The sequence below is a fragment of the Mustelus asterias genome, chromosome 7, assembly GCF_964213995.1.
Source record: "Mustelus asterias chromosome 7, sMusAst1.hap1.1, whole genome shotgun sequence".
In the NCBI taxonomy this organism is placed as follows: Eukaryota; Metazoa; Chordata; class Chondrichthyes; order Carcharhiniformes; family Triakidae; genus Mustelus; species Mustelus asterias.
In genome coordinates this window covers 17,161,922-17,234,010 of record NC_135807.1, presented here as the reverse complement: position 1 = coordinate 17,234,010, position 72,089 = coordinate 17,161,922, and the positions used below count along the sequence as shown (strand labels likewise).

The window sequence follows — 72,089 nt, the reverse complement described above, 5'->3', positions numbered from 1 at the left end:
GGTAACTAAGTGTGTTGATGAAGGTAGGGCAGTTGATGTCATATACATGGATTTTAGTAAGGCGTTTGATAAGGTCCCCCATGGTCGGCTTATGATGAAAGTAAGGAGGTGTGGGATAGAGGGAAAGTTGGCCGATTGGATAGGTAACTGGCTGTCTGATCGAAGACAGAGGGTGGTGGTGGATGGAAAATTTTCGGATTGGAGGCAAGTTGCTAGCGGAGTGCCACAGAGATCAGTGCTTGGTCCTCTGCTCTTTGTGATTTTTATTAATGACTTGGAGGAGGGGGCTGAAGGGTGGATCAGTAAATTTGTTGATGACACCAAGATTGGTGGAGTAGTGGATGAGGTGGAGGGCTGTTGTAGGCTGCAAAGCGACGTAGATAGGATGCAAAGCTGGGCTGAAAAATGGCAAATGGAGTTTAACCCTGACAAAGGTGAGGTGATTCATTTTGGTAGGACTAATTTAAATGTGGATTACAGGGTCAAAGGTAGGGTTCTGAAGACTGTGGAGGAACAGAGAGATCTTGGGGTCCATGTCCACAGATCTCTAAAGGTTGCCACTCAAGTGGATAGAGCTGTGAAGAAGGCCTATAGTGTGTTAGCTTTTATTAACAGGGGGTTGGAGTTTAAGAGCCGTGGGGTTATGCTGCAACTGTACAGGACCTTGGTGAGACCACATTTGGAATATTGTGTGCAGTTCTGGTCACCTCACTATAAGAAGGATGTGGAAGCGCTGGAAAGAGTGCAGAGGAGATTTACCAGGATGCTGCCTGGTTTGGAGGGTAGGTCTTATGAGGAAAGGTTGAGGGAGCTAGGGCTGTTCTTTCTGGAGCGGAGGAGGCTGAGGGGAGACTTAATAGAGGTTTATAAAATGATGAAGGGGATAGATAGAGTGAACGTTCAAAGACTATTTCCTCGGGTGGATGGAGCTATTACAAGGGGGCATAACTATAGGGTTCGTGGTGGGAGATATAGGAAGGATATCAGAGGTAGGTTCTTTACGCAGAGAGTGGTTGGGGTGTGGAATGGACTGCCTGCAGTGATAGTGGAGTCAGACACTTTAGGAACATTTAAGCGGTTATTGGATAGGCACATGGAGCACACCTGGATGATAGGGAGTGGGATAGCTTGATCTTGGTTTCAGATAAAGCTCGGCACAACATCATGGGCCGAAGGGCCTGTTCTGTGCTGTACTGTTCTATTCTATGAAGGCCTTCTCGTGACCCCTTCTGGCTCTCCTAATTTCTTTCTTAAGTCCCTTCCTACAAGCCATATACTCATCGAGATCCCTATCATCGCCTAGCTCTCTGAACCTTTTGTACGCTTTCCTTTTCACTTTGACTAGGTTCAGCGCAGCTTTCATGCACCACGGTTCCCGTAACCTACCAACACCTCCCTGTCTCATCGGAACGTTGTCATGCAGAACTCCAGACAAACATTCCTTGAAAATCTGCCACCTTACTTCGGTACTTTTCCTCGAGAATGCCTCCTTCCAATTTATGCCTCTAATCTCCTGCCTGATGGCTTCATATTTCCCCTTACTCCAGATAAACATTTTCCTCGCTTGCCTGATCCTATCTCTTTATGCCAGCATTGGAAAGGAGATAGAGTTATGATCAGTATCCCCAAGATGCTCCCCCACTGAGAGATCCGACACCTGTCCAGGCTCATTAGCCAGTACCAGATCGAGTACAGCCTCTCCTCTTGTAGGCTTATCCACATGCTGTGTCAGGAAACGCTCCTGAACACACCTAACAAACTCCTCCCCATCCAAACCCCTTACCCATGTTCCAATCGATGTTTGGAAAATTAAAGTCTCCCATCACGACAACCCTATTATTACTACATCTCTCCAGGATCTGTTTCCCTATCTGTTCCTCAACATCCTTGTTACTATTGGGCGGCCTGTAGAAAACACCCAGCAAAGTTATCGACCCCTTCCCGCTCTGAACTTCCTCCCACAGAGACTCCATAGACAATCCCTCCATGGCTTCCACCTTCTCTACAGCTGTGACACTATCCCTGATCAGTGCCACTCCACCCCCCCCCCCCCCCCCCCCCCCCCCCGCCGCCCCTCTTTTGCCTCCCTCTCTGTCCTTTCTGGAACATCTGAAACCCTGCACCTGAAGTATCCAGTCCTGTTCCCAAGTCTCCGTAATGGCCACCACATCACACTTCCAAGCATCGATCCACACTCTAAGCTCATCCACTTTGTTCACTACACTCCTGGTGTTAAAATAGATCTCAAACCTTTGGTCTGAGCTCTCCCCTTCTCCATCACCCGTCTATTCTCCCTCTTACACTGTCTACAATCCTTCTCTATTTGTGGGCTAACCTCCTCGCTCTCAGTCACTTCTTCATCATTCCCTCCCCCCAACCTTTCTAGTTTAAAGTCTCCCCAGTAGCCTTAGCCAACCTTCCTGCCAGGATATTGGTCCCCCTGGGGTTAGTGCCGCCCGTCTTTTTTGTACAGGTCACACCTACCCCTAAAGAGGTCCCAATGATCCAGGAACCTGAATCCCTGGCCCCTGCCCCAGTCCCTCAGCTACACATTCATCCTCCACCTCTCTCCATTCCTGCTCTCACTTTCCCGTGGCACAGGCAGTAATCCTGAGATTACTACTTTTGCGTTCCTCCTTCCCAACTGTCTACCTAACTCCCTATATTCTCTTTTCATGACCCCTTCCCTCTTCCTGTACCATGACCTCTGGCTCCTCTCCCTCCCACCTCAGGATATCTGGGACGCGATCAGAGACATCCCGGATCCCGGCATCAGGGAGGCAGACCACCATCCGAGACTCCCGTCTGCCTCCGCAAAAACGCCTGTCCAACTCCCTTACTGTTGAGTCACCGATTAATGCTGCCTTCCTCCTCCTCTTCTTAGCCCTCTGAGTTACAGGGCCGGAGTCTGCTCCAGAGACACGGCCACTGCTGCTTCCCCCAGGTGGGTTGTCCCCCCCAGCAGTACTCAGACAGGAGTACTTATTGTGAAGGGGCACATCCACCGGGGTGCTCTCTATCACCCGAGCTTTCCCCTTCCTGGACGTTACCCACTTGTCTGCCTCCCGTGGCCCTGGTGTGACCACCTGCTGATAGCTCCTGTCTATCACCTCCTCATTTTCCCTAACCAGACGAAGATCCTCGAGCTGCAGTTCCAGTTCTCTAACATAAGATAGGCAACAACAACACCTCCACGATCATCCTCAACACTGGTGCCTCACAAGGCTGTGTTCTCAGCCTCCTACTGTACTCCTTGTACACCTATGACTGTGGCCAAATTCCTCTCCAATTCGATTTTCAAGTTTGTTGACGGCACCTCTGTAATGGGTCGGATCACAAACAATGATGAGACAAAGTACAGGAATGAGAGAGAGAACCTGGTGAACTGCTGCAGCAACAATAATCTCCCTCAATGTCAACGAAACGAAGGAGATTGTCATCGACTTCAGGAAGCGTAAAGGAGAACATGCCCCTGTCTAAATCAACGGGAACGAAGTAAAAAGGGTCGAGAGCTTCACGTTTTTAGGTGTCCAGACCACCAACAACCTGCCCTGGTCCCCCCATGCCGACACTATAGTTAAGAAAGCCCACCAACACCTCTACTTTCTCAGAAGACGAAGGAAATTTGGCATGTCAGCTACGACTCTCTTCAACTTTTACAGATGCACCATAGAAAGCATTCTTTCTGGTTGTATCACAGCTTGGTATGGCTCTTGCTCTGCCCAAGACTGCAAGGAACTACAAAAGGTCGTGAATGTAGCCCAATCCATCACGCAAACCAGCCTCACGTCCATTAACTCTGTCTACACTTCCCACTGCCTCGGCAAATTGATGCGCGATTGATTCACACGGGAGGCTAGGATGTACCCGGGAATAAAGGCTTTTATTCACGACAAAATAGGAGCACACTACTTAACAATATTATCCCAGACTAAAGGCTACTAGGAAGTAACAGTGACCTTTATACTCCTGTAAGAAGGCGGAGCCGAACGGAGTGTACCACATAAACAATAATAACAGGTGGAACACCCAAACCCTAACCCCAACAGTAACAAGAGTAACATATGTACAAGTACCCATAGTGGTAACCATCTATGGTTCACCACATTCACCCCTCCTTTAAAAACAAAAGCCGGTGGGGTAAGGAGACAATACAAACTGTCCACATGTTCACATGTTCAGCCGTATCGGGGGTCCGCACCGTCTCTGCGACCTCCGCAGCACTGGCTCCAGTGCCGGTTCTGGTGACCGTGGTGACGACCCTCCCTCCGAGGTGGTGTCCACTGACTCCTCCAGTTCCTCTCCCGCCAGCCGACCTCGAGATGGTGACAATCCCCTGGACTCAGGCAAGCTGCACACGGGAGTAAGAGGATTAAGTTGAGGTCCCGATGCTGCCCGTGCCGTGTCAGGAGGGGAGAGAATGGGCAAAGGAATCCTAACCAGGGGTGCGGGAGTGACGGGGGTTTCCAGGTCTTCTGCAGGCGCCAGATCTCTGATAGAGACCGTGTCCTCTCACCCGTCAGGATTTGCCACATAGGCATATTGAGGGTTGGCGTGGAGGAGATGGACCTGTTCAACCAAAGGGTCGGACTTGCGGGCCCTAACGTGCCACCGCAGGAGGACAGGTCCTGAGTACGTCAACCAAGACGGCAGTGAGGTCCCAGAGGAAGACTTCCTAGGGAAGGTAAACATCCGCTCATGTGGGGTAGCGTTGGTTGCCGTACACAGGAGGGACCGGATCGAATGGAGCGCATCAGAAAGTACCTCTTGCCAACGGGTGACTGGAAGACCCCTAGACCGTAGTGCCAGTAAAACAGCCTTCCAGGCTGTAGCGTTTTCTCTCTCGACCTGTCTGTTACCCCTGGGGTTGTAACTTGTAGTCCTACTTGAGGCAATTCCCTTAGAGAGCAGGTATTGCCTCAAGTCGTCGCTCATAAACGACGAACCCCTATCACTGTGGATATAACTGGGGTAGCCGAACAGGGTAAAAAGACTCCGCAGGGCTTTGATGACCGTGGCAGAGGACATGTCAGAACAGGGGATGGCAAAGGGGAATCGGGAGTATTCGTCAACAACGTTGAGGAAATACACGTTCCGATCCGTCGAAGGAAGGGGCCCCTTGAAGTCGACACTCAGTCGTTCAAAAGGGCGAGTGGCCTTAATGAGGTGTGCCCTGTCAGGCCAGTAAAGTGTGGCTTGCCCTCTGCACAAACCTGGCAGCTTCGAGTTATCGTCCTGCTCTTTAAAACAATGCAGGAGCTGAGGGGATACCAAACGGCAATGTATGTTAATATGTGACCAATAATAAATCAAATCATTTCGGCAGAATTGACCTCAGCCAAGCTTACAGATGAACATGAACATGAAGTCACAGGAACTTCTGACAATCGTGACACAGGCTCGTTCCATGACCAAAGATTGCCGTTTGGTATCCCCTCAGCTCCTGCATTGTTTCAAAGAGCAATGAATCCGATCCTAAATGGTTTGGACTGAGTGGAGTCCAATATTATCTGGATGACATCCTAGTCATTGGAAGTGACAAAGATGAACACCGTTGGAATTTGGAAGACTATGGACTGAGAGTCTGGAACGTCAAGTGTGAATTTTTCCAATCCTCTGTTGGATATTTGAGACGTGTTTGATGTAACTGGCCTTCACAAATCTCCTAAGGTTAATGAGGAAAGAATTCTGAACTAACACCTAACCTGGAACCCTACCACTTGACGAGATTGACCTGTCAGGGAGTCTTCTGTGGGGGCTCAGAATGATCATTCTGCCACCATTGAGAAAGTCGGTGTTAGAGAAGCTGCACGAGGGCCATTGCAAAATCGTACATATGAAGGAAATAGCAAGGTGTTATTACTGGTGGCCTGAATTGGATGCTGAAATTATAGAGAAAGCTAGAACATGTTGTTCTTGTGCGAAGGTACGAAACCTGCCACCCTTAACACAGCTACATTCATGGAAATGGCCTGAAGAGGCTTGGCAACGAGCGCATGTGGATTTTGGAGGATCTTCTGGAATCTTGGAAATGGTCAGTGCTCAGAAAAAGTAGCCAGAGATCGCTGTGATGACATCTACTCAATTGGAGAAAACTATCAAGAAGCCAGGAGAAACATTTAATCGGTTTTGATCCCCTGAACAACTAGTAAGTGATAACCGAACTCAGGTTTCTCTCAAGAATTTGCAAGTTTCTTACAAGAGAATGGTATTCAACACACTAAGTCCAAACTGTATCATCTTGCTACTATTGGGCTAGCAGAATGTTTAGTCCAAACCATGAAACATACCATGAAAGCAACTAGGGAACTAGTTTCGCTGATCGAACGTCTTGACAAATTCCTTCTAGTGTATAGGAATACCACACATTCCACGACCAAGACCTCTCCTGCATTACTAATGATGAAGAGATGACTATGATCAATATTGAATTTGTTGAAACCTCTGAAAACTAAAGAGATCATTCAACAGCAGCAACATGGACAAATGGAATGGCAGGAAAGTAAAACAAAAGATTTTCCTCGAGGGGTTTTGGCTAGGAATTTTTCCACAGGAGGGAAATGGGTTCCTGCCATAGGAACAGACCAGACCTGTCCCTGGGTGGCATAGTGGTTAGCACTGTTGCTTCCCAGGGACAGGGACTCAGGTTTGATTCCGCCTTGGGTGACTGTCTATGTGGAGTTTGCACATTCTCCCTGTGTCTGCGTGGGTTTCTGCTAGGTGTTCACATTTCCTCCCACAGTTCAAAGATGTGTAGGTTAGATGGATTAGCCATAGTAAATGAGTGGGATTATGGGATAGGTTAGCGGGTGGGCCTGGCTAAGATGTTCTTTCAGAGAGCCGGTGCATAGTTGTTAGGCCAAAAGGCTGCCACCTACACTGTAGGAATTCCATGGTTCTAATTGGACCAAAATCCTGGAATTCCTTCTCTAATGGCATTGTGGGTCTACCCACAGCACGTGGACTGCAGTGTTTCAAGAAGGCAGCTCATCACCACCTTCTCAAGGGCACTAGGGATGGGCAATAAATGTTGGCCAGCCAGCAACACCCATATCCCATGAATCAATTTAAAAAAAATGTCTCATCTCTGGTCTGGATAGTATGAATTTATTTGGAGGAGACATACAGACCATTTGGTGGCTGGGAGAACAGATCCACCAAAATCGAAACCGGCAGAGAATCTAGATTCAACATACAAAGTCCTGATGTGAACTTTCCTACAACCCGACACCAGCAGACACTTGAGGAAAGCAATACATCTACTGCATCAAGACCAGTTAAAACCACCACCAATGAATTTCGTACAAAATAAAGACACCATGGGTTACCACCAGTGTGAAGAAGGTGCCAGAGGTTCGCTGTAAACTGTTTCAAGAGCGACCTCCAGACCATCTGACTTGCTAATGGTGATCGAATTCTTGACTATTGTTCATGTTGAACTTGTTGGGAATGTTGAATTTGAGGGGGGAGGAAATGTTCTGTATTTGTATCAATTCTCATGGGCTTACTGTGTTCTGATGTATTAATTTATTCACTGGAAGTAATGCCATCCGTCCCTAGCACAGGAAACAGGCAGTGAAGAAGCAGCCACGTTGGAGAACACACACCTGTAATAAAGCTCCATAGTTTTAAACCCTCCATCCTCTCAAGCATAATTCTCCTATGTACAACAATGACCCCTGCCAACTAGAAGGACAAGGGCAGCAGATGCATGGGAGCACCACCAACCGTGGAACTATTCAAACATGTCCCACGATATGTCCCAACTATGAAATCTGAGCTTTAACAAATTCGCTTAATGTCAAATTCATGATGAGATTAGCTTTTAAGTGTTCGAACAGTTCTTTGAGGTGTTGTGGATGTTCTTTGCAATTGGAACTAAACAACACTAAATTGTCACAACACATTGGTCCCTGAATAACTTTTATTGGTGAGTCTCTGAAATGTTGTGGGTGTGTGCTTCATTCTGAACAAAACTTTACATTGATGAAGTTCATTTGGCATCACGAATGCTGAAATTTTCTTTGCCCTCTTGGATAAAGGGACTTGCCAATAGCCCTTTTTTGTGATAAATTCTGACCAACTCATTCAACACATTTCTCCAACCATGGTATAGGAAACAAATCCTTCTTGATGATGGGCATTCACTTTCCTGTCGTCCACACAAAACCTTTGTGTTCCATCTGGTCTCAGCATCATTACGATAGATAAGCTCCAATCATTAGAACTCCAATTCAATACTGTCATCTTGGAGCATATATCCAATTCCCTTCTGTACTTGTGATAGCTTTGCTGGATTTAACCTAATTGGATGTTGTTTTATTGGAACTGTTTCCCCCATATCTACATCATGCATCACAATCCCCTTTCTGCCTAATTTATTCTCACAAATACATTTATAAGACTGCAGTAACACTTCCAATTCGCCTCGGGTCTTATCTGGAAGATAACTTAACCAGTTGTTTAAAATTTTCAGTACTTCCTCATTACCGAGATGAATTAGACGGAAGTCACTGTCAGAATTTAAACCCCCTTTTCCATGCTTCATTACTACCAAGACCTCCTGCTTATCTTCACCTCCTCTATCCTAGTACCTCTTAAACATGTAAATATGCCATATTTTGTGAGACTTATGTCTATCTGGTGTGCGTATCAGATAATTCATTTTGCTCAGTTTTCTTTCAATTTGGTACAGTTTTTAGTGGTTCATCTGACACAGGCAATAGCACTAGCACTTTCTCCCCTGTTACAAAACTAGAAATCAATGCTTTCTTATCAGCCATTGCTTTCATTTCTTGCTGTGCTAACTTTGAATGTTTACTTGCTACCTCACAAGCCCCATTCAGTCTTTCTCTGAAATTCGATACATAGTCCAAAGGTGTAGTCTCTGATTCTTACTTAATACCTTTTCTTGGATTAATTTCAGTGGTCCTCTATCTTTTATGTCCATAAACCATTTCAAAAGGACTAAATCTTGTAGAATCATTTGGTGCATCCCTAATGGCAAATAATAAAAATGGAACCCCTAAGCATGTGAACAAATGGGGAATAGAGGGATATAAGTGGTCGGTCTAGATAGGTAAACGTGATTGGCACAGGCTTGGAGGGCCGAAGGGCCTGTTCCTGTGCTGTACTGTTCTTTGTTCTTTTATCCTTTCTTTCTTTGTCCTAATCATGAGGGTAATCTTAACAATACGTTCTCATCATTGTGTTCAAAGTTTGATGCTACCTCTCTAATTCTCCCTGTGACTCTGAATGATATGCTGATTCATATTGTTTTATTTCCAAGCTATTCATGGCTTTAAATAATCCTCATGAAATTTGACCCTCGATCCGTTTATCTCTTCCAGGAAGCCATATCTAGTGAAGAACTTGGTTAGTTCCTCGGCCGTTCTCTTGGCTGTAATGGTTTGATAAATTTGTTATAATTTGGAATCAATGTGTTGTGATTCCATCAATCTCTTTGAACTAAACACATCCTGTTTCTTTTCCTTCATATCTTTCTTCTTCATTCAGCTTACTAACTGTAATATCAGATAATCTTATCTCACTTTTCTCATCCTCTGCTCTTAACTCTTCCTCTTGGCTCATCTGATATGCCTATAGTCTCAATACCAAACAATCAGGAAACACACCAGGGTGGTCCATTTACAATTATTCTGCAGCTTGATTTTCTATCAGCTGTTCAACCACAGTAGGCATCACTATTATCTGTGATCAATCTTTATCCTTCCCTGGAATGAATTAAATCCTTGCAGTGGGCAATGTTCCTCCCAATCCTAAAACCCCTTCTCCTGTCTTCATGCTACTCAAAGTTATTTTCACCAGAGGGTTTTTTTTAACCTCCCCGTGAATACTGAGAGTGAATACGTGAAAACCAAAACCTTATCCTTCGGCGGCACGGTAGCACAGTGGTTAGCACTGCTGCTTTACAGCTCCAGGGACCTGGGTTCGATTCCCGGCTTGGGCCACTGTCTGTGTGGAGTTTGCACATTCTCCCCGTGTCTGCGTGGGTTTCCTCCGGGTGCTCCGGTTTCCTCCCACAGTCCAAAGATGTGCGGGTTAGCTTGATTGGCCATGCTAAAATTGCCCCTTAGTGTCCTGAGATGCGTAGGTTAGAGGGATTAGTGGGTAAATATGTAGGAATATGGGGGTAGGGCCTGGGTGGGATTGTGGTCGGTGCAGACTCGATGGGCCGAATGGCCTCTTTCTGTACTGTAGGGATTCTATGATCCCTTCTGAACAACAACATACCTTCATCCCACAACATTCGGGATTGACTGACTCCTGTATCTCTTAAAATTTTAATATCTTTCTCCATTCCATTCTGTAAACATGAAAAGCGTTTCCCTTCACATACAAAATCCTTAAACATGTCAGCCACCTGCTATTCACTTTGCCCCTGTACAAGTTGTGTGTACATTTTTACCCCTATTGTTTGTTCATCTCTGTACAAATCCTACCACTTTATCTTGTTTTCCAGTCTCTGATTCAATAATCCCTTTAAGACTAATTTTTTCACACAGAGGGTGGTGAGTGTCCGGAACAAGCTGCCAGAGTTAGTAGTAGAGGCGGGTACAATTTTGTCTTTTAAAAAGCATTTAGACAGTTACATGCGTATAGAGGGATATGGGCCAAATGTGGGCAATTGGGACTAGCTTAATGGTTAAAAACTGGGAACACGGTAAGAGTTTTAACAACACCAGGTTAAAGTCCAACAGGTTTATTTGGTAGCAAATGGTATTTGCTACCAAATAAACCTGTTGGACTTTAATCTGGTGTGGTTAAAATTCTTACTGTCTTCACCCCAGTCCAACACCGGCATTTCCACATAAAAACTGGGAGGCATGGACAAGTTGGGCCAAGGGCCCCTTTCCATGCTATAAACCTCTATAACTCTATGATTAATAATTCCAACCAGTTTACCATTTAATTCCCAGCACAATGATTTTCTATGACCCAGTTTATTACAATGAGAGCATCTAACTTTCCTCATATCCTTCATTCCCTCAGCCCCATTTTTTTTTTTTACTTTGAGGTGAAGTTTCCTTGGAATTTTTAACCACTCTCTCACTTGACTGCCTTTTCTTGCACCTTCCTATTTCCTATCTTTCTTGGATTTAAAAGTGTGTTGGGGAAAAAAGGCTTTGCCCGATGTACCATCTCACAGCCATCAGCAAGCTCCGCAGTTTGTCTTGCAGTTTTAACTCTTTACTCCTCCACGTGTATTCTTATCACGGCAGGTAATTAACGTTTAAATTCTTCCACCAGAATTACTTCCCTAAAGGTTGCTTCTATTTTTAATACTCGAACCCACCTACCCAAAATTATCTTGAACCCTTTCAAATTTAATATGGATGACGTGGAGATGCCGGTGTTAGACTGGGGTAAGCACAGTAAGAAGTCTCTCAACACCAGGTTAAAGTCCAACAGATTAATGAACTAGCTGAATCTGGTTGCCACGCACTGACTGTAGATTTTTAGTCCTGATTTTCATATATTTAAATTTCCTAACTCCCATGGTGGGATTTGAACTGTTAAATAGTGCAGAAACGTAAGCACTGTGCTCCTGTCCCGAGTCCTGATGATCTGCTGATATTCCTTAAATACATGAAAAACAGGGCTGCACGGTGGTTAGCGCTGCTGCCTCACAGCACCAGGGACCCGGTCTGATTCCCAGTTTGGCTCACTGTCTGTGTGGAGTCTGCACATTCTCCCCGTGTCTGCATGGGTTTCCTCCGGGTGCTCCAGTTTCCTCCCACAGTCCAAAAGATGTGCAGGTTAAGTGCATTGGACATGCTAAATTCTCCCTCAGTGTACCCGAACAGGCGCCGGAGTGTGGCGACTAGGGGATTTTCACAGTAACTTCATTTCAGTGTTAATGTAAGCCTTACTTACATTATGTAATACTTAAATAAAAAAACACTCTACTGTATAAAAGCAGATGGATTTGCAACAATAGTTGTCATTGTTATAAACTGGCAGGACGTGGCATCAAATCTGAGGGCCTGAGTGTACATATAACATTTGCAGCAGTTGTGGTCCTTGTCTGTGACAAGCGCCTGGTTAAAGTGGGTAAAGGTAGTTTCTCAGAGACTGTAAAGTTTTGCAGAGGAATCAGACTGCGTTACCCTTAGGTGCCATCTTGTGGCCAGTTTAGGAACAGCTTGATGCATTTGAAATCATGTTGTCTTTGCTGTCTTGTTAGTTTAGTATTGATGATGGTGGTCCCAACTAAAATGATGTGGAAGTGAACAGATAATTTATCTTGGCCAAAATAATTTACTATAATAAGCTATAAAGTTCTGCAGCTTTTGGACCAAAGAGACTGCGCAAATTTCAGCTTGTTATATACTTAGGCAGCTGTGAAAGATATGTCTTTAATTCCATCTTCACGTTAAGGATACTCTCCATCGTGTTGTGTGGCATTGCTACCATGTTAGATGGGATAGACTTTGAACAGATCTAGCAACTCAAACCTGGGCTGTGGGCCAACAATGGTAGCAGAATTGTACTCGACTGCAATCTGTTACCTCACAGCCCGGTATTACCACCAAGCCAGGGGATCAACCCTGGTTCAATGAAGAGTGCAGGAGGGCATACCGGGAGCAACACCAGGCATACCGGAAAACGAGCTGTCAACCTGGTGAAGCTACAAAACAGGACTACCTGTGTGCCAAACAGCAAGCGATGGAGCTAAGAGATCCCATGGATCTCCAGTGAGCCAATGGATGAGGTCTAAGCTTTGCAGTTCTGCCACATCCAGCCAAGAATGGTGGTGGACAATTAGAGGAGGAGGCTCCACAAACGTCGCCATCGTCAATGATGGAGGAGCCCAGCACACCGGTACAAAGGGTAAGGCTGAAGCATTTGTAATATTCTTCAGCCAGAAGTGCCGAGATCCATCTCCGCCTCCTATGGAGGTCCCCAGCATCACAGATCTCAGTCTTCAGCCAATTTAATTCACTCCATGTGATATCAAGAAACGGCTGAAGTCACTGGGTAGTGCAAAGGCTATGGGATCCTGACAATATTCCGGCAATGGTTTTGAAGACTTGTGCTCTAGAAATAGCTGTGCCCTTAGCCATGCTGTTCTAGTACAGCTAAAACACTGGCATCTACTTGGCAATGTGGAAAATTGCCCAGGTACGAGCTGTACACAAGAAACAGGACAAATCCAACCTGGCCAATTATCACCCTATCAGTCTGCTCTCAATCATCAGTAAAGTGATGGAAGGGGTTATCAACAGTGCTATCAAGCAGCAGCTGCTCAGCAATAATCTGCTCATGGATGCCAAGTTTGGGTTTCGCCAGGGTCACTCAGCTCCTGACCTCATTACAGCCTTGGTTCAAACATGGACAAAAGAACTAAACTCCAGAGGTGAGGTGAGAGTGACAGCCCTTGACATCTAAACAGCATTTGACTGAGTGTGGCATCAAGGAGCCTGAGCAAAACGAATCAATGGGAATTGGGGGAAAACCCTCTGGTTGGAGTCATACCTGGCACAAAGGAAGACGGTTGTGGTGATTGGAAGTCAATCATCACAACTGTAGGACATCTCTGCAGGAGTCCCTCAGGGTAGTGTCCTGTACCCAACCATCTTCAGCTGCTTCATCAATGACATTTCTCCTTTTATTTGTTTAAATGCTGTCTTGGTTTCTTATTTTTATTCATAGTTTGCTTTTTCTTCCTGCAGGCATGCTCTACATGTCCTTTTTTCCCCCACAGCTTCGACATTCCATGTCTTTACGCCAGCATTCAGCAGCAGAATGCCCTGACATTGCACACCGATAACGTATGAGTCTCAACTTTAGGTATCAGAATTCAAAACGTCAGTTGAATTAAGAGACAAACTCAATTTCTGAGCTTCCTTTGCAGCCAGTTCCATCGAAACAATGATTTCAAGACCTTCTGCAGAGTAAGATTACTCTCAGCTAAAAAAAATTTGTCACTTCACTGCATAGACCATAAGCAAATCTGACCCAAATAGTGTCATTCAGCACATCTCCAAACCCGCAATGTTCAGCAAGTCTTTTAAGAACTGCTACGAATTGCGTGATTGACTCTCCCCCTTGGTTTGTTTTATGGAATCTAAAGCACTTGGTGATTACCAGGGGTTTTGGTAAAAAATGTGCTTGCCGAGTGTCCACAATCTGTGTGTTTTAGTGCCAGGTTTGTCAGGTTGCAATAAACTATGGAGGAGTTCAAAAATACCCCCCCCCCCCCCCACCCATTACACTCCGGAAAGTGGGCACCATAATATCTTCAGCTATTATATTTGCTTGGTATAAGAGCTTCATTCAATGATGCTGAGAACTCCCCCCAGCGGGCTTCCCACATGCGCTTCGCAATTGTATTTCCAGCAACTACCTTGATTTTCCTGCACAAGGTACCTAATCGAGCTTCAGCCAGCTTTATAATCTACTTGCTTTAGTTCGAAACAAACGGAGCTTTATTATCAGTGTGTAATCTCTTCCATGGCTGCTGCTGCTTCTCTGTTTCCTGCGCTTGATCTATCGCATCATTTCCGGTGCTTTCACTAATACAGCAGGGCTCCAGTGAGCAAATAGGGATAAATACAAATATGTAACAAATACTCTCCACTTGCCTGGATGAGCACAGCTCCAACAACACTCATGAACACTCCAGGACAAAGCAGCCCACTTGATTGGTCAGAATGGGAATTGGCTGATCTACAGTAGAACATAGAACATTACAGCGCAGTACAGGCCCTTCGGCCCTCGATGTTGCGCCGACCAGTGGTACCAATCTAAAGCCCCTCTAATCTACACTATTCCAATATCATCCATATGTTTATCCAATAACCATTTGAATGCTCTTAATGTTGACAAGTCCACTACTGCTGCAGGCAGGGCATTCCACGCCCTTACTACTCTCTGAGTAAAGAACCTACCTCTAACATCTGTCCTATATCTCTCACCCCTCAATTTAAAGCTATGTCCCCTCGTGCTAGCCATCACCAGCCGAGGAAAAAGGCTCTCGCTGTCCACCCTATCTAATCCTCTGATCATCTTGTATGCCTCTATTAAGTCACCTCTTAACCTTCTCTCTAACGAAAACAACCTCGAGCCCCTCAGCCTTTCCTCATATGATTTTCCCACCATACCAGGCAACATCCTGGTAAATCTCCTCTGCACCCTTTCCAACCCTTCCACATCTTTCCTATAATACGGCGGCCAGAACTGTACACAATACTCCAAATGCGGCCGCACCAGAGTTTTGTTCAGTTGCAGCATGACCTCCTGGCTCCGAAACTCAATCCCTCTACCAATAAAAGCTAACACACCGTACGCCTTCTTAACAACCCTATCAACCTGGGTGCCAACTTTCAGGGATCTATGCACATGTATTCACTGTAAAGGACAGATGACTGGGTGAACGAGCCCTTTGAACTTTTCAGGCTATTTAATGAGATCATGGCTGATCCCTAACTCCATGTACCTTAATACATTAAATGCAGAGTTAAAATTAACAGTTGATCCAGCACCAATTATCATTTAGAATCCTCCAGTGCTATTCAGCCCATCGAGTCTGCACCGACCACAACCGTATCTAGGTCCTATCCCTGTCACCCCATGTATTTACATATTCTAATTTCACTTCTGAGGTGTGGATTCGAACAACAAACTTTTGCCAAGAGAGCATATTTCATATGACGCCCGATCTGGGGCCCGGATTATCGAGCAGAATCCTGTCCTTGCCCGATGTCCATAGAGACACACCTTCCAACAAAAGTCACTGAAGAGAGAAACCTCCACCCATCTCTATGTCAATACGCAAAAGGCAACAAGACCCATTGAAGCTGCAATTAGCTGACCAAGGGTGAAGCTGGCTTCAAGCCTTTGCTCAATACCACATGCAGCAAGATTACAATCTTATATTTGTGGAAGAGTTTCAAACTTCTACCATCCGAGTTAGTTTTATATTCATAATGGATTACTGATACCACTCTACAGCTGTCTTAGACTGATAATAATAGTAATTTTCCCATCCTGAACTATGACTTAATCCCACTGGAATCCAGGACTCTTTTTTAACTATGGCCACTTAGTAACTAATGTTCCAAGGTCAAAATGCTATTAACAGTGGAAAGAGTGAAGATGAGAGTGTTTTAATTAAGATAAGAATTACAGATGTATGTGCCTCAGCAGCCTGGGTATATTTAGCAGTGGCTGGTAGGGCGGTTAAATGAAAGATCATGAACTTCATCTATAAGCCTTGAACCACCTGCATTACTCTCTCATTTGCCCTCTTCATAGCTAGACTGCATATTGTAGGTTGTAAGAAAAAAAATGGACAAAAAACATGGATTTACAAAACATGGAATAAGATAAGATTAACTCCTATTCCTGAACCAACTGTAGGCAAATAAGTACAGGATCTCTGGAAAACATTGAATACGATTCCAAGATATGGAAAGTTAGATTTTTAAAAAGTTCTGACTACAATATATTCATATGTAATGTTCTATGTTCTATATATACATCCTGAACAAGCAGGAAAATTTGATTTGAAGAGTATCACAGCTGCAGTGCCTCAGAATTCCACTAGAGTGTCTGCTCACATCATGTGGTAAAGGTTTAATCTAATCAGGCTATCAATCGAGGTTTGGAGTTTCCTATCTGGGGTAAATTGCAGGAGGATTTTGTTGTGCTTGCATTCATTTCTCAGTCCCAAAATACTTCACCAGTTTGCGTTGAGGTTGGGATCCTTTGACTGAAAATAAATAACTATACAAGAATTCTCACTGTGTTTAGTTTGTAGATTTGGATATAACCATGTTATAATTTACTATGTTGACTGTTACAGATTTGTACTGTAACTATTACTGTGCCTGTACTGGTTATACATATTATAGAATCCTTACAGTGCAGAAAAGGCCATTCGGCCCATCGAGTCTGCACCGACTCTCTGACAGTGCATCTCTCCCCCAGTCCTATCCCCACATGTTTCCCATGGCTATTCCATCTAACCTACACATCTTGGGGAACTAAGGGACAATTTAGCACGGCCAATCCACCGAACCTAACCTGCACATCTTTGGATTGTGGGAAGAAACCGGAACACCCGGAAGAAACCCACGCAGACACGGAGAGAGCGTGTAAACTCCACACAGACAGTCACCCGAGGCCGGAATTGAACCCGGATCCCTGGAGCTGTGAGGCAGCAAGTGCTAACCACTGCCACTGTCCTGCCCTTGTGCCACCATGTCACCTTTAATGTGTAATGTCAGGTTGCCCTCTTTGGCAGGAAGAATGGAAAAACAGCATTTTATTTAAGTGGAGAGAGTCTGCAGAATACTAAAGGACTGTTTTGGAATAAGCTGTGGTTTCTATTTTTACTATGTGAGACTGTAGTGGCTAATTTTACTCCTCCTTGCTCTGAAATTAGTTAAAATATAAATCACCCTTGTTTAACTCTGTCAGGGAACTAACATTTTTCTAATTCTGCCAGAAATGCAGTTCTTACTGGAAGCAACTAGAGAGGCGATTTCAATAGATACGGATGTTCAAATGTTCTGCGTGGATTTGTACCTCAGTGCGTTCTGTTTAGAAATGTTCCTTTGCTAATCTCTGAACTATTCTATCAGAAAACAAGCAAGTGTACAACACCAGCCTGGCTTGACATCCTGTTCATTTCCCCCCATTCCTGATATTGGAAAACTGCTTCAGCTCAATACCTTCCATTAGTCCCCCTCAAACCACTAATGAATAACTCTAAAATGTAGTTAAATGATCCAATTAAACTGCCAGACCAGTGTAATTATAGCATGATATGTTTGCATAGGCACTTTTCCATTCTAAACGCTCGCATTAGGAATCTACAATGGAAATATAAAGGTAAGTACAAAATGAATGACTTTAAAATAGGGACTGAATTACGTGTGGTCCAAATACCCTGAGGCCTCTCAAACCCACTGCATCCAAAGACTACACTTGGTCTTAACTTCAGTGTACCACCTTTTGGGTGATTGACAAATAAAACAATTACAATCTTAGGTCTCTCTGCACATTTACTATTACATTTTTATATTAAATTCTTGTGTCCTCATTCATAAAGTGACTCTTCTCAGGCTGTGTTTAAGGTGTCAGTCTTGACTTGGCAGCACTCACCTGCTCAAGGTATTCGAGCACTGAGAGAATGCTGCATTGTCAGAGGTGCTGTCTTCTAAAGCCTCACTTTCCCTCTCAGGTGGCTGTGTAGTGGCTTAGCACTGCTGCCTTATAGCGCCAGGGACCCAGATTCAATTCCTGGATTCCCCTGTATGTGTGGAGTCTGAACATTCTCCCTGTGGCTGCGTGGGTTTCCTCCGGGTGCTCCAGTTTCCTCCCACAGTCTGAAAGATGTGCTGGTTAGGTGCATTGGTCATGCTAAATTCTCCCTCAGTGTACCCGAACAGGCGCCGGCGTGTGGAGACTAGTGGATTTTCACAGTAACTTCATTGCAGTGTTAATGTAAGCCTACTTGTGACACTTTGTGTGAGGTTCCATGTCACTATGCTGAAGAATATTGAGAGAATTCTCCCTGCTGCTCTGGCCAAATTTATCCCTCTGCTAACATCACTATATAATCACATTGCCGTCTGAAGGGGCTTTGTGTCTGCAATTTTGTTGCTGCTTTATTCTTTGTTGCAACAGCAGCAGTAGTAATACAGTGGCTTTGAAAGTCCTATGGGGTGTTCAGAAATTATAAAAGGCATTATATCAATCCAGATTCTTTCTGTCTAATTGCACTGCCCCCAGCTTTCTGATCTGAAGTAGGAAGGTGCAATTAGACATCACAGATTTACATTAGAAGTTTCTGTCAGATGTATCAACATCATTATTTACAATGGAAACAAGAATATAAGGGCAAAATGTACACATTTAAAATTAGGGACTTGTGGTGATTGCCCCTCTAAGGGCAACATAGGCCATGTGACCCTTGTGTTGCCCTTAAAGGGATAATCACTCTTGATTGTTCCTTTAGGGGAAACACAGGGTTGCATCATCCTGGAGCAAATACCCAGCTGCTCTGTAACCCGGCTTCTTCTGAAGACTGCACTTGGCTATGTGCTTTTGAGTTTGTGCCAAATGGGCAACAGTGTAAGATGGGAGATAGTGAATAGCCAAATGTTCTACATCTCTCCTGATTATTAATTGCATTCTAGTCAACAGAAATAAAATACAGGAGAGGTGCAAATTAAGTGGCCAATTTGTTACCACCCATTTTACAGTACCCTCGCAAAGGCAAAATTACCATCCTGCAAGTTGTGAAAGTTGACAAGTGTGCGTATGTCAGTCAATCTGTGTGTGTGTGTGTGTGTGTTATAGGTATAGATAACTTTTGTAATTATCTACAGGAGGAAAATCTCTTATCTTGCTCCAGGAATGGGCGGTGCTGGATAATCAAATCTTCCGGCTAACCGAGATGTGAGTCCCGCGTTTTCATCCAATCAGAAAGCTCCAGGCTGATCAGGTGGGTGTGCAAGATGTGCAAATCCAGTGAGTGGTGCCGAGAGCAGATGCTGCTGCAGAACAGTGGGAGGCTGAGACCGTTGTGAGGGTAGGCTGTCAATAACAACCACTGGTGTGTTTGGACAGCTCCAGTCAAATACCTGACAGACCCAAGCCAGAATTCCAGTTAATAGAGAATTCCGCTTGATAGAGTGCCAGGTAACAGCAATGTTACTGCCCTAGCTTACATCAATCCATTGATGGGTGTAATACTTCCAAATAAAACTTCTAAGAAGAAAAGCATTTTGCCTGTCTCACAAAAGTAATTGACCATAAAATACCAAAATGTAAAACTAGCATTGTTTAACTCTGTCAGCTGTATTCCAGGTAACGTCCCTCAGTCCTAACAAGGTCAACGTTGTAATAATCATTGGCCATTTCATCATCTGTGCTTTAGTTAATTCTAGCGATACATTCTTTTCTGTAATCAGAATTTGTTCAGTTCCTTTTTTTCCCCAGGGAAATGAATTGAGTCACATTATATTAACAGAGCTTTGTATTTTGTCACAGCACCTTGACAACTCAATTATTTTCCCTTACCTCCTAGTTTAGCTATGAAAGCAGACACTATTCGGTGTGAGATGGGGGGGGGGGGGGGGGTGGTGGCAGAATGGTTGGCACTGCTGCCTCACAGCTCCAGGGACCTGGGTTCGCTTCCAGCCTTGGGTCTGTGTGGAGTTTGCACATTCTCCTGTGTCTATTGATGCACTATCAATCACGATATGAGGACTCCAGAGAGTGAGTGAAATAACAGGCTTTTATTCGCAAAGAACAGGAGCACACCCTTGTAGCTGACCTGGCCCAGACTGAGGCGAGGAGGAGGAACCATCACCTTTATACCTCGCTCTGGTGGAAAAGGGAGGAGTCTCAGGTGGAAAGGGAGGAGTCTCGGGCCAGGTGCAGCATGGGTGTGTCCAGGCATACACATGTAGTTACAGTGGTTCACCACATCTACATGAGTTTCTTCTGGGTGCTCTGGTTTCCTCTCTTGTGCAGGTTAGGTTGATTGACCATGCTAAATTGCCCCTTAGTGTCCCAAGATGTGTAGGTTAGATGGATTAGCCATGGGAAATGAATGGGGTTACGGGGATAGGTGCGGAAAAGGGCCTGGGTTCTCAGTCAGATAGTCTGTGCAGGTTCAATGGGCCGAATGGCCTCCTGCACTATAGGGATTTGATGGTGCTAAGTTAAGATAGGAATCTACAAATCTGTGTAGGGCGTTCTGCTTCCAAAGACTGAGATAACTGATGTCACATGCATAACTTCTCCTTCAGTCCCACTTACTTCCTTCAAATAAAAGGTGACCCATGTTGCGTGGTCCTAGTTTTCCCTGTCATTTTGTGGAATATGGGGAACATTATTTGTTCCAGTCCTATTCCCCTCCCTCACTGCTTTTCCTGCTGCATTGGTGACTGCGTTGCTGCCATTTCATTTTGCTTTCACTCTGAATCGGAAAACTTCATTGGGTGGAATCTTCTGGCTGTTCACACTGGCGGGATTTTCCTGTCCTGCTGCAGTGAATAGAGATTCGGCTGAGCGCCAAGTTCTCCGTATTCACTCGCAGTGGCGGTGTAAGCGGTTGTCTTTCCTTTCAATTTCTACATTTCTCTTGCTTCACGTGATCTATTTCCAACCATTTCTTGACTTCTCTGTCTCATCTGAGGGATAGGCTATCAATTGGGGTGGCACAGTGGCACAGTGCTTAGCACCGCTGCCTCACAGCACCAGGGACCCAAGTTCGATTCCCGGATTGGGTCACTGTCTGTGTGGAGTTTGCACATTCTCCCCGTGTCTGCGTGGGTTTCCTCCGGGTGCTCCGGTTTCCTCCCACAGTCTAAAGATGTGCAGATTAGGTTGATTGACCATGCTAAATTGACCCTAGTTTCTAGGGGGATTAGCGGAGTAAATATGTGGGGTTACAGGGATGGGGCCTAGGTGGGATTGTTGTCGGTGCAGACTCAATGGGCCGAATGGCCTCCTTCTGTACTATAGGAATTCTATGATTAATATTTACTACACATCCATTACATTCTATTCTCCCAGTTTTTCCTTCTTTGTTGTATTTATTTGGAAGATGCAACATTTAACCTTCCTTATGCTTGTTTCCGATATGCCTTTTCCCTCGCTGAGGATTCCCCCTTAATCTTGTTAATGGTGCCCTCCACTATGCCTGTTCCATTTCATGCACTTCTGCTCTCACCCCTATCTGTCTCTCTCTCAATCATGATAGTGTTCCCCTTGTTCTCATTGTACTTAATGGATCATTCTGTGCCGTTTCCGTCACTGCTAACATGATGCCAACACCAAGCCTCTTCCACTGACCTGCCCATTTGTCATCTAAAAGTGACTGTGACTCCTCCATGATTCCCTGGTTCACTAATCGGTCATCCCCTCCCTTTCCATTGGCACCTTTCCATGCAGTGTACGAGATACAACACTTGCTCTTTTACCTCCTCACTCTCTAAGGCTCCAGATACTCCCTCCAGGTAAAACAACGAGTTTCTTGTACTTTGTTCTATTTAGTATACTGTATTCACGGCTCAAGATGTATTCTCCTCTACATTGGGGAAACCAAAGGCAGACTTGGTGACTGCTTTGCGGAACACCACCTCTTAGTCTACAAGATGGACTCTGAGCTTCTGGTTGTCAATTATTTTAATACTCCGCCTTGCTTCCACTCTGACCTTCCTGTCCTTGACTTGCCTTAGTGTTCAAATGAAACTTAACATCTCATCTTTTACTTAGGACCTTTTTACAGCAATTCTGGATTCAAAATTGAATTCAACAATTTCAGAATTCTGTCCCCATTTTGCTTCATTTTTTCTTTGCTGAGTGACGTTTCCCCCTCTCATGTTGCTCTTGTCTCCTCTAGTTTGTTTTCCGAGGGCAGCTTTCAGGCTCCTGCCATTCACACCTCTTCTAGGCACATCTTTTGTTTCTTATAGAGTACATAGGGGTGAAGGAAAGGACAGGGTGCAGAATATAGTATTATAGACATAGCTTAGGTGTAGAGAAAGATCAACTTAATATCAGGTAGGTCTATTCAAAAGTCTGATGGCAGCAGGGAAGAAGCTGTTCTTGTGTCAGTTGGTACGTGATCTCAGACTTTTGTATCTTTTGCCCAATGGAAGAAGATGGAAGAGAGTGGGGGTGCATGGGGTCCTTGATTATGCTGGCTGCTTTTGTGAGGCAGCGGGAAGTGTAAGGTAAGTCAGTGGATGGGAGGCTGGTTTACGTAATGGACTGGGCTACGTTTCCAACACTTTGTAGTTTCTTGTGGGCTTGGTCAGAACAGGAGCCATACCAAGCTGTGATACATCCAGAAAGGATGCTTTCTACGGTATACCAGGGAGATGGTATCTGCTATGGACCTGTTGCGGCAATAGGCGAACTGTAATGGATCTGGGCAATCTGGGAGACTGGATGCGTGCCATGACTAACCTTTTGAAGTACTTCATAATGATGGATGTCAGAGCCACTGGGCAGTAGTCATTAAGGCACGCTGCCTTCTCTTTGGTACAGGGACGTTGGTCATCTTCTTGAAGCAGGTGGGGACTTCAGATCGGTGTAAGGAGATGCCTATAAATACCCCCGCCAGCTGGTCTGTGCAGGAACTGACTGCTTGTCTGAGTACCCTATCCGTGGGTTAACTTTCAAGAAGGCTGATCTGATGTCTGCGATGGTGACCTCGGATACAGGTTCGGTCGAGGCTTCCCGGGCGGATGACGTCCTCTCGCTGACCTCTTGCTCAAAACGGGCATAGAATGTGTTGAGCTCACTGGGGAGGGGTGTATTTTTGCTGGCGATTCTACATGCCTTCATCTTGTAGCCTGTTACGTCTTGCAGACCTTGCCATAATCGGTGGGTGTTTGTGTGGTGAGCCTGGGACTCTAGCTTGGTCCGGTACAGTCTCTTGGCATCTTTGATTGTTCTCTGCAGATCGTCTCTGGATTTCTTGTATAGGTCAGGGTTGCCTGACTTGAATGCCTCAGACCTGGACTTCAGTATACAGTGGATATCCCTGTTCAGCCATGGGTTCCGGTTGGGAGACACACACATTTGCTTCTTTGGCAAATGTATTAAATTACACCGCCTGTATTAACATCTGCTCAAACTGCAATGGGCGGCAACTGTTTTAAGTGAAGATATTTCAGATAGCTTTATTAATGTTGCGCATGTTTGCGAGTGTCAATGTATGTTTTGTTTCTTTGATTAATTTTTGAGCTTATCAAAGCGAGGGATTTTAACAGACGGAAATGGAAAACTTCCCATTTTGGGCATCCCACACCTCTTATATTCCTAAGTCCTTATCACAAGGTGTTGAAGTGTTTTGTGTAGTAACCTGACACTAAACTGAACATTAGGACATGATTTGAATAACATGCTCACTGGCACAAAAGCACAATTACGGAGTACCGTTTGCAATTTAAGGAAACCATGAATTTGATCTGAAGTTTTTGTGCGTTCTATAGAAATGACCAAGGAAGATGGAGCAGCAGACAACAGATTTAAACCAGGAAATAGTTCAACAACATTATAATGATTTACTTATACAGTTGCCCAAAATGCACTTTTCAAAAATATGTGCTTAATTGTGATTTCTAAAACCATAAGAAAATGAATGATGCCAAAAGTTAAAAAAACAAGTCCAGTAAAAACAAATCTGGTGACTTGGTATATAAATAATGTCGAACCTATACCTAGATTTTTAACAAAGTAACTGATTAACAAGTGCCACACAAAACCCACAGCAGAAATATTGTTACCTGTTATAGAAATTAAACTTGTATTCATGTCAAGAAAAATAAAATATAGAAATGGTATTTTCTTGATGCCTTAATTAATACCTTATGTTTTTTTAACTGATGTTCCTGTTTATGGAAGACAGTAGCTCCTTTATATCTGTTAACCATAATTTGTTTTTTACAACTCCAGACTCAAATATACAAAGACTAGTTCAATTTACCGATTAAAAATACCCTCTGGAGTTACCTGAAGCATATAGTCATTGGGAGCAGAATACTACAGATGACATTAGCTTGAATATACTTGGCAAACTATGTACATTTTTACAGCGCGTGCCGGATAAAATCTTCCATCGTAATAAAGTGCTATTACTGTTGTGCAGTAGGTGCTACATGTTCCATGCCTGAAACTGACTGGAGAGAGTTCAGAGTGGAAAATTGATGCTGACGCCTTCAAACGGGGGAACAGTATTTCGGCATTGAAGGGCGTCAGGTAAATAAACTGTCTGGATGGCGAAAGGAATTCGAGTTAGAGTTTTCCATCAGAGAAGCCACAGCCAGACGAGGTTGTGCTTAGCGGAAGATGTGCTTGATCACAGAAGGCAGCGCACAAATAAACAGTAACACAAAAGCACCGTCAGAGTGGTAGTTTCTCTGGGATCCGTTGTCGATTGATTTGCCTCGGTTGCCTTCCTCCATTGACTCGTCCGGCCCGACCGCAGATGCAGCACACTGGACTAAAGGAGCCTGATAAGATGTAGCCCTCTTCTCTGGCCTGTCTGGACTGGATCCATCGCTAGGTCTTTGCCCGTTGAACAGAAGGTATCGTCCTTTGGAGTCCTGTTCCATCTTAAAGAGCTCGTACTCGGTGTGAGGCAGGCGTATCCCCAGAGCCACGCAGCCATTGGTATGAGTGACATCCTGCTCTACTCCTAAATGCCACGACCCTTCAACGCCACAGTCGTTGCCGTTGAAGACATTGAGGAGTGATGCAGTAGCGCTATCCATTGGTGTCACCTTCATATGGTTCACTAGAACAAAAAGATCACGCCAAACCATCAATATTAAATGAAACCAGCTTTGCTCAAACAACATTGGGTGGCAACTGTTTTAAGTGAAGAAGGGATCAGGATATTGATTTTGATGATCAGCCATGATCGAGATGAATGGTGGGACAGGCTTCTATTTTTTATGAAGGATATTTCAGAACGGTTTATTAATGTTTATCTATTTATTTATTAGTCACAAGTAAGGCTTACATTAACACCGCAATGAAGTCACTCTGAAATTCCTCTAGTTGCCACACTCCGGCGCCTGTTCGGGTCTATGCACCTAACCAGCACGTCTTTCAAACTGTGGGAGGAAACTGGAGCACCCGGAGGAAACCCACGCAGACACGGAGAGAAGGTGCAGATTCCACACAGTGACCCAAGCTGGGAATCAAACCTGGGTCCCTGGCGCTGTGAGGCAGCAGTGCTAGCCACCGTGCCGCCCGTGTTGGGAGGGTTTGCAAGTTTCAATATGTTTTTTTGTTTCTTTGACTCATTTTTGTCCTTATCAAAGTGAGGGATCTTAATAGTCAGGAATAGAAAACCTCCAACTTTGGGCATCCAATATCATCCTGAAAATATCCCAGGCGTATATAATATGATTTAGATGTTGGGTGAAGATCATTCTGCTCTAATCCAACAATTGAGATTAAGTTACACAGTGCAGTGAGAATGCACTTAAACTGGCACTCATTTTGTTTTCTCTGCCTTTATTTTAAGACGTTAGGGAATGCGTGCTTTTATTCTGTGCACATTACAGCTAACGTACAACTTACGGGGTAAGAAAGAATACCTTTTCTCTGGGTGCTCCAGTTTCCTCCCACAGTCCGAAAGACATGCTGGTTAGATGCATTGACCATGCTAAATTCTCCCTCAGCATTCCAAGGTAGGGGGATTAGTAGATAAATTTGTGGGGTTAGAGGATGAGCCTGGTTAAGAGTTGGTACAGACTCGATGGGCTGAATGGCCTCCTTCTGCACTGCAAGAATTCTATGATCTTTGGTCCGATTAGCTTAGGTGGGAAATGGAATGCACCCTGAAGGCCGTGTGTCATCTTGAACACGTAATGACAATCATTCTGCTTTGTAGAATGCCATTAGTTGCACGCATTCTCTCGCTCCTCAGGTGCCAGCCCCTTAAGGGGCTTAACACCACCATTAAATAAATATTAAGTCATGCTTGTTATGCATGGCTTATATACTCGAGCACATAATTATAGTCCTTTTGAAATCCTTCTATGCTTTGGGTAACAGAAGAATTACGAAGATCAAGTGGTTTGAATTTGTAATGGTAGGAATCAGTCTGGAAAGAGTGACTTGGACACATTGCAACATCTAATGCTTTTGCTTCCAGTATTTGAATGCCTGTATTGTGCGATAAAGTAACATTCAGTTGTTCCAATGCTCTAGTAGATTGAATGCCAACAAGTGCAGTACATTTTTGGCAGCCCATTGTAGCCTGATCTTAATCGTTCATCATGCGATGTTAGCATTGTTGTGGGATTGTGCCATATTTAGTTTTGTACACTCGGACACAGGAACAGTGAAATGGTGGCTTTAATGTTCATGTGAACGTGTGCTAGGTGCTCACGCTGCTACTTGTGACAGGTGCACTTTCCCCTTTAGAACAGCCTTCTGCAATCTACTTGCTTGAGGTGAAAAAATAACTCACATGGAGTAATTAATGAGTCTGGAGCCTCAGGGTTGCCAACTGCCCAGGACTGTCCAAGAGCCCCCAGAAATGGAAGCTTATTCTTCAGGGGTTTGCATTGAGCAGCCCAGGGGAAAATAATTACGGGGTTATTGAAACAAAAAAACAGTTTGACATTTTTTTTGAATATTTTGTACACTGGTTCTAAAAATATTGAAAATGAGAAAGGAATGTTGTTTTGGCTGGCTGACAATCAAGAATAATCCAAAATGCTTTCAAATTTGCATGGAACGTCAATGTGCCTTGAGGAGGGACGTGTCGGTGACCAGTGGTGGGAGCACTGGTCAGGACAGGTAAAGACACAACGCCATCTGAATCTATACAACCAACATCGGTAGCCATATCAGCAGCACACATCATGTGCACACTACAAACAGTATGTGTATAGGTAGGAGGGGTGGGTTGCCTTGGGTACTCAGATGATGCTATTGCTCTGAATGGGACAAGTTCTGATTCGTATAACCTCAATGGCGTTCACAGTCAAGATTATGATTGATCAACTTGATGTTATCTTTAAGCTATTTAACTACATTGCTTTGGGGAACTCTGCAGACGGGGATGGTCAGCGGTAGGGTAGACTGGCACTGGGGTTGATTGGTGAGGTGGGGGGGCCTGATATCCATTCAGAGCAATAGCATCATCTGAGTACCCAAGGCAACCCACCCCTCCTACCTATACACATACTGTTTGTAGTGTGCACATGATGTGTGCTGCTGATATGGCTACCAATGTTGGTTGTATAGATTCAGATGGCGTTGTGTCTTTACCTGTCCTGACCAGTGCTCCCACCACTGGTCACCGACACGTCCCTCCTCAAGGCACATTGACGTTCCATTGGAGTGGCAGGAGGTCTCCCAGTACAGTGGGAGATTGGGGCACCTGCGCAATGGCACCCCTCAAGCTCAGCAGCCGGCTTCCCCATTGAGCCCCGGCTCCACCCTGCCCTCTGCTGGTGGGGATCACATCCTGGCACTTTCTTTGCACTAAATGCCATAAGATTGCAACTTGCCCAAAAGACCAATGTGAATCTCTCCCATTTTCTCACTTGTTCGGCACTTAGAATTTATTTTGTAAGATTGCGCCCAAAATGTTTGAGCAATTTGTGGCTGTATCAAACAGTGTGTGTACAGGCAGGAGGGGTGGGTTGTCTTGGGTACTCAGATGATGCTATTGCTCTGAATGGGACAAGTTCTGATTCGTATAATCTCAAAGGTGTTCACAGTCAAGATTATGAATTGATCAATTTGATGTTACCTTTAAACACAAACTCTGTTCCTCCCATGACTTTAGTTGAGGGGATTCCTCGGCTGTAACGGCCCTTGGCGTAGATGGTGAAAGTTGGATGCTTGCACACGGGGTCCGAGAAATGGTAATAATGTCCTTCCCAAGTGTTGTTGTTGTCATGGAATATGAAGTGACGGGTGAGGAAGAGTACCTCTGGCCGTACCTCACACCGCTGGCTGGCCCACTGGCCGTGCAGTCCTACAGTCAAGTCTGGCTTTGGAGGTAGAATGGGAGGATGATGCTCATCTGATCGAGAGATTATCCGACAGGCCATGCAGGAATGATCGTGATTCTGAAATGACAGAAGTTGAAATCCTAAGTGATAAATTATGGAATTAGATTTAACTTTGGTCAATGCTTATTTCATTGCTGTTTAATGAACTTCAGGATGCATTACTCCAGTAGCATTACAAATATGAGGTTGTATAAAGTGGTTATCTTTTAATTCAAGATAAAATTGCGCATGTGACCTCCGATTGATTTTACCCAGTGATGAACTGGTTGCATTGGACTGGGGTCTAGGTCAAGTCCAATTGAAACCCCAGTGCCAGATTTAACACCCAAACACAAAGGGAGAGGCAACTGTTCGCTATTGGAGACTTAATGACTCAGAAACCCAGAAACGGAGGGAGAATGTCCTTGGGACAATGAAAGGAAACAGCAAGGAAAGGGTTGTTCTCAGTTAGCCACCAGGCAGAATGTGGATGAGAGAATATTCCCTGGTTATGGAACCTCTTTAGCCTATGCTTAACCCTTTCTCCACTCGCATTGTCTGTACCTGTAAAGGCTTGATTACCTGTTAAGACTCTCATTCCAACCATTATCTTGCAATTGAGTCTGTGTCTATGTATGCCCTGTTTGTGAACCCAACTCTCCACTCACCTGAGGAAGGAGCAACACTCCGAAAGCTTGTGCTACCAAATAAACCTATTGGACTTTAACCTAGTGTTGTGAGACTTCTTACTTATGAACTTCAGCAGAATTTTCAAAAACTGCAGAACACAATACAGTTCAAATTTAATACTCAGTCTGGTGATCGCTACAAAAGATCTCTACAAAAATCTCTAACATCTGCATGTTAACCAAGGAGGGATGCAGTAAAATGGTTGGCACAACTAATTCTTGTTTTCTGGTAAGTAAATCCAGTCCTTTGCATAACTCTCACATTAATGCTGTGATTCCCACCCTGATAAATTTGCTTTCCTTGTTACAAAATGGTCTGGCTACATTTATTTGACCATATACAATCATTAGTTATAAAGCGGTCAGAGCACAGTCCTTAATGAATGTGCAGTTGATGTAGGTATGAAATATTTTCCTCCTAACTCATCTTGGAGAAACTCTATCAGTTCCATCTTGCACAAATTGACCCAAAAAGATTGACCTAATTACCATTAAGCCAACAAAATTCAGAGCTGACTTTCCAGCGCAGTACTGAGGGAATGCTGCACTGTTGGGGTTGCCATATTTATCCCTGTGGCATTAAACCAAGGCCCCATATGTCTGGTCTTTAGATGTAAAAGAACACACGGAGCTATTGTGAAGAGCAGCAGGAGAGTTATTCCTGGTGCCCTGACCAATATTTATCCCTCAATCAACACATGGGGAGGCGCAGAGGTTAGCATTGCAGCCTCACACTGCCAGGGACCTGGGTTCAACTCCGACCTTGTGTGGAGTTTGCACGTTCACCTCCGTGGGTTTCCTCCAGGTGCTCCGATTTCCTCCCACACTCCAAAGGTGTGCGAGTTAGATTGATTGGCCGTGCTAAATTGCCCCTTAGAGTTAGGGGGATTAGTAAGGTAAATACATGGGGTTACAGGGATAGGGCCTGGGTGGAATTGTTGTTTGTGCAGGTTTGATGGGCTGAATGGCCTCCTTCTGCACTGTCGAGATTTTAACATCATTAAAATAGAATATCTGGTTATTATCACATTGCTATTTGTGGGATTTTGCTGCGTGCAAACTGGCTGTCACGTTTCGTGCATTACTCCAGTAGCATTACAAATATGAGGTTATATAAAGTGGTTATCTTTTAATTCAAGATAAAATTGAGCATGTGACCTCTGATTGATTTTACCCAGTGATGAACCTGTTGCATTGGACAGGTCCTATTGAAATCCTGAACACAAAGGGAGAGGCAGCTGTTCGTTATTGGAGACTTACTGACTCAGAAACCCTGGACACACGGAGGGAGAATGTCCTTGGGATAATGAAAAGAAACAGCAAGGAAAGGGTTGTTCTCAGTTAGCCACCAGGCAAAATGTGGATGAGAGAATATTCTCTGGTTATGGAACCTGTGGAGATTTAAAGACCAAGGAAGAATCTCCTCGGCTTTGCCAGGAGAATGAATCATTGGAGTGGGTCTTGCTGCTGAAAGTCAGTTCAAGGATTCTCAGAAGACAGAGGGAAGAAACTTCTGATGGACAATGGATGTTGTGACTCAGTGAAACGGGTGAAGTGAGCCCATTCAAACTTGCGGGAGTAACTGTAGACTGGTACCTGTAAAGCCTGCACCACAATTCCTGCAGAACTGTAATGTATAAACATGGGCTGGAATTTTCCTACCATTCCTCCCAGTGGGATCTTCCATTCCCGGCAAGGGTGAAACCCCGGTGTGGGATTCCTGGTGGGGTGCATACAATGGGAAACCAGAAGATCTCACCGCCGGCCAATGGCAGGCTGCCTCTGCCACCGTGAAAGAAACCGCGGGGGGTGGAATCCCACCCATCGTGTGTTATTTGTGTTCATGGTAAGTTAAGGGGGGTATTCTCTCTGTAGTTTAAGTAATAGTTATCTCCTAAGCCAAGTTTATTGATGTTGCTTTTAGTGTGTTTGTTGCAGTAAAAGTCTTAAAATCTAAAATCTTCTTGCAGGGTGTTTTGAGTCAGTCACTGGGAATTCAAATCTATTTTTAAGAGTTTATTGGTCTCTATGGCAATCATAACAATACCTACTCTTGAAGTACATAATTGGTAGTAAAACACTTGTGAAAGGTGCTATATAAATGCAAGTTTTCTTTCTATTATCACAGGATGGACATGAAAAAAAAGCAAAATAAAATCCAGTTTGCTCTCAATTCAATTGATCTTTACCAAATAATTGAAATTTTAGGGTAATCAGAATTAAATAATTATATTAAAATGATACAAATAGCCCCTTTAAGCACAATTCAAGTTGTTCCATAATTGAAATTAAGCTTCTGAATGAACAGACACAGCTGGTGTACCACAACTAGCTGCTGCTGCATCACCACCCACCCACTCCTGAACCACCCTCCCCCCTCCCATGTTGATAGAGTGTGGGAAATGGCAAGAATATCAGACTTTAAAGCGTCCCTTTTCTTATCTTTAATTCAGAGTAAAGACATTTTCTTATGCACTTATGTTTATACGAAGCCTTTATCACAGAGTCTGTCTCAAAACCAGATCAGGGAGTGAGTTAGCATTCCAAGTACATAAGGCACTTTACTGAAGACCAGGCTCATTAAAGGCAGGATTTCCAAGCCTGTGTGCCAGGGAATGTCGCTGGATTCACATGAGAATTTATAAGCCAGATGCTTCATGCTCTCCCTTTCCTTTGATTAACTGAGGCTTTCCCAGTTTTGCCCTCTCTCCAACTTTATTTCCACGATCTCTGGTAATAATGCTGCCTGGCTAACAAAATGAAGTTCATCAACCCTGAGGTGCCTCGATACAATTTTAAAAATTCATTCGTGGGATATGCGCCTCGCTGGCCGGCCAGCATTTATTGCCCATCCCTAGCTGCCCGAGGGCAGTTGAGAGTCAACCACACTACTGTGGCTCTGGAGTCACATGTAGGCCAGACCAAGTAAGGACGGCAGATTTCCTTCCCTAAAGGGCATTAGTGAACCAGATGGGTTCTTCTGACAGTCGACAATGGTTTCATGCTCATCAGTTGATTCTTAATTCCAGATATTTTTTATTGAATTCAAATTCCATCATCTGCCGTGGCGGGATTTGAACCCGGGTCCCCAGAACATTAGCTGAGTTTCTGGATTAATAGTCTAGTGATAATACCACTCTGCCATCGCCTCCCCATATATTCTTGATATTTACAATATGCATTCCATGTTGGGCATACAGCTGAGTGGTTTTACTCAGTTTTGCACGGGTGGCACAGTGATTAGCACTGCTGTCTCACAGCGTCAGGGACCCTGGATTTTTATTGAATTCAAATTTGACCATCTGCCATGGTGGGATTCGAACCCAGGTCCCCAAAGCACTACCCTGGATTACTAGTCCAGCGATAGAACCATGACACCACTCCCACCGCCCATTTTTCTGCCCTACTCTCCTGAAGTTCAAGTGTGTGAACCCCAGTGGGACATGTTTGGGAGGCTATTTAAGCATGGAAGTCTTCACAGAGCATGGCTAATGCTGTCTCTAACTGACATCCCTAAAATAACTCACTTTCCAGCAGGGGCAGGAAGCAGAGGGGATTGCTTTTTATTGCCACTGTTTTATAAGTTAACGGGCAGGTTGGTTCACTTGCAGGACACAGTTCCACAGGCATCACAATGATGTCTGTGCCATGGGATCCATGTCTAATCATGTCATCACTCGATGTCCACATTTTCCATGGACAGTGATTAGGAGTGGGTCGGACAGTTATTTTCTAAAACACGATGCACAGCTTCTGAAGTGTGGCAATGATATGGCACGGTAGCACAATGGTTAGCACTGCTGCCTCACGGCACCAGGGACCCAGGTTCGATTCCCGGCTTGGGTCACTGTCTGTGTGGAGTTTGCACATTCTCCCCGTGTCTGCGTGGGTTTCCTCCGGGTGTTCTGGTTTTGTCCCACAGTCCAAAGATGTGCGGGTTAGGTGCATCGGCCATGCTAAATTTCCCCTTAGTGTCAGGGAGATTAGCTAGGGGAAATGCATGGGGTTATGGGGATAGGGTCTAGGTGGGTTTGTGCTTGATGCAGACTCGATGGGCTGAATGGCCTCCTTCTGCACTGTAGGATTCTATGATTCTATGATAAGGGGAAAGGAAATGGCCTGTATAATTTCTCATTCGCGGACTTAACAAAGAGATGATACATGTAACAAGCAAATTCAAGAATCCCCTCTGATGTGGGAGGAAGCAGCCAGCTAAATGAAGCCATCATTGTGCATTGAGAAGATCTGAGGACTTAATTCATTTCTTTGGTCAGCATGACTCACAGAATGAAAGACTCCGGGCAGAAGGCTGAAGCCCCGACGCTTTCCAGTCAGCACGGAGCATCTGCGCCACATTTATTTTTTTTGCTGCAGATGAAAATACTAGGTTGCTATGGCGATGGTCTTTGTTTAAATCTTATACAGAATGACTGCTGGCAGTGTTTATGTGGTGCACCTGCTTGCAGTGAAGAAAATATCTCCTTTCCTTAATATTTCATTTCGAAATTCCAGCCAGTGCCAGGGAACTATGAGATATTTGGTGCCATATCCTGGTAGGTACTATTTTTTAGCATGAGACTTCCACTGTCTGGGAGTTCTGTGGAAGTGGTTGGAGATGCTTGGTTTGTAATGGCTGGATTAGTCCAATTGATTAAATTCCTTTCCACTCAAATTTTTAAAATGTGCTTTTATTCTCCCCCAATTTTCAAACTGCAAACCGCGCAGCAACAAAATAAATAAAAGAATTAGGGGCCATAGCCTCAAAATAAGGGGCAGCAGGTTTAGTACCGAGTTGAGGAGGAACTTCTTCACACAAAGGATTGTGAATCTGTGGAATTCCCTGCCCAGTGAAGCAGTTGAGGCTACCTCATTGAATGTTTTTCAGGCAAGGATAGATAAATTTTTGAACAGTAAAGGAATTAAGGGTTATGGTGAGCGGGCGGGTAAGTGGAGTCCACGAAAAGATCAGCCATGATCTTATTGAATGGCGGAGCAGGCCCGAGGGGCCAGATGGCCTACTCCTGCTCCTAGTTCTTATGTTCTTATAAACCATCCAGCGTCTCTGCTAGAGTGTATGTCATTTCCCCCGATGGCCTTGTTGAGATGAAGACAGATGAAGTTACAGGATGTGCATTGACCCCACTTGCTCGTCAATTAACTATTCAGCCAGTCCTGTTACCCATCACCCGTCTCTCACTGACTGACCTAGGTTGGTTCCCAGTTAAGTAACACCTTGATTTTAAAATCATCATTCTTGCTTTTAACTCTCTCCCTCACCTCACACCTCCATATCTCTGTGATCTCTGCCAGCCCTAAAATTAAGGCTACATATATAAATACACAAAAATTTTTTCCTGTGAAGTGCCTTGGGCCTTTTCATTATATTAAAGCTACTATTGTTGTTGTTGTTCAGGTTCTGCAAACCATTACATAGAGCTTCTTTTATTCATGTGCATTGACACTGTTTAATCTACATAACAGAGACGATAGACAAGATTTTCCAGCCCCCACAGGCAGTGGAAGCGACTCCATTGCCATTGACCACCGGCAGGATCATGCGGTCCCGCTGATATGTGTGGTGTTTTACATGGCTCGCCCCACCCCTGCTGCAGGATCCTGGCAGCGGGAAGGGCTGGAAAATTCCGCCCTATATCACAGACATTAATAAAATACTCTCACTTTACACAAAGCAAAGGAGCTTTCTCTGGCTTTCCTTACAGATGCTGCCAGACCTGCTGAGATTTTCCAGCATTTTCTCCTTAAGCTTTCACTGGCTGCCAGTTTCTTCACTCTTTTACTCTATTCTGCACCATTCCAACATCAAACATAAAAACATCATTTTGTTTTGTACATGGGATGTGGGCATAGCCGGCAAGCTCAGCATTTACTGCCCACAAATAATTGCTCGCAAGAAGGTAGTGGTGTGTCTGTTGCAGTTTATGCGGTAGGTATAACTACGATGCTATTAGATAGGGAACTATTCTTGTGAGACTATTTTGTAGCAGTTTGATATGACCGCATTGCTTACCAAACCATTTCAGAGGGCAATTAAAAGTCAACCAGTTTGCTGTGGGTCTTGAGTCACAATGAATTATAGAATCCCAACAGCGCAGAAGGAGGCCATTTGGCCCATCGAGCCTGCACTGAAAGCAATCCCACCCAGGTCCTATCCTCATAACTCCATGTATTTACCCTGCTAATCCCTGACACTAAGGGGCAATTTAGCATGGCCAATCAACATCTTTGGACTGTGGGAGGAAACCAGAGCACCTGGAGGAAACCCACGCAGAGAACGTACAAATTTCACACAGTCACTCGAGGCCGGAATTGAACCTTGGTCCCTGGAGCTGTGAGGCAGCAGCACTAACCACTGTACCACCATGCCATGCTGGGTAAGGGTGGCATTTTTCCTTTCCTGAAGGACATAAGTGAATTAGTGCTTCTTTTATGATCATCCGGTAGTTTCTTGGTCATTATTACTGTATTACATTTTTATTCCATATCTATTTAATTAATTGAATTTAAATTCCTGAGCTGGATTTGAACTCATGTCTTGCAAGTCATTAATCTAACGAGTATGATAGCATTCACATTCTTAGAACACATTGTTAAGTTTGAAGCATAGGAGGTTATGGGATTATGGGGAGAGAAGATTTTTTTAAAAAGTGAAAATATATTTCATGTGACAATGTGCATATTTAAAAAACTAAATGTCACATATCTAAGTTAAAATGCATACCAGGCTGTGCAACTAAACATTTTCATGCTCAAAACATCATGCTCAGAATGCAGAAATATCTGGCATAAATACAATATGGATATTGAAACTCAGCTAATGTTCTGGGGACCTGGGTTCGAATTCCACCATGGGAAAATAAAAAATATCTGAAATTAAGAGTCTACTGATGACCATGAAACCATTGTCGATTGTTGGAAAAAACCCATCTGATTCATTAATATCCTTGAGAGAAGGAAATCTGCCGTCCTTACCTGGTCTGGCCTACATGTGACTCCAGAGCCACAGACATGTGGTTGAGTCTCAACTGCCCCTGGGCAACCAGGGATGGGCAACAAATGCTGGCCGGCCAGCGGTGCCCATGTCCCACTAAAAAAATATACATTTATATTCAATATAAATTTAGACGATCTATTAAAACAAAGTCCAAACTGTTAAATCAAGTAGATGTTAAGGATCCCGTGACACTATTTCAAAAACAGTAGGGAGTTCCCTTAGTGCCTTGGCCAACATTCATCTCTCAACCGACACCAAGAAATGAATACAAAACCAAAATATTGTCCATGTTGACATCCAAACTAAAAACAGAAAAATGCTGGAAATACTCTCAGCATCTATGAGAAGAGAAACAGAGTTAACTTTTCAATGCTGTTGAGCTGACTATCGGTGAGGCATCATGTAATATCTTTTCTGGTCACCTTGGGGAACTGAACTACGTTGAATTATGTAGATTTACAGTACACAATCAGGCCTTTCAACCCAACAGCTCTGTACTAGTGTTTGTGCTCCACATGAACTTCCTCCAATCCAAATCAACACTGAAGATGGCAGAGGACAGGGATATGACACTTAAAGCAACACAGAAGGCAAAAAGCAAGGCATACAGCAAAGAATGCTGGACATTGGCAAACAGAAAAGTCCTGCAACAATAAGATGCTGAATTTAGTTCTTTTGATAATTATTAAAATGGTGTTGCCTGTGACATTTTTTGATGTGACACAATGTATCTTGAGTACTTGCATTCATTGTTGAAGCAGACTCAAAAACAGCAACTTACCCAAACTGCTATCCAGTGACATGCTACAAAGGCTGTATTAAAAAACGCTAAAGTGCCTTAAATTAATGAAGTGCTTGGTGGTCTCAAAGTAGAGATAATTTATGCAGTTCAGTAAAAGGACAGGCTGGCTACATCAAAGGCGCGAGGCCCCGCACGGAAGATCTCTTCAGGGCCCTTCCCTGCATGTCTTGCTTGTTGTCTGGTAAAATTCAAGCGCTGTGCTTAACTTTCTGTAGTTCGTCTAGAGAAAATGGGTTTTGCATCAGCTCATATTTCTGCACTGAGATGGTAGGTCAGATGGACACTGAGATAACACTTCCTGCAGAGAGAAGCCGCAGGAATTAAGTGATGCTCGATTATGAATATCCAGATGATGATGTCAAATGCCCCGGAGGAGAGATTTAACCAAGATTGGTTTCTTCCATTAATTGATGCAGCATTAGCCAGCCTGAACAAGAGGCCGACTCCCCTTTACAGTTTATTTGTTTTTCTTTGAAGCATCTTTTAAGATGCGGAAGGCCATAGACAAAAAATTGGCAGCCAAGGCTGATCTTCTCCTCAAACTGAATCCAGTCAGGAATAATCAAGGGCATAAGCATGACATTATTTTCCTTTTCTTTGCCACACAACCTGGGAGATTAAGGCTCGTTCTCATATTCCAGCCAGAAGTCAGGTTTAGTTCACTCAGCATGTGCCATGCATAGAACCTGGACTTTCCTGTTCCATAGTGCATTCATTCCTTGAGTCCATTGAGAGAGACCATTATTCTTTCAATGTGATGGGGAAATGCATCTCAGTTAATTACTGGGAATGGTTCCTCTTCAGAATATTCAGAGGTGACAATGGCTCCTTTTTGAAATTTGCTTCTAAACATCTCCATCTTATTTATATTGGGACATGGAGTCATACAATGCAGAAAGGGCCCTTCAGCCCATCATGTCTGCACTGACAATACCTACCACTAACGGTGCTATAGAGTCATGCAGTGCAGGGACATGTAAATGGACAGGCTCAATCTGGGCATGTAAAAGTTAAAAATGAGACATCATAGAATCATACCGTGCAGAAGAGGCCCTTCGGCCCATTGAGTCTGCACTGATATACAGGAAACTCCTGAACTCCCACCTAATTCCTTCTACCAGCACTTGGCCCATAGCCCTAAATATTATGACGTGCCAGGTACGTTTTAAAGGTTGTGAGGCAACCCACCCCTACCACCCTTCCCGGCAGCGCATTCTAGACCGTCACCACCCTCTGGGTAAAAACGTTTTTCCCTCACATCCCCCTAAACCTCCTGTCCCTAACCTTGGAATCATAGAATCCTACAGTGCAAAAGGAGGCCATTCATAGAACATAGAACATAGAACATTACAGCGCAGAACAGGCCCTTCGGCCCACGATGTTGCACCGACCAGTTAAAAAAAAACTGTGACCCTCCAACCTAAACCAATTTCTTTTCGTCCATGAACCTATCTACGGATCTCTTAAACGCCCCCAAACTAGGCGCATTTACTACTGATGCTGGCAGGGCATTCCAATCCCTCACCACCCTCTGGGTAAAGAACCTACCCCTGACATCGGTTCTATAACTACCCCCCCTCAATTTAAAGCCATGCCCCCTCGTGCTGGATTTCTCCATCAGAGGAAAAAGGCTATCACTATCCACCCTATCTAAACCTCTAATCATCTTATAAGTTTCAATAAGATCCCCTCTTAGCCGCCGCCTTTCCATCGAAAACAATCCCAAATCCCTCAGCCTCTCCTCATAGGATCTCCCCTCCATACCAGGCAACATCCTGGTAAACCTCCTCTGCACCCTCTCCAAAGCCTCCACATCCTTCCTGTAATGTGGGGACCAGAACTGCACACAGTACTCCAAGTGCGGCCGCACCAGAGTTGTGTACAGTTGCAACATAACGCTACGACTCCTAAATTCAATCCCCCTACCAATAAACGCCAAGACACCATATGCCTTCTTAACAACCTTATCTACTTGATTCCCAACTTTCAGGGATCTATGCACACATACACCTAGATCCCTCTGCTCCTCCACACTATTCAAAGTCCTCCCGTTAGCCCTATACTCAACACATCTGTTATTCCTACCAAAGTGAATTACCTCACACTTCTCCGCATTAAACTCCATCCGCCACCTCTCGGCCCAACTTTGCAACCTGTCTAAGTCTTCCTGCAAACTACGACACCCTTCCTCACTGTCTACCACACCACCGACTTTGGTGTCATCAGCAAATTTGCTAATCCACCCAACTATACCCTCATCCAGATCATTAATAAATATTACAAACAGCAGTGGCCCCAAAACAGATCCCTGAGGTACACCACTTGTAACCGCACTCCATGATGAATATTTACTATCAACCACCACCCTCTGTTTCCTATCCGCTAGCCAATTCCTGATCCAATTTCCTAGATCACCCCCAATCCCATACATCTGCATTTTCTGCAGAAGCCTACCATGGTGAACCTTATCAAACGCCTTACTAAAATCCATATATACCACGTCCACTGCCTTGCCCCCATCCACCTCCTTGGTCACTTTCTCAAAAAACTCAATAAGGTTAGTAAGGCACGACCTACCTGCCACAAAACCATGCTGACTATCACCTATCAATTCATTACTCTCCAAATAACTATAAATCCTATCCCTTATAATTTTTTCCAACATCTTGCCGACAACAGAAGTGAGACTCACCGGTCTATAATTCCCGGGGAAGTCTCTGTTCCCCTTCTTAAACAATGGGACAACATTCGCTAACCTCCAATCTTCTGGTACTATACCAGAGGCCAACGACGACCTGAAGATCAGAGCCAGAGGCTCTGCAATCACTTCTCTTGCCTCCCAGAGAATCCTTGGATAAATCCCATCCGGACCAGGGGATTTATCTATTTTCAGACCCTCCAGAATATCCTGCACATCCTCCTTATCAACTGTAATACTGTCTATTCCACTCCCTTGCAACCCAGTGTCCTCCTCAGCTATATTCATGTCCCCTTGCGTGAACACCGAAGAGAAATATTGGTTCAATGCTTCACCAATCTCCTCCGGTTCCACACATAACTTCCCTCTGCCATCTATAACTGGCCCTAAACTTGCCCTAACCAACCTTCTGTTCTTGACATACCTATAGAACGCCTTAGGATTCTCTTTAACCCTATCCGCCAAAGTCTTCTCATGTCCCCTTTTAGCCCTTCTAAGCTCGCTCTTCAACTCCCTCTTAGCCAATCTAAAGCTTTCTAGTGCACTACCCGAGTGCTCACGTCTCATCCGAACATAAGCCTCCTTTTTCTTTTTAACCAACAAAGAAACTTTTTTGGTGCACCACGGTTCCCTAGCCCTACCAATTCCTCCTTGCCTGACAGGGACATACCTATCACAGACTCGCAGTAGCTGCTCCTTGAAAAAACTCCACATGTCGGACGTTCCCAGTCCCTGTAATCTCCTAGTCCAACCTATGTTTCCTAATTCTCTCCTAATAGCCTCATAATTACCCTTCCCCCAGCTAAAACCACTGGCCCGAGGTTCATGCCTATCCCTTTCCATCACTAAGGTGAACGTAACCGAATTGTGGTCACTATCACCAAAATGCACACCAACTTCCAAGTCTAGCACCTGGTCTGGCTCATTTCCCAGCACCAGATCCAATATAGCCTCACCTCTAGTTGGCCTGTCTACATACTGAGTCAAAAAACCTTCCTGCACGCTTTGAACAAAAATTCGGCCCATCGAGTCTGCACTGACCACAATCCCACCCAGACCCTAACCCCATAACCCCACGCATTTACCCTAGGTAGTCCCCCTGACACTAAGGGGCAATTTAGCATGGCCAATCCACCTAACCTTGAACCTTGTGACCGTCCCTTCAGCTAAGGGGAACAGCTGCTCCCTATCCCCCCGTCGATGTCCCTCATAATCTTATACACGTCGTGGAAATAAAATGTTAACTTTCCTTATGATTTTAGTTTTCTGCACCTGGACCAAGGGAATAAAATATTATTTAAATATCTGGGAGCCCCAAATGGTCATTTATGAAAAAAATCAATCATCATTGCTGCTGCCTCTTTATGATCCCACAGCTGAATTAATGATACGTTTGCTTGTTGGATACCGATCACTTCCAATCACACGGAAGTTGCTAAAGCTCTCGGGCACCTTGCAGGTTGATGGATGATAAGTATTGCGAATGTGAGAGTCTAACATGGAAAAGGAGTATTCAGAGCAGCAGCAGCAATCCTGTGCTGACAAGATGGATGAGTGAATCTGCTGGTTTCACATCGCCCCGTCTTGTTCTAATCGAGGGTCAATTTTAACTTTTATTTGACTAACATGATCGTCCAGCCACAATTTCTTCGAGTGACAAATAAGAGCTTAATTACAGTTTTGCAGTTTGTGTGAGGAAATGTGTCAGTTGTGTGATTTCAAGAAGATATTAGATATAGGTTATAGGTTATAGATATAGGTTGAAGGAGGAAATTTTCCAGAAAACCATATTTTATATCATCAAACATATTTACTTATTGGACTAATTGGCACCACTCATAACGGGCCAGCAATGCAGAGGGGCACCCCCGGATGGATATTCGATCGGGTCCCCCCCTGCACAGCTGAGAGACTCGCGAATTTCAAAGACTACGGAAGATCCCTAATCTGCCTAGCAACAGCGCGCAGCTGCATTTTAAACTGGCCAAGGACGATCAAGATCCCTACGAAACGAGACATAGAGTGGGTTATCAAAACCAAGCTATCACTGAAATATTACCAATTCGGCCAAGGCAGACATAAAAATCTGATAAACTAAGATATAAGAATAAAAGGTTAGAATGAAATACTCCAGACATCCAACAGGACAGGATGACATTAACACTCAATCTCACAAGCAGGAAACACAGACACGAAACAATAAGATCAATTCAGATAAGAGGACACATAGAGAAGATAATGGGAAACGCATTTAGACACCGGGGCAGGACCAAGTAGTCCCATTCACACAAACACACACCATACAAATGCAAATTGACAAGCCTCCCAGAGAACTTCCTGACTTGACAGACCACTTTATACATATTGTAAAAATGCATAATCAAATGTTCCCGCTCGAATTTGGATCCCTATAAAGATCCAGAGCTGATGTGAAAGGATTGAGATCAACGTGGCCAAGCCACTGTTTCTGAGCTGGCTACGGGGGTCTCCCTGGGATCCCAGTAATTGTACAATAAAGACACGCTTTGAACCTTGATTTGCGACTCAACTTCTATTCTGCACTGGTAAAGGGATATTTCCCTACAACAAGGTTATATAAGTTATAGGTTATAGATATAGAGCTCTGACGAAAGGTCATCCAGACTCTCAACGTTGGCTCTATTCTCTCCCCACAGATGCTTTCAGACCTGCTGAGATTTTCCAGCAATTTCTGTATCGAATCTGATGATCAGCCATGATCGAAATGAATGGCGGAGCACATTCAAAAGGCCGAATGGCTTCTAGTTTCTGTGTTTCTATAATTAAATAAATGGGTAAGGAAATGAAGTGTATGATTCAAAGATGAGGCAATTGTTGAGATTGGTAAAACAAGTCAGTTATGCATTTGTAATGAAATATCATAATACGGGATGGCACAGGCAAACTTGGAAGTTGACAAGGTCCCAAGCCAAGTAGTAACCAGACTTAAATTCTGCAGATTCACCTGCTTGAACTGCAACACACATATGCTATGCTGTGAGATAGCTGGTACTGACTAATGCAAATTGAAAGAGTACCAGGGTGTTAAAGCAGCAGAACAAACTATTTGAGCCAAACATACCAACCTGTTGTCAAGTTATTAAGTTTGGTATGGCTCCTATTCTGACCAAGACTGCAAGAAACTACAAAGGGTTGTGAACATAGTCCATCACTCAAACCAACCTCCCATTCATTGACTCTGTCTACACTTCCCGCTGCCTCAGAAAAGTAGCCAGCAGAACCAAGGACCCCACGCACCCCAGGCATACTTTTTTCCACCTTCTTCCATCGGGAAAATGATACAGAAGTTTGAAATTACGTACCAACTGACTCAAGAACAGCTTCTTCCCTGCTGCCATCAGACTTTTGAATGGACTCACCTTATATTAAGTTGATCTTTCTCTACACCCTAGCTTTGACTGTAACACTACATTCTGCACTCTCTCCTTCCCTTCTCCCCATATACTCTATGAACGGTATACTTTTTCTGTACAGTGCACAAGAAACAATACTTTTCACTGTATCCCAATACATGTGACAATAATAAATCAAATCAAGTCAAAAGTCTGAGAGACAAAGGAAAGTTAGAGTTGGAGCACGATATTGAACGTGACATAATACTGACATAAAGGCCATAAAGGGAGATGTTGTGCCAATAGACATGGAACTATGACGAACAATTCACAGATGAAGAAACCTCACTTGACATGGCTCTTACACTTGGGACAATCACTTGTCCTGATTGATAAAGTTGCCTCGTCATGAATGCTCCCATGGTGCTATGGTCTCATGGATGTGGGCGTCGCTGGCTGGGCCAGCATTTGTTGCCCATCCCTAAATGCCCTTCAACTGAGTGGCCATTTCAAAGGGTAGTTAAGAGTCAACCACATTGCTGTGGGTCTGGAGTCACATGTAGGCCAGAGCAGGTAACTTTAGTGAACCAGAGAGATTTCCATGACAATCGACAATGGTTTCATTGTTACTGAGCCTTACTTTTGTTTTAATTCCACATTTTTATGAATTAATTTAAATTCCACCAGCTGCTGTGGTGAGATTTGAACCTGTCCTCCCCCCTCCCTCCCACCACTCCCCAAACATTAGCCTGGGCCTCTGGATTACTGGCCCAGTGACACTACATACTCCCTGGTTCCATCTTTAAACTCCCTTTATACTTTACATTTATACTTGAAAGCTTGTCACAAATAAAGATTACAGGACTGACTAACAATACATAATTTACTTCTACACCCAAGCAAACGTTGTATGGCCGTTGGTTGCCTCTGATACCAGACTGCATTGGGTTCAGATCTGATTTTGAAGCCAGTTTAGTGTTTGGATAAATTTCCAAAATGCAATTCAGACAGCAAAATTCCAGGACCGGGATTCTCCGATCTCATTCGTCCCGCCACTGCCTGCCAGCGAGAACGGAGAATTTGGTGCTCAGCCAAAACTCCACTCACTGCAGTGGGACCGGAGAATCCCAGACGGAGGCAAGGACAGAGAATTCCAGCCCAGGAATTTCAAATAGAAATCCAATTTTTCATTCACTCTGTATCTTATGGAATTGGGACTTTAATTCTTTTAACAACTTTTAAACCATAACTGCCACATTTCCTGCACCATTTCTGTCACCTCCTACTCTGCCTGTATCCTACCATCTCCTACTTTGCCTGTATTCCGCCATCTCCAACTCTGCCTGTATCCTGCCATCTCCTTTTCTGCCTGTGTTCCTGCCATCTCCTGTTCTGCCTGTATCCTGCCATCTCCGACTCTGCCTGTATCCTGCCAGTTCCTACTCTGCCTGTATCCCACCATCTCCGGCTCTGCCTGTATCCTGCCATCTCCTACTCTGCCTGTATCCTGCCATCTCCAACTCTGCCTGTATCCTGCCATCTCCTACTCTGCCTGTATCCTGCCATCTCCTACTCTGCCTGTATCCTGCCATCTCCTACTCTGCCTGTATCCTGCCATCTCTTATTCTGCCTGTATCCTGCCATCTCCTATTCGGCCTGTATCCTGCCATCTCCTATTCTGCCTGTATCCTGCCATCTCTGACTCTGCCTGTATCCTGCCATCTCCGGCTCTGCCTGTATCCTGCCACTTCCTACTCTGCCTGTATTCTGCCATTTCCTACTCTGCCTGTATCCTGCCATCTCCGGCTCTGCCTGTATCCTGCCATCACTGGCTCTGCCTGTATCCTGCCATCTCCTACTCTGCCTGTATCCTGCCATCTCTTATTCTGCCTGTATCCTGCCATCTCCTATTCTGCCTGTATCCTGCCATCTCTGACTCTGCCTGTATCCTGCTATCTCCGGCTCTGCCTGTATCCTGCCACTTCCTACTCTACCTGTATCCTGCCATCTCCTACTCTGCCTGTATCCTGCCATCTCCTACTCTGCCTGTATCCTGCCATCTCCTACTCTGCCTGTATCCTGCCATCTCCTACTCTGCCTGTATCCTGCCATCTCCTATTCTGCCTGTATCCTGCCATCTCTGGCTCTGCCTGTATCCTGCCATTTCCTACCATCTCCTACTCTGCCTGTATCCTGCATCTCCTACTTTGTCTGTATCCTACCATTTCCTATGCTGCCTTCCTCCACCATCCTCTACACTGCTAATTTCCTGCCATCTCCTATTCTGCCTGTATCCTGCCATCTCCTACTCTGTCTGTTTCCTGCCATCTCCGGCTCTGCCTGTATCCTGCCATCTCCTATTCTGCCTGTATCCTGCCATCTCCTACTCTGCCTGTATCCTGCCATTTCCGGCTCTGCCTGTATCCTGCCATCTCCTATTCTACCTGTATCCTGCCATTTCCTACTCTGTCTGTATCCTGCCATTTCTTACCATCTCTTACTCTGCCTGTATTCCGCAATCTCCAACTCTGCCTGTATCCTGCCATCTCCTATTCTGCCTGTATCCTGCCATTTCCTACTCTGCCTGTATCCTGCCATCTCCTATTCTGCCTGTATCCTGCCATCTCCTACTCTGCCTGTATCCTGCCATCTCCTACTCTGCCTGTATCCTGCCATCTCTGGCTCTGCCAGTATTCTGCCATTTCCTACTCTGCCTGTATCCTGCCATCTCCTACTCTGCCTGTATCCTGCCATCTCCTACTCTGCCTGTATCCTGCCATCTCTGGCTCTGCCTGTATCCTGCCATTTCCTACTCTGCCTGTATCCTGCCATCTCCTACTCTGCCTGTATCCTGCCATTTCCTACTCTGCCTGTATCCTGCCATCTCCTACTCTGCCTGTATCCTGCCATCTCCTACTCTGCCTGTATCCTGCCATTGCCTACTCTGTCTGTATCCTGCCATCTCCTATTCTGCCTGTATCCTGCCATCTCTGGCTCTGCCTGTATCCTGCCATTTCCTACTATCTCCTACTCTGCCTGTACCCTGCCATCTCCTACTTTGTCTGTATCCTACCATTTCCTATGCTGCCTTCCTCCACCATCCTCTACACTGCTAATTTCCTGCCATCTCCTATTCTGCCTGTAACATGCCATCTCCTACTCTGCCTGTATCCTGCCATCTCCTACTCTGTCTGTATCCTGCCATTTCTTACCATCTCTTACTCTGCCTGTATTCCGCAATCTCCAACTCTGCCTGTATCCTGCCATCTCCTATTCTGCCTGTATCCTGCCATCTCCTATTCTGCCTGTATCCTGCCATCTCCTACTCTGCCTGTATCCTGCCATCTCCAGCTCTGCCTGTATCCTGCCATCTCCTATTCTGCCTGTATCCTGCCATCTCCTACTCTGCCTGTATCCTGCCATCTCCTACTCTACCTGTATCCTGCCATCTCCAGCTCTGCCTGTATCCTGCCATCTCCTACTCTGCCTGTATGCTGCCATCTCCTACTTTGTCTGTATCCTGCCATCTCCTACTTTGTCTGTATCCTGCCATTTCCTACTTTGTCTGTATCCTACCATTTCCTATGCTGCCTTCCTCCACCATCCCCTACTCTGCTTATTTCCTGCCATCCCCTACTCTGCCTCTATCTTGATTCCTGTTCAACTTCAGCTCTCAGCAAAGGTTGCAAGCTAGTCTGTCTAACATTATTCTCAATTTCTATTTCGAGGTGTTATGAAATTGGAGAGACTGTGTTAAGCTGCAGCATTACCCAACATGGAACAAAAAACGATATTTGAAAAAGCGAACAAAAAAAATCTAAGTAATATGATAGAATCATAGGGATTATAGCACAGGAGGCCATTTGGCCCATCGTGCCTTTGCTAACACAGGGAGAGCTATCCAATTAATCTCACTATCTCGTTCCTTCCCCATAGCCCTGGAATTTAAAAAATATATTCATTCATGAGACCTGGGCATCACTGGTTAGGTCGACATTTATTGCTCATCCCTAATTGTCCTTGAGAAGGTGATGAGTTGCCTTCTTGAACCATCACAGTCCATGTGGTGTAGGTACATCCACAGTGCTCCTAGGGAGGGAATTCCGGCATTTTGACCCAGCGACTGGGAAGGAACGATGAAATATTTTCAAGTCAGGATGGTGAATGGCTTGGGGAGGAACTTGCAGGTGGCATTTATTCAAAGTGGGGTGTCCAGAATTAGGGGTCATAGTTTGAGGATAAGGGGTAAACCTTTTAGAACTGAGGTGAGGAGAAATTTCTTCACCCAGAGGGTGGTGAATGTGTGGAATTCACTACCACAGAAAGTAGTTGAGGCCGAAACTTTGTGTGATTTCAAGAAGAAATGAGCTATAGCTCTTGGGGCTAAAGGGATCAAGGGATATGGGGGGAAGGCGGGAACAGGATATTGAATTTGATGATCAGCCATGATCAAAATGAATGGCACAGCAGGTTTGAAGGGCTGAATGGCCTCCTCCTGCTTCTAGTTTCGATGTTCCTATAACTGGTTTCAATAATATCAGTCAGAAAATCAGAGTTACCTTAGCATTCTGCAGTGCAGGCTGATAGCTGGAGGGTCTGTAGTACATGCGCTGGGACCAATCCGTGTGGATATCCCCCAGGAAGAGCTCCTGGATCACATGCTCGGGATTGTGGTGCAGGTGCTGCTTTTCCACTCTGAGCAGCTGCAGCTCGTGCATGGCGAAGTTCAGAGCCCGGAAACAGTTACAGCCGCTCTCGTCGCTCCAAATGTCGTAGCTGACGTTCGGCTCCCAAACCTTCTGCCCCGGCACAAACCCCGGGCACGACCTGTTCAATTTCAGGCTCATCTCCTCGGCTGTCACCTTGTTGTGGGAGATGATCTGAACCCTGTGAAGGTGGTAGTCAGCCTCAGTTCCTCCTCGTATGATCCAGGAAGCCTGGCGCAAGCGGAGTTTCCCTTTGATCACCAAGGTGTAGGTGGGACGTGTGCAGTGGTTGTCTCCATAGTTAAACTGATAAGCTTTGAATGTGTTGTTGGAGTAAAACTTGTAGGATCTGGTAATGAACTCAGGACCTGGTCTCACCTCGCAACTGCAAAGAGATGATAATTAGCTTCACAACCAGCAAGGCTTTCATTTAGAAAGTTTGGTTTAAATTATAAAATCTATTTTTATAAAATTGTAAAATTTATATAATTTATAAAATCTGATTTTAGCATAGCTTATAAAGTTTATGTTTATTTATTAGCATCACAGGTAGGCTTACATTAACATTGCAGTGAAGTTACTGTGAAAATCCCCTAGTCGCCACGCTCCGGTGCCTGTTCAGATACACTGAGGAAGAATTTAGCATGGTCAATGCACCTAACCAGCACATCTTTCGGACTGTCGGAGGAAACCGGAGCACCCGGAGGAAACCCACGCAGACACGGGGAGAACGTGCAAACTCCACACAGACAGTGACCCAAGCCGGGAATCGAACCCGGGTCCCTGGCTTTGAGGGGCAGCTGGGCTAACAACTGTGTCACTGTGCCGCCCTATGTGCCACCCTCTATGTCACCATGCCATCCGTTCTTTGGATCATAGACAGCATTTTCAACATAAACTGTTAGAACCAAAATTACATTTCTCTCTTTTAAGGTCTTCGCCTGAATTGTCCATCTACAGCAGTCAAGAAGTTGAGAGCAAAATTTGTTTCTTTACCCATTTCACTACCAATTAATTGGAGGAATCTGTGACAGAACTCCAAATATCTTTGCTCTCCTTTTTGAGATAAGTCAGGCGTCCACCTGTCTGTCCTACCAACAAGGCAGTCAGGACCTGACTCAGTACAAAATTATATTCTACTTTTCCATCGAGGACTATGGAAGGGAGGGTTAATGAAAGAACACTAATAGAGCTGAAAGAAGCTTTATATTTCAGTTCATTATTGAGGGAGCACAGTTCTGGGCATCTATATTTCAGGTCTATGTCTGAATTGAATAGGGCTAGTAATACAATGAATTCTCTTCAATTAATACCAGATAGAATGTTTTACTCACAAACAATAACTTATCATTGACAAAAATTGATTTCTCCATCTCTCTCCTTGGCAACTCTCTGACGTGGGACTACACCATTCATAAATTTAGTGTTGTCGTGGACTTAGAATAGCTTCTAACCACATAACCACCTCATCATCAAGACCATCTACTTCCAACTCTGTTCCATCATCCAACTCTATTCATGCCTTTGTCACCTCTAGATTTGGCTGTTTGGACACTCTGCAGGCCTCCCACCTTCTATCCTACATAAACTGGAGCTCATCCAAAACAAAGCTTCTCATATCCGAACTCACACCAAGTCCCATTCATTCATCAGCCGGATGATTGCTCACCTATAAGGCTCCTGGTTTTGCAATGCTTGATTTTAAAATTCTCATCCTTGTTTTCAAACTGCATCAAGGCCTCATCCCTCCTCATCCCTGTAATCTCCTCCAGACCTGCAACCCTCTGAGAAAGGACAGCACGATGGCACAGTGGTTAGCACTGCTGCCTCACAGCATCGGGGACCCGGGTTCGATTCCCGGCTTGGGTGACTGTCTGCATGGAGTTTGCACATTCTCCCTGTGTCTACGTGAGTTTCCTCTGGGTGCTCCGGTTTCCTCCCACAGTCCAAAGATGTGCGGGTTAGGTTGATTGGCCATGCTAAAATTGCCCCTTAGTGTCCTGAAATGCGTAGATTAGAGGGATTAGCGGGTAAAATATGTAGGGATATGGGGGTAGGGCCTGGGTGGGATTGTGATCGGTGTAGACTCGATGGGCCGAATGGCCTCTTTCTGTACTGTAGGGTTTCTATGATTTCCTCCCACAGTCCACAAAGATGTGCAGGTTAGGTGGATTGGCCATGCTAAATTGCTCTTTGTTGTCCCAAGATGTGTAGGTTAAGGGGATTAGCGGGGTAAATATGTGGGGTTATGGAAGTAGGGCATGGGTGGGATATTCTGAATTCATTCATCCTAAAGCACTCCAATTTCTTAAACAATTCCAATGTCTTTCCATTCGTTATTCTATCTGGAAACCCATTCCACACAAGTCTTTGTTCTGAAAACAAAAATCCTGATGACAATCCTAAAATTGCTTTTACTAGTGACTCCTTAGCCAATAACTGAATTTTTAAGTAGTCTTCTGGGTTTCCTTATTCCTTCCCCTTAACCATTTCATTCATAAAATCACTTCTCTGACACGTTGGAAAACACAAGTTAGTTCAATCTTTCCACATAAATCACACATCTGACACTCTTCCAGCTTCCTGCTTGACTATTCATCCCTACACTCTCTGTACTCCTGAAGGGTTTCCCCATACATACAATATGCTTTCTTTTCTTTCTTTATCAAACCCTCGATATCACTTGATGTCCAGGGTTCCCTTGAGCTTGCCGCTCTTGCCCTTCACTCTTAGAGAAGCACCTTGGCCCTGAACTCGCACTATTTCACTTTTAAAAGACTTCCACTCTCCAAATATACATTTACCTGCAAGCAGCTGCTCCCAGTCTACGTTTGCCAGATCCTGTCCAATAATATTGAAATCAACCTTGTCCCAATTCACACACTTGATTTCTGGACTATCCTTGGCTTGTTCCATAATAACTTTGAAACTTACAGTTACGGCCACTATCCACAAAATGCTCGCTCACTGACACTTCGACCACTTGCCCGGCTTCATTCCCTAGGATCGGATCTTGCACTGCCCCATCGCCAGTAGGTCTATCTACGTACGGGCATGAAAAGCCCTCCTGGATGCACTTTAAACATTTCAGCCCATCTAATCCTTTCACACTAAGGTGATTTCTGTTAATATTGGTGAAATTGAAATTCCCTACTATTATAACCCTAGTCCTCTCACACCTCTCTGTGATTTGCCTCCATATCCACTCCTCTATCTCCCTCTGATTGTTGGGAGGCCTGTAGTATAATCCCAGCAAGGTGATCGCCCCTTTTTTATTTCTAAACTCTTCCCATATGGCCTCATCGGAAGAACTTTCTAAGACATCCTCCCTCATTACTGCAGTGAAGGTCTCTTTTATCAATAATGCAATGCCCCCTCCTCTCTTAAATTCACCCCCCCCTCAATCATACTTGAAATGTCTGTACCCAGGCAAGTTGAGTTGCCAATCCCGCCCTTCTTTCAACCATGTCTCAGTGATTGCAACAATATCATATATCTGTGTGCTGATCAAAGCTCTAAGTTCATCTGCCTTATCAGACAGGTTCCTTGCATTAAAATGGATGCAATTTAGCCTTCCGAACCTCTCATCTGCCTTATCAGTCCTATGTCTTCTCTGCCTGCTGGACTGACCTAGTTTTCCTCCTATATTTGACTGAACCTCACTCCCAACTGTACATCTACTCTGTGCCCCATCCCCCTGCCAAATTAGTTTAAAACCTCCCCAACAGCAAGAGCAAACCTCTCAGTAAGGATATTGGACCACCTCCAGTTTAGGTGCAACCCATCCAGCTTGTATAGGTCCCCCATCTACCCCAGAAACTGTCCCAATGATCCAAAAATTTAAAACCTTCCCTCCCACACCATTCTGCTAGCTATGCATTATCTGCATCAAGTTTAATCTGCAATTGTGCCGCACACTTGCCATATCTTATTAAACTCATTCTCTATTCCTGAGCCACCACTTCTGATTTTATTGCTAATTCCTAGTTTGGTTAAATCCTGGTAAAAAGAATAGCCTACCTTCTGCAAATTACTTACTCACCGCAGTGTCTCTGGTTTATGTATCAGTGGTGTTGATTGTTTTTAAATTTAAATGTCAGTGAACATGCTATGGACACCTTTAAATGGTAGAAGACATTGAGTGAAATGTGTGTCTATAAACAACTAACAAGCCTCTTCCAAATTTCTCTCCCCAACACCTCTGGTGAAGTAGATTGGAGATGAATTTGGTACTGTATTGTTAAGTGCAAGTGCAATAATGAACTGACAGTTGTTTAGCCTAGTTTCACTTATGTTCATATGTTATAAATTAAGTTACATCTGTCCTTTTAATTTCGGGACTGAGTAGTGCTTCACCTCAGAGGGAACATCAAGCAGGTCCAAAGTGTTTGGACTGACATTGCTGGTATTCGCGTGTTAAGTAAATTGTTGATGTAATGTAAGTCATGTCACAGTTAATTGTGTAGAGCACAAGCCGCATGATGAACAATGAGGGATCCCACTAACTAAGCATTCGTTCAACACTGGGGGGAGTTGAAATTATTTGGAATTATTTTTGTTATTTAGGAAGTGACCAAGTATGAAAAGGTTAGAATCATAGAATCATAGAAATCCTACAGTGCAGAAAGAGGCCATTCGGCCCATCGAGTCTGCACCGACCACAATTCCACCCAGGCCCTACACCCATATCCCAACATATTTACCCACTAATTCCTCTAATCTATGCATCTCAGGACACTAAGGGGCAATTTTATCATGGCCAATCAACCTAACCCGCACATCTTTGGACTGTGGGAGGAAACCGGAGCACCTGGAGGAAACCCACGCAGACACAAGGAGAATGTGCAAACTCCACACAGACAGTGACCCAAGCCGGGAATCGAACCCGGGTACCTGGAGCTGTGAAGCAGCAGTGCTAACCACTTTGCTACCGTGCCGCCAACTTAGGTTAGAAGACTGAATCCGTTAGGCGGCACAGTGGTTAGTGTGGAGGGAGCCGGGTTCAATTCCGGCCTCGGGTGATTGTCTGTGTGGAGTCTGCACGTTAGAATCATAGAATCTTACAGTGCAGAAGGAGGCCATTCAGCCCATCGAGTCTGCACTGACCGCAATCCCACCCAGGCCCTATCCCCATAACCCCATGCATTTATCCTAGCTAGTCCCCCTGACACTAAGGGGCAATTTGTCATGGCCAATTCACCTAACCCGCACATCTTTGGACTGTGGGACGAAACCGCAACACCTGGAGGAAAACCCACTCAGACAAGGGGAGAACATGGGTGGCACGGTGGCACAATGGTTAGCACTGCTGCCTCACAGCGCCAGGAACCCGGGTTCAATTCCTGGCTTGGGTCACTGTCTGTGTGGAAGTATACAATGAAACTGTCTGACATTGGGAAGTTCGGAAGAACAAAGGGACCTTGACGTGTTTGTCCATAGATTTCTGAAGGCGGAAAGGCAGGTTAATAGGGTGGTGAAAAAGGCATATGGCACACTCGCCTTTATCAATCGGGGTATAGATTACAAAAGCAGAGAGGTCATGATGGAGTTGTATAGAACTTTGGCGAGGCCACAGCTGGAGTGCTGTGTGCAGTTCTGGTCGCCACATTATAGGAAGGACGTGAATGCACTGGAGGGGGTGCAGAGGAGATTCACCAGGATGCTGCCTGGGATGGAACTTTGAAGTTATGGCGGCACCATGGCACAGTGGTTAGCACTGCTGCCTCACAGGGCCAGGGACCTGGGTTCGATTCCCGGCTTGTGTCACTGTCTGTGTGGAGTCTGCACGTTCTCCCTGTGTCTGCATGGGTTTCCTCCGGGTGCTCCGGTTTCCTCCCACTGTCCAAGATGAGTGGGTTAGGTGGATTGGACTAACCACCTAAGGGTTAGTGTCAGGGGGACTAGCTAGGGTAAATGCATGAGGTTGTGGGGATGGGGCCTGGGTGGGATTGTGGTCAATGCGGACATGATGGCCTCCTTCTGCACTGTCGGGATTCTATGATTCTAAGAGAGGTTGGATGGGCTTGGTTTGTTTTCTCTGGAGCAAAGAAGACTGAGGGGTGAACTGATTGAGGTGTTCAAAATTATGAGGGACATGGACAGGGTGGATAGGGAGCAGCTGTTCCCCTTAGGTGAAGGGTCAGTTACGAGGGGACACAAGTTAAAAGTGAGGGGTGGGAGGTTTAGGGGGATTTGAGGAAAAACGTTTTCACTCAGAGGGCGGTGGCGATCTGGAATGCGCTGCCCGGGAGGGTGGTGGAGGCGGGATGCCTCACATCCTTTAAAAAGTACCTGGATGAGTACTTGGCACGCCATAACATTCAAGGCTATGGGCCAACTGCTGGCAAGTGGGATTAGGTAGGCAGGTCAGGACATTTCATGCGTCAGTGCGGACTTGATGGACTGAAGGACCTCTTCTGCACTGTAGGATTCTGTGATTCTGTGATTATATGTTGAAATCATCTGTTTATCAGTTATTAGACAGGTGAGGTTGACTGGTCTTTACTCACCTTGTGGAGACCCAATGACTCTCCACCTGAGGTGGCATCTGGACAGTGATCCTGGCTCCATTGTATAGGTGCTTCAACATGTGATGGCATTGAAAATCTTTGCTAAACTTGCCAAGGATCTTCTCAATGGACCTGCTTGATGTTCCCTCTGAGTAGTGGAGAGATGAAGCACTACCCAATCCTGGAACGGAAAGACACATGTAACTTAATTTAAAACATGTGAACATGTTATAGGCTAAAGTACAGTCCTAGTGATTGAACTCTCCAGGTTAAGTTTGTGTTTGTCTTTTTGTAATGAATGGACCTGTAAAGTTTGTTGTTTGAGTATATTTTCAGTACGTGGAAAGGCGTGGTTTCCAACGATGGACGTAAGACCATAAGACATAGGAGCAGAAGTAGGCCAATTGGCCCATTAAGATTTCTCCTGGAGATAGCCCTGAAGATCTCTGTACATATGAGGCCGACACTTGCTTCCCCATCCTGGGCACTTGTACAATTTTGACACTAAAAACATGGATCGGCTGCACTTTGACTGATGTTTTGCAATTTAGTTATGTTCAGTTGTCTCGACTAGTTGGCTGACTCAGTCATTTTGAATAAAACAAACTGGTCCGTTCACTTCTTGTAAAAACCACAAGCTGCCTTTGAGCACACTGAACTCAGGAATCCAATTGCTCTCAGAAACACTAATTAGCACATTGACCTTGAGTTAAGGTTCATAAAGAAATGTTGTGCTTCTAACCACCTTCCTGGAAGGACTCCTCAGTTACTTCTTTTGAAAGCCAGCATGAAGAACAGGTTGATATTCCCTCTGCAAAGCACATCTCAATTATCCCCAATTAACCATTCACACAGAAACCCGTGTAGCATTGCTCACAGCAGGTTTGATTGCCCAGCCAGTTTGCTGACTATTTAAACCTTTCTTTCTAGCTATAAGGACTGTTTGCTTTGTTTTGATTTATTATTGTCACATGTATTAGTATACAGTGAAAAGTATTGTTTATTGCGCACTATACAGACAAAGCATACTGTTCATAGAGAAGGAAAGGAGAGAGTTTGGGACTGATTCCCTCTTCCTGGTAAAGAGCAAAATGCATGAAAACAGGTGCAAGTCACCACAATACAATACACATGCATTTTTGGGAATATTAATGATGCAGGGATTGTGACAATACTACTCTGGGTGTTTGCCTGGCTCGCTGTCAGAGATGGAAAACCATTGGGTGTCTACAAGATGAGTAAACCCGAGTTAATATCACACAGTGGTAATGAGCAATGTGGGCTTCACTTTGCTCCTTCCGAGCACCCTGAACTGAAGGCTTCCGTAGGCCAGCGAGGAAGGACACACAGGGTTAAAGACCATTCAGCAGCTATCTTTGACTGGAAGAGTTTGACTCTGGCACCCGTTAGCACTGAGAAGCCTGAGGAGCAACTTCTTCACCCACAGGATGGTGAATGTGTGGAATTCATTACTGCAGAAAGGAGTTGAGGCCAAAACACTGTGTGATTTCAAGAAGGAATTAAATATAGCTCTTGGGATATGGGGGGAAGTGTGGATCAGGATATTGAATTTGAAGATCAGCCATGATCAAGCTCAATGGTGGAGCAGACTCGAAGGGCCGAATGGCCTACTCCTGCTTCTAGTTTCGATGTTTACTTGGTTTCTGTCAGAGGATAGAGGAAAATTGGTTTACTTCTGATATTTAATTTGTTTTGTTTTTATTGTTGTATTTCTTTCAGTAAAAATGTGTAGTAACCATAAAATTCAAAGCGGCCCCATTGTTGCACTGAGGTCACATTCCTATTATTATTGCAAGAAGTTTAGGATCACATTGGTGCGGGTGATTATTGCAAAGTAAAGTTGTATGTTCCAATGTTTTAATTACACAGCAGGAATGGAGTACTGTGCAATTACATAACAGTTATCTCTGCTATCATGTCCTTTTACATGCAGTGGAATAATTTTGATTTTACTATATTTCCAATCTTGAAGTACAATGCCCCTTCTGTTCCATTCAAGTTATTTGATTGTGCAAGCCAGCAGTGCATCACTGGTGCCGTGGCACTTACTCCCAGCCGCCAAGAAAAACCAGAAAGTCATAAAGAAATGTAATTAACATTAACCCTTCATACACCAACGCAGCAGAGAGTTTCAATGCAGCAGTGTACTTTTAGACTGGAGCAACACTGATAACATGATAAGCAATTTAACTCAGTTCCTGGCTGCTGTACAGTGCAATGCAAGTTGTGTCTTATGTATATTTACCATAATGCTATAGGAAGGCTTGTCCTCCAAGCAAAACCAGATAGTTGCTGAGTGAAGGGGTGGGGAAATTATAAAATGAAGACCTCCCTTCAAACCCTCACCCCTATGCTTGTCTGCTGAGATTTTCCTCCATTCTGAATTACTACATGCATATAAATGAAGGCGAGAGAACAGGATTTTGGACTTCCCTATCACTGCATTACTGATGGAGGTCAGAGGGATGAGATTTAAAGTTTAAAGTTTATTTTATTAGTGTCACAAATAGGCTTACATTAACACTACAATGAAGTGACTGTGAAAATCCCCTACTCGCCACACTCTGGCACCTGTTCGGGTACACTGAGGGAGAATTTAGCATGGCCAATCCACCTAACCATCATGTCTTTTGGACCGTGGGAGGAAACCGGAGCCCCCGGAGGAAACCCACGCAGACACGGGGAGAATGTGCAGAGTCCGCACAGACAGTGACCCAAGCCAGGAATCGAACCTGGGTCCCTGGCGCTGTGAGGTGCAGTGCTAATCACATGGAGAAGGTCAGAAGCATGAGGGTAGTGACAGTGGGGCTGGGGGTTATAGTGGTGAGAGCTAAGCTAAATGATCCCCTGGTTCAAAAGATAGGAGATCTCCTTCCTGCCTTCATCCACTCCTAACTCTTCGACCTGCCTGCTCCTTTTCAGCTGGGTTCATTCAGAACCTATGAAGAACTTCAGGTCCATGGAATCATAGTGCAGATGGAGACCAATCGGCCCATCAGGTCTACACCACTCGACACTCTGTTAGAGCATCTTACCAAGGTCCTTGTCCCGTAACCCCGCACATTTACCATGGCTAATCCACCTAACCTACACATCCTGGGACACTAAGGGGAAATTTTACCATGGCCAATCCACCTAACCTGCACATCATTGAATTGTGTGAGGAAACCGGTGTACCCAGAGGGAACCCACGCAGACACGGGGAGAATGTGCAAACTTCACACAGACAGTCTGGAATTGAATCCAGGTCCCTGGCACTGTGAGGCAGCAGTGCTAACCACTGTGCCAGCATGCCAACATTGGCTCCCTTTGAAACATCATGGGATACAGGACAAGACTTTATCTTTCCCAATCAGGTGGACTTCTATTGAAGATCAGGGATAATGATATCGTTCTGGCCAAAATCAGCGAATCCCACAACTTCAGAACTTTCTTGAGACTGGCGTTTTTTCTGTTTTCTGTCCCTCACATTTAATGTTACATCATGACTCCTCAACCTCAATTATTCAGTGAGTTGAAACATTCTGCTTCTAATTACCATATCTCATCCTTTCATAATTTAAACCTCAGCCTGGTTCTGTGGAGAAAAGACCCAATTTTCAAGTCTTTCCAGTAATTCTATTTGCTCAGGCAGAACACTATTGAATGTGTCGAATGTCTCTTTAATGTCCCTACGGGCAGCATGGTGGCACAGTGGTTGGCACTGCTGTCTCACAGTACCAGGGACCCGGGTTCAATTCCCAGCTTGGGTCACTGTCTGTGTTTGCACATTCTCCCCGTGTCTGCGTGGGTTTCCTCCGGTTTCCTTCCATACTCTGAAAGAGTAGGTTAGTTGCATTGGCCATGCTAAATTCTCCCTCAGTGTGCCCGAACAGGTGCCGGACTGTGGCGACTAGGGGATTTTCACAGTAACTTCATTGCAGTGTTAATGTAGGCCTACTTGTGACACTAATAAATAAATTATAAACTTTAGTGTGGATCCCGGTGTCCTCAGTGAACTCTTAACTAAGGTCTTTTAAAGGTATTATAAAGGCTCATCATTGTCTTTTATATTCTACATCTTGTGATAAAACTTAGAATATTAGCATTTTTGCAGCCTTTAGGAAAATCTTTAATATCTTGTGGACCTGTATCTCAAAATCCCTGTGTTCCTGAACAACACTGAATCTACGCCCATTTCAGAGTAGAAATTATTGCTGTTAACTTGTTAAACCAAATGAATCATCCCACATTGATTCATTCCCCTATCTTATCAATATTTCTCTACAGTTTCCTTTGGTCTTCTAAATAATCATCCGTGGCTTAATCTGTAAATGTTGTTACCACCCTCTCTGGGCCCATATTGAAATCATTGACATACACAATGAATTGGAAGAATCTCCAAAACTAAACGTGGTGGGACACCCTGTAACCCATTTCCAACCACTGTAAATCTCACAACTAGACATAGCAACATCTCTGCCCTTGTAGACTTGTTTGAGTAAGGACTTATTTTAGGAATTTCATTCTCTTTCCTCCATGACTCCTTTTCTGTCCCAATCATTTATGACTGGTTGAATTTGGTCCTTTCCTTGTCTCCTTAGAGAGTAGTCTTCTCGGATACTTAAACTATTTACCATAGCTAAATTTGCAGATTAGTTTAGTTTATTTAGTTTAGTTTATTTATTAGTGTCACAGGTAGGCTTACACTAACACTGCAATGAAGTTACTGTGAAAATCCCCTAGTCGCCACACTCTGACGCCTGTTCGGGTACACTGAGGGAGAATTTAGCATGGCCAATCCACCTAACCAGCACATCTTTTGGACTGTGGGAGGAAACCGGAGCACCCGGAGGAAACCCACGCAGACACAGGGAGAATGTGCGAACTCTGCACAGACAGTGACCCAAGCCAGGAACTAAACCAGGTTCCTGGCACTGTGAGACAGCAATGTTAACCACTGTGTTGCCCTAGTCTAAATCCAGAGCCTGGAATGAGAGGGAATGAGAATCTTTGGTGATTGTAGGCACACATCACTTCTGTTTAACACTGCATGGAGTATAAACACAGAGCATCGTTGAATCTGGATCCTGGACCATTGGGCATGTTTGAAATTTGCCTTATCACAGCTGAAATGATTAGAGATAAGTGACTCTCTCTTTCATGTCCTCTAAGTATTCAAATCTCTAACTAATGAGTGAGTGTGTTAGCTGATTGTATATTCTGGTTAATGTATATCCTCCTCTTTAAGAGTCCCGGCTATGTTAGACAGGCTCTGGCTGGCTGGACCCCAAACAGCAAGTAGCAATCTCGGATTCATTAACTGCACCAGTAAAGATTTTATTTTGAACCACAGGACTTTACAGCACGGAGAATATTTCCAACCCTCCGTGTGTTTACTTGCACTTTGCTGGAACTATCTAGAACTAATTACACAATTCTGCTCTCTCCTCAAAGCTCTCAGCTTCAAAAATTTATCTGTCTTTCCATAAAAAATGCAGTGGTTTCTGCCACAGCTACTGCCTGTGGCAGAGCAGTACGAGCTCCAAGGAACTACCTTGTAAAGACATTTCTGCCAGCCTCTCTCCTTAGCAACACTTTTCAAATTCATGAGTTCTTGTTGTTGACTTCCCAACCGGAGGATAAAGAAAGAAATATTCTCAGTAGGTAATGCTGTCTTGCTGAATATGATGTGTCTCAGTCAATCAGTTACATTTGAAATAAGCATCCATAACTTGACCATTAGAATGACTTCCAAAGGCACTCCTTAAAATTCACTTCTTTCACCAAGCTTTTGGTCACATCTTGCAGTCTTGTGGCTTAGCATGCACTTCTGACAAATGCCTAAGGGTACATTTTCATTCTAAATGTGCTACACACATGTGTGGGCTGTAGTGGGAGCTTTAGAATCATAGAATCATAATAATAGAATCCCTGCAGTGCAGAAAGAGGCCATTCGGCCCATCAAGCATGCATCGACAACAATCCCACCCATGCCCTATCCCGGTAACACCATGTATTTACCCTGCTAATCTCCCTTACACTAACAGGCAATTTAGCATGGCCAATCCACCTAACCTGCACATCTTTGGACTGTGGGAGGAAACCAGAACATGGGGAGAGCACAGGGTGAATGTGTAAACTCCGCACAGTCACCCGAGGTTGGAATTGAATCCGAGTCCCTGGCACTGTGAGACAGCAGTGCTAAGACTGGGTCACCGCGCCGCTCTTGAAAGCAAGGCTTGTGCTGAGGAGATATGGTCAGAGTTACAGGCTGGAAATGGAGAATGGAGCTCGGAGGTTATGGTGATAGAATGAAAAACTCAGATAGAATGAAGACAGAGGCGATAGCAATCGAGGACAGAAAATGCATATATGCCAGATGATGGAGCGTAGGAAAGCAGAGACTTAGAGGTGAATCTCATTACTCATCCGGCCAATTCCCTCCCCAGACCCTATACAATCTAGTAGAGCCTCCACCACTTATTCCCACACAGGGGAGAAAACTCACCAAGTCTTCACACCCTAAATGTACAGTAAGAAGTCTCACAACACCAGGTTAAAATCCTACCGGTTTATTTGGAATCACGAGTTTTTGGAGCACTGCTCCTTCATCAGGTGAGTGGCTCCACTCACCTGATGAAGGGGCAGCGCTCCAAAAGCTTGTGATTCCAAGTAAACCTGTTGGACTTTAACCTGGTATTGTGAGACTTCTAATTGTACCCATCCCAGTCCAATGGCTTCTCCACATCACCCTAAATAAAACTGCCCGATACATGTATACACATACTCCTCCAGTAATGAACCTCTGAATTTGTGTGTGTATATTGGGGGAATGGTGATTTGATTTTAAAATGAATAAACTACATTTAGATAAATAATTATTAACCCCTTAAAATATTTTATGAAAAATAGTAAATAATTGATAAGTAACATCTTTTTAAAGTCATAGGATCTTGGGAGATAATCCTTTATTCTGGCACCAGTCCAGTTTGTTGACATTTTGAATAAACAAACTGCATTAGGAAGGCAACAGGAGACTGCAAACTGAATTCAAATCCTGATTGAAATTCAGTTAGTGGGACTCTGCAAGAAGCTGTACGTTTCCTGCATTGCTAACATACTCACCAGTGCTTAAACCGTCCGCACATATAACTTTTGCAAAGGGCAAAGAGACAAGTTTGTGTTGACCAAGTGACAATGATGGTGGTATACGATGAAAGTGGGAAGAGTGAGCCGCAAGGAGGATTCCGTTAACGTTTCGGAGTTGTTTTCCTTTGTCATTTCAGAGTGGGGGGGGGGGGGGGGGGGAGGGGGTGGAAAATAATTGTGCAATGGTCTGTTTTTGCTTTAACTTGCTGGAGCAATCATCTTCACGTCAGAGGCGCAGCTTCATTCTCTGCACCAGCCTTGATTTAATTCACTGGTTTGAAGATTTTTTTTTAAAAAAGTTGCTCTGTAATTTCCAACAGATGGGGTTTCTTTTCCCTTCACTTCTCTCTATAATCAGCCTTTCAAATGATTCACAGCTCCAGACTGGTTATATCCTGGGTGAACTTTCTCTATCTCCACAAGGAGAAGCACATTTCTCTCTCGTACCCAGTGGGGAGGGTTTTTTTTCTTGTGTGTGAAGGGCTGTTTGTTGCTAAGTTTCTCTTGTATTGTGGAGACAGATACAGACACGGGGCAAAGGTCAGCGGCTCTTCAATGAATGAAATTGACACGATATTGACAAACTGGGGAGAAGCCACTCTGAGCTTTCAAACCGAACAGGTATTTAACTTCTTGAAAGTCAACGCAAAACATTTCAAACTCCGCCACCTCACCTGCTATTTAAATACATTCCTTAAAAAAACAAAACTAAAAAGACTAAGGCATGTTTTAATTTTACAGAGAACCCGGAACTGTTAAAAAAAATCACTGTAAATAGCCAGTGCAATTAAATAAAAGCCGCACTACCGTACGCTTTAAAAAAATACCTTCACACATGGCCATGAATTTACCCCCCCACTTTTGGGTGTTGGCTCCGATCTTTTTGACAAGTCGGAGGAACTCCGGCTCCGCACTGAGAAGTTGCACATCCCTGGCTAAAGAGCAAGCAGTCATTGAAATTGAGCCCAGAGCTGACTGAGGGAGAGCTGTCCCTGGAAGAATGGGCTAATCAGTAAGATACAGAGTCATTCTGGCCAGTGCTGGCACAGACACTGCCACACTAATGGCACAAGCTGAAGCAGCCTGTTGTCAGCTCCAAGGAACACTCATTCCAAACCTGAAGAAGTTCATTCATTTTTAAGAGTATTGATGGCGCATTGTGTGTGTGTGTGTAACATGCACACACACACACACATACACACGGACATACACACACGTGGACATACACACACATGGACATGCAAGCACACAGACACACTCATATGGACATGCACAAGCGGACACGCACACACATGGACATACACACACATGGACACATGCACACGGTCATATACACACACATGGACAACACACACATGGACACGGGCGTATACACACACATGGACAACACACACAGGGACACGGGCATATACACACACATGGACAACACACACATAGACATGCACATGGATACACGGGCATTACGCACACACGGACACACACACATGGACATCCACGCATATGGACATACGCATACACAGGGTCATATACATACATACACCAGGAAACAAGAGCTGGACAGGTAACTTACCCGGGAGGATCAGGGTCAGCAGCAGGTATCTGCAAAGCAGTGGGGGCCGGTGTAAACCCATCGCTTTCACCTGGTTCCAAGTTCAACTCAATTCCAGATTCGGTTCCTCCGGAGATTTTGCTCAGTCCAAGAGTCAAAAGAGAGCTGCGAATTGTGGTGGAGACTCTGTCCCTCCTCCTGTACTTTAGACACAGCCAGCCCCGGGGCGGAGGCTGGGGGGTGAGATTAAAGAGGGTGATATTTGTCACTCTGTGTGTTCACCCTGACTGCAGCACTCGCCACTGAATCTGCCTCTATCTCTGAGACGCTGCAGCTCCCAGCTGCTTGTGATTCAGTGAAAGCCACCGGCTGGACCCGTGCAGAACTTTCTCTCTCCCGCTCCTTCTCTATATACTTGTTGAAAAGTTTACAAGAAACTGTTGTTTGTGAAAACAAAATGCTGCTGTTGTGGCTGCCAGTCCCCTCACATCTGGGAGAGCGCATCCAGAGTGTTGTTTGGAGTGTTTGGCTGAAGTTATTGCCCTGCTCCGCTGTTCTGAGTCTCTCTCTGTGAGACTCTGTGTGTGTGTGTGTGTTGAGAGGCCTCTCAGTTCTCAAGCACATCAGCACTGGCTGAGGGTCAGGAGGTGGAGACTTTGCTTCTTCAGAACTGCTTCAAAGGCTCGGCTTTATGACGATCAGAAAGTGGTGCGCTCAGAAGGGACTCTTTTTTTATTCCCCATCCAGTTAATTCTCCACGAAGTTTCCTTTCATTGTTATTTTTTAAAGTCCAGTCTAAATCTTAACCCTTTTCAATCACCCAGAAATCTGGTAGCTTCTCGAAGTCGGGTCTTCCGCCCATCCAGCAATGTCTGGCGAGAGGTTAACAAGTCGCCAAAAAATCACAGAATGGTACACAGAAGGAGGCCATTCGGTCCATCGCTCCCAGATTGGAGCTAGTCCCACTCCCTCACCCTTCTCCCCGCTGCATGCTCCTCTTCAGATAAGCTCCCCCGAATCCATTCCGAATAAAACAACTCATCCCCCTCTCATCCCAGAAGTAAATACAGTTATTACTTCTTTACAACTTCAAAGGTAATTTAAATTCAGTCCGCATTACAATTCCCAGAATGACATAAAAGACTAGATGGCAGCAGTGGGTAACTGAGAGACTTTGAGCCAATTTCAAGCCAGATTCAACACACAGTCACACTGCCAATTTCATGTTAATGCAACCCCCCCAGACTGTTCTCCATTAATGTCAATATCACAGCAATCAGGTCCTGATCTAACTCCCCACTCAATCAAACAACAAAAATACCAGCACCAGGAAGTTCCCCTCCAAGCCACCCACCATTCTGACTTGGAACTCTCTCGCCATTGCTTCACTGTGGCTGGGTCAAAACCTGGAATTCCCTCCCTAACAGCACTGTGGGGGTACCTATAGCTCAGTCCCTAGAGCATCAGGCTTTTAATCTGAGGGTTCAAGTCCCTGTTCGGGTGATGCTCTGAGCTTAATAGTTCCTCTCTTGGGCTGCAGAAGCCTACATGGGTGGCACACTGGTTAGCACTGCTGCCTCACAGAACCAGGGACCTGGGTTCGATTCCTGGCTTGGCCCATTGTCCGTGTGGAGTCTGCACGTTCTCCCTGTGTCTGCGTGGGTTTCCTCCGGGTGCTCTGGTTTCCTCCCACAGTCTGAAAGACATGCTGGTTAGGTGCATTGGTCATGCTAAATTCTCCCTCAGTGTAACCGAACAGGCGCTGGAGTGTGGTGACTAGGGGATTTTCACAGTAACTTCATTGCAGTGTTAATGTAAGCCTACTTGTGACATTAATAAATAAACTTAAGCAGTTCAAGAAGGCGGCTCACCACCACCTTCTGAAGGGCAATTAGGGATGGGCAATAACACTGGCCTTGCCAGGAAATGCCACATTCCATGAATGCATTCAAAATTCTTACAGGGCTCCACAGGGTAGAGACAGGAAAGATGTTTCCCCTGGTTGAAGAGCCCAGAACAAGGGGACAAGCCATTTAGGACCAAGCTGAAGAGGGATTTCTTCACTCGGTGGCTGGGTGTTTATGTTCACTCATGGCTGAGTTTGATTGGTTTTGGTTAGAGGAGGGAGTTAAGGATTATGGGGGGGTGGGGATGGGGGGGTGGCGGGGAGATGGGGGTGGTGGGGGCAGACCGGGAAGTGGAGCTGAGATCACAATCAGGTCAGCCATGATCTTATTGAATGGTGGAGCAGACTCGATGGGCTGAGTGGTCTATGCACCTACTAAGCATTTCTACTCCTGGTTCCCAGTAGTGACTACTCCAAAGCCCAAAACGCTTCCTCTTTTTTGTGAGTTTTTTTTTGCATCATGCAAAAATCATGTTCCTGGTAAGATGTAGTGAAAGCAATCTGTCCTGGGCACCCTTTTGTCAGTACAAGGAACGCATTAAAACCATTCCCATTTTCACATTGCGAGAATATTTCTGTGAATGAGATGATAGGAAAAGAAAATGAAAGACATGCGTTTATAAAGCACTTTCCAGAACCACCGGAGGTCAGCCTGTGACGATGCTGTGCCTTTGAGAAATGTATTTTAATCATATTTCTCCGCAGTTTTTTCAAGCAGGACTGGTCTTTTTGTTTTGGTGTCATCGTGTCTGAGCCAGTGTCCTCTAATTGTTGCTGAAGCAATATAATGGCCATCTTGTTTATTTTTAATCTGGGCCTAATGCAGTGTCCTGGAGTTTAATGACCCTTTTGGAATTGTTGAGTGGAGCATGATTGACAGGTCAGGTGCTGCCTTTGGACAGTTTATTCCCACAGGGAAAATCCAACATTTTAGTTTCATTTTTGTCGGACGGTTTGGACCGCAAGCAGAGTTTCTTGTCTCTCTCTCTGTGGAGTGAAACTCCTGCTGTCTGTGAGTTGCGAGCTAGAAACTAGAGGCAAGCAGTGTCTCTATCTTTTTCTCGAGGTGTGCTGAAAATTCCAGGACTTGAAAAGCCTCAGCGTTTTAATTCAACATCCAAAAGACTAAATCACAGCAAGTGTTAAAACGCTGCAAAATCCTGCATCGCGTGAGCATATTCGCTTTCTGTGCCAAGCCTATGTTTGTGGGGGTTGTTTGATTTGGAACAGTGTGTGGTTAGCTGTTAAGGTTTATACAATATTATAGTTGTTCTCTTGTAATTGGTAAAAGTTATGCCGATTTTTCTTATTATAGTTTAACTGTGTTCTTAAATAAACTTTGTTTGATAAAAGCTTCCTAGTGGGTCACTTGAATCATACCTGGAGTGAAACATCTGGGGGGCGATTCTCGCAAAGAAATTCTAAGTATTGGATTCATGTAAAAACTGGAGTAAATCACGCTGGCTTTTTCAGCGGGAGTTTCAAAGTGAATCTCCCACACTCTGCACGGCAGAGCCCACTGGTGTGAATCAGTCCAAAAAGTTGTGGGCAGGGCCTATTCCCGCTGGAAAGGCTGGCAGCATAGCGCGGAATGGGCCACTGCGCATGCACCGATCTGTCAGTGCTGAGATCAGCGCATGTATAGTGGCCCCTGGCTGCCGCCTCCTGGTTGTTGACCAGCCCCGTGATTCCTGCATCACCAGCCCTCCCCCTCCCCACCCACAGCCTGATTGCTGGCCCCCGAACATGCCTGGGCCAGCCTCAACTCACCCCCCGCCCACCCCTGCAGCGCTGATCTCCAGACCCTCCAATCTCCCCCTTCCCCGGCAGCCCCAAACCCCACCCCCGCAGTCCCGACCCCCTCAGCACGCTGCCCCCCCCAGCCCGATGCCCAGCCCAGATTGCTGGCCTCCCTCCCTCTGCCACTCAACCCAAAATGACACACCTAACCCCACACCCCCACAGATTGCTGACCAGAGGCCCTGGCCCCATTAGGACCCATCCCTGTTAGGCCCAGCCCCCTTGGCACTGCCTGATGCCCGATGGGCAGTGCCAAGATGCCCTCCGGGCATTGACACTTTAGGCCTTGGGCAGTGCCAGGGAGCCCAGGTTGGCACTGCCAAGGTGGCAATGCCCAGAGGGCACACCCCCAGCTCTCGACCCTCTGGGGTGGCCTCGATTACCCCCCTCCCTTCACTCTAGCGAGGTCGGGCCGCCAACTCCCTGCAAGACCGGAGCTATACTACAGCCCGCTGGAGTGAACCACTCCTGGTTGGAGTGGGGCGAGGGGTGGGTGGGGGGGGCGGTGAGAGGAGAGAGAGAGGCTAGCAAGCCCGGAGATTTCAGTCCCAGGCCCACGAATGGGATTTAAATTACATTAAAACGAGGGCCTACATACATTATGCAGCTCTGTGCCGATTTCCGGTGCAGAGCCGATGGTGCCGGAAATCCAGCAGTCAGAGACGTGCGGAGACAATGGTGCCCAGCGGGGAGCCCGAGAAATGGCCTCCGCTACAGTTTCTCGGCCCGCTGCATTACAAAAGCAGTGCAGTGGGCTGGGAGAATCACACCTCCCCCACAACCCCTTATGCTTACCCGTGCCAAATTCAAAGTACAAAACTTATGGTTCAGGCTGATTTCACAAAATACCTTGGAGTTTCTGGCCTGGATCATAATAAGCCAATGATGTTCTTCTCAATGTGTGGTTGCCGTTGTAATGTAGGCAACATTGGTGACAGCAGATATGTGCATAGCTAACTGCCACAAACAACAATGTAATAACAACCATATCATCTGTTTTTGTGATATCGATTGAGGGATAAATATTGGCCTTGGCCAGGACACCACTCCCCTCCTCTTTTTTGAAACAGTGCCTTGGGGTCTTTTGCATCTACCAAGCAGGCAAATCGGGCCTGGGTTTAATGTCTCAAAGACAGCACCTCTAACAGTGCAGTGGTTTCCCCAAGCGCTGCACTAGGGTGTCTGCTTTGATTTTTGCACCCAAGACCTGTGCTGGAATTCTACCGCCCGCTCGCCATGGAATCGGGGTAGGCAAGGTACGGACAACAGAAATGTCCATTGGCCTCGGTGGGAATTTCCGGTCTCACTTGAGCGAGGCTGTAAAATCCCACCCCTGGAGAACCTTGTGATTCAGAGACAAGAGTGCGACCAATGAGCCATGGCAGATGTGCGGGTTAGGTTGATTGGCCAGGTTAAAAATTGCCCCTGAGAGTCCTGGGATGTGTAGGTTAGAGGGATTAGCGGGTAAATATGTGGGGGTAGGGCTTGGGTGGGATTGTGGTCGGTGCAGACTCGATGGGCCGAATGGCCTCCTTCTGCACTGTAGGGTTTCTATGATTCTATGATTCTATGTTAAGCCAAACCTGTCTGCCCTGCCATCTCAGGTAAACATTAAAAACTCCCACGGTACTGATTGAAGAAGGGTAGAGGAATTCTCCCTATTGTCTTGGCCAATATTTATCCCTTAATCAACATTATCTGGTTATTATCTTGTTGCTGGGTGTGTACAATTGGTGGCTCTGTTTTCTACATTGCAATAGTGACCACACTCCAGAAAAGTAGGAGTTGGTTTAGCTCAGTTGGATGGACAACTGGCTAATGATACAAAGTGATACCAAAGTTTAGGTTCAGTTCCCATACAGGCTGAGGTTATTCATTAAGGGCCTTGCCTTCTCAACATTGCTCCTTGCCTGAGGTGTGACGATCCTCAGGTTAAATCATCTGCGGCTATGGCTAATTTACCTTTTACACTCCTAAAGTACTTAATTGGCTGTAAAGTGATTTGGGACATTTTGAGGTTACGAAAAGCTCTGAATCAATCCAACTCGTTCTTTCATTCTTTCACTGATGTAATATTTACAGTCACAAACTCACATCTGCATACATATCAGTGCAGCTCCAAAGAAGGGACTACCAGAAGTGACAGGGAAATGGGGACACTACCACTTCCACTCCATCCATTTCAGTAACATTGACCCAACCCAACATTAGTCAAAGACAATGTAGGGCAGCTCCTGAATATCCCCATCTAACTATCTTTCCCATTACCATTGCCATCATTAAGAAAACATCTGCCTCAGTTGTGTAACACCACTCTAGTGCATATTGAAAAATTACACTCCCTGGAATGGACAGGAGCACATGTAGTTTATTAAATGATGAGGAGAGGTTTTGTGAGTGAAAGCCTTTTTCATCAGTGTAATGAATCAACCATTTCAATTCTCCCCATTGTCAGTTTGCTGTGTCGGGATCATTTTGAATGAAAATTGAGGTTGCACTTGCAAATTGAAATAGCAAAAGAGTCATTCCTGGGATATGGACATCACTGACAAGGCCAGGATTTGTTGTCCATCCCTAATTTCCCTTGAAGTGAATGACTTGCTAGGCCATTTCAGATATCTCAGAGTGCAGTTAAAAGTCAACCACATTGCTGTGGGTCTGGAGTCACATGTAGGTCAGATCAAGTAAAGACGGCAGATTTCCTTCCCTCAAGGGCATTAGTGAACCAGATGGGTTTTTACAACAATCGACAATGGGCATTGTTTGACTTTTAATTCCAAATGTTTTATTGGATTCAGATTTCACCAATTCGAACCCGGGTCCTTAGGACATTATCCTGGATCTCTTGATTTAGGTCCAGCGAATAATACCACTTCCACATCTCCAATAATATAGACATAGAACACATGGAAATGCTAGATTTACAGCCACTGGGAGGAGAAATCCCACCATCTAATAAATGTCATGTCAAACTGGGATATGTGACCATTATCTCTATGTTCCATAACATATCAATCACCTCCAGTGCAGATAAAGGATACATGGAGAACGGTGAATAACTGAGCAGAATGTGGTGGATTACCCAAGAGTGTTGCAATTATAATTTTTGTTAGATATAGCCAAACTGGCTTAATCTCTGTAAAATGCAAGGTTGCAAGGGGAAATGTGTAATGCCTTATGTAAATCTCTTTAAAAAGGAGCAAAAGCAGCTCGAAATATATGTGAACTTCACTTTAGCATCTACGTCGTTTGTTAAAAAGATTGTGTAACTGGGTGTGGACAATTTGCAGACTATTAAACCTTTCTTGTTCCAAGCTGATTTTTTAAAACTTCAATCCCTGGCTCAGTGGACTACCAACTATGAATTAAGGGCGGCACGGTGGCACGGTGTTAGCACTGCTGCCTCACAACGCCGGGGACCTGAGTTTGATTCCTTGCTTGGGTCACTGTCTGTGTGGAGTTTGCACGTTCTCCCTGTGTCTGCGTGGGTTTCCTCTGAGTGCTCTGGTTTCCTCCCACTTTGGGCTGTGGGAGGAAAGCAGAGCATCCGGAGGAAACCCACGCAGACACAGGGAGAAAGTGCAAACTCCACACAGACAGTGACCCAAGCCAGGAATAAAACCCAGGTCCCTGGTGCTGTGAGGCAGCAGTGCTAACACAGTGCCGCCCCTAGAATGTCTTGCTATTTTCCCCTGTCTTCAGCCAGTGACTCTCAGGTATGAGAATCTGGGGCCTTCATGCTATGCTTGCAAGCATCCTTGAAGTAGAGCTTTGGGTATCCTTTTGGTCACCTGACTCTGGCTAGCTCTCCCTACAGTAGGTCCTTAGATATATGCAACCATCTTCTATCCTGCAGACGTGCCCGAGCCAATGGAGCCGCCTCTGTTTAATGAGTGCAAACAGACTTGGGGGCTCTGCCTTTAGGAGGATTGCTGCATTCATGTTTGTGTCCCTGATATACCCACAAAACACCGCAGGTAACGAGGATGGCAATTGCTGAGCTCCTTTTTCTGGTTGCTGGAGGTTGTTCATGTTTTGCCATCACACAGCAAGGTGCTGAGAACACAGGCCTTAGAAACCATCAGCTTGGTCCCAATGTTCAACTTGATATGATTCCATGTCTGTTTTGTGAATGAGCCAGAGGTAGTGGCTGCTTTCTCTATGTGTGCTTCAAGTTCTGCACCAAGGGACAGATTGCCTAACACTGTGGACCTGAGGTAGCAGAATTTGCTAAATACTTAGAATCCCTGCAGTTCAGAAGGTGGCTATTCGGCCCATTGAGTCTGCACCGACCACAATCCCACCTAGGCCCTATTCCCTTAACCCCACATATTTACCCTGCTAATCCCCTGACACTAGGGTCAATTTAGCATGGCTAATAAACCTAACCCGCACATCTTTGGACTGTGGAAGGAAACCGGAACACCCGGAGGAAACCCAGGCAGACACGGAGAGAACACGCAGATTCCACACAGACAGTGACCCGAGGCTGGAATTGAACCCAGCTCCCTGGCACTGTGAGGCAACAATGCTAACCACTGTGCCACCCCACTGGGGTTTTTTAAAAATTCAATTGTGGGACATGGGCATCGCTGGTTGACCAGCATTTATTGCTCATCCCTAGTTGCTCTTGGACTGAATGGCTTGCTAGGCCATTTCAAAGAGCAATTGAGAGTCAACCACATTGCTGTGGTTCTGGAGTCACATATAGGCCAGACCAAGTAACGATGGCAGGTTCCCTTCCCTAAAGGACATTAGTGAACCAGATGGGTATTTCCGACAATCGACAGTGATCATCAGTAGATTCTGAATTCCAGATACTTGATATTTAGTGTGGTTAGGGGTGGAAATGCAACACTTGTCCCAGGTCCACAGTTTTCTTGATGCATATAGCCAGGGAGAGCAATTTACAGGTGTGGGAGTCTTTGTAGTTGAGTTTCCATGTGGGCAACTAGTGCAGCGTCATCAGCACAGAGGAGTTCTCTGATCAGGATAACATGTGTTTTTATCTTCGTTTTTAGCCTTGATAAATTGTAGAGCTTGTAGCCTGACCAGGCGTGCAGGCATCTCCTGCTATATCTGCAAGGAAGGCAAACGTCGGGAGCCTGGAGAAGATGTTGCCATGCTTGGACACTTTCACTCCACTCTGCACTCTGTAACTGTGCAAGCAAAACCATTAAATTGTACCACTGTCGCTGTCACAGCAACTGAGACTGAGAAGCTCCAAGGAACAGTCAATATTCCCCAAAATCTATTCCATTGATGGTGTCGAATGCCTTAATGAGATTTATGAAAGTAAAGTAAAGAGGACCATCCTGTTCCCTACACTTCTCCCTGCACTGGTGTATGGAGAAAATCATGTCCTCAGTTGATCT

General features: G+C 44.9%; 1 protein-coding gene across 1 annotated transcript; it reads right to left on the bottom strand.

Moving 5' to 3' along the window:
- Nucleotides 1–24,009: 24,009 nt before the first annotated feature.
- Nucleotides 24,010–63,984, bottom strand: LOC144495582 (protein APCDD1-like). The gene is made up of 5 exons (XM_078215718.1): nt 63,030–63,984; nt 54,308–54,488; nt 47,652–48,183; nt 28,277–28,598; nt 24,010–25,294 (listed from the first exon to the last, which is right to left on the bottom strand). Exons 1-5 carry the CDS (start codon nt 63,088–63,090, stop codon nt 24,837–24,839), a joined length of 1,554 nt encoding a protein of 517 aa, XP_078071844.1. The 5' UTR covers nt 63,091–63,984; the 3' UTR covers nt 24,010–24,836.
- Nucleotides 63,985–72,089: the final 8,105 nt, after the last annotated feature.

Excerpts from the sequence above, each read along its gene's own strand:
- LOC144495582 (XM_078215718.1), bottom strand. The coding sequence starts at position 63,090 with ATGGGTTTACACCGGCCCCCACTGCTTTGCAGATACCTGCTGCTGACC. Across the intron at positions 54,489-63,029 it reads GCTGACCCTGATCCTCCCGG|GATTGGGTAGTGCTTCATCT; the intron begins GTAAGTTACCTG and ends TTTCCGTTCCAG. Across the intron at positions 48,184-54,307 it reads AGTCATTGGGTCTCCACAAG|TTGCGAGGTGAGACCAGGTC; the intron begins GTGAGTAAAGAC and ends ATCTCTTTGCAG.